Raw genomic sequence first — 72089 nt, 5'->3', positions numbered from 1 at the left:
ATTGCGGCAAAACGAACGTGCATAACTTATCGTCTGCTTCCTTTCTCCGCTGCTCTTCTGACGCTCTCTTTCATTTAGTTACACAATAGTTATTCAGGCGGGATTATATTTTATCGGAGAGTGACAGCAAAGCGTTCTTCAGTTCTGGACAATGGTAATAAATTTAATGGAGAAGGCAAAGCCAAGAGAGTTTCCTTCGGGTGAGTAAGGGTGTAAGTACGAGTTGACGTTAGAGAAGAGACACTGGAGAAGTGGTCATACGATGAAGAGATGAATCGGGCGGCTCGGTTAGAAGAAACACTGGAGAAGTGGTCATACGATGAAAGGATGAATCGGGCGGCTCGGTTAGAAGAGACACTGAAGAAGTGGTCATACGATGAAAAAATGAATCGGGCGGCTCGATTTTGTGTTGACTAGTTGGTGGTTGATTATGTAGTTTTGACAAGGGCTCGCAATCTCGGATGCATATTTTAATTTTGGTTTTGCTTAAGTTTCATTGGCGATCTTTCGGGTGGGAGGAGCGTCTCGCAGGTTACGTCTGATGAATCTGAAGGCCTCAGAAGACTCTGTAGAAATTGCTTCGATATCTGGTTTCCACGAGAGGTTAGGTGTTAGTCTAAGGCCAAGATATTCATAGGTTTATACTGATTAGATTACGTCTTTATCAAGAGTATATTGGAAGGGTAAGAAAGACATTTTACCGGATAAATAGATTAGTTTACACTTAGATTTTTCAAGTGACATCAGCCATTTTCCGCACCAGACATTAATTTTCATGAGATCACTTTCTAGCAAAGGATTCTCAGTGCCTGATGTGATGGTGTTATAAATAACGCAGTCATCACCGAAAATTCTATTTTGCAGCAGATGTCACACGGAAGGTCGTTAATGAAGATAAGAATAATCAGGGATCCATGGACGGAACCCTGCGGTATTTCGGAAGTGATGTTTCTTAGGTTGGATTCATGATCGTTAACGACTGTGTATTGCATACGGGACCCGAGAAAACTCTTAATACACGAATATGCGGGGGGATCTAAATGCAGGGATGATAGTTTGGAAAGTAGGCGTTGATAGGGAAGCTCGATGAAATGCTTTCGAGAGGTCAAGGAAAATGGCGTCAGTATGTACATGGTGCCCTAGTTTAGTCTGTAGTTCATGAACCAATTCCCATAGTTCGGTCTCGCAGAACACCCTACGAAAACCGTGCTGGTGCTTGAAGAATAAATTATTTGAGGGTAGGTTAGTTATGATGTTAGAATATAAGATGTGCTCGAGAAGCTTAGACGCAATGCAGGTTAGGGATGTGGGGCGATAGTTATAAGAGGCGGAAGACCGAGTTCCCTGTTTATGGACTGGGGCGACCCTTCCAACCTTCCAGTCGAGGGGTAGGCAACTGTCAGAACGAGGTTGGTTAAAGATGAGACTGAGAATTTGACTGGAAAATTTGGCTGTATATTTTAAGATATTTGCATTAATATTGTCTGGTTCAGCTGAGGAAGTGAGCGGTAGTTTTTCAATGTCTTTAATGATACCGGATGAGTGAACAGTAATGAACGACGTGGAGTCATAACACTCTTGTAGGACGGTAGGAATATTTTTGGGGGGATTCAATCGTAAATATGCAAGAAAAGTATTCATTACGCACTACTTAGCACTCGTACTCCTGCACAGGCTCACCGGCAATTTCATTCAGGTTGATATTTCCGTGACCACTTTTAACATACATAAGTTTCCAGAATTTCTTCTGGTTATTTCGCAGGGTTGTGGGCAAGTCCTGAGAAAAAAAAAATTAATTTTGGATAGTTTTATACTTTTGGTATAGCTCCTGTATGAGCGCACTATAGTAAGAGATCCGGGCGTTATATAAGTTAGTTCGTTTCGCCTTTGCAAACAGTCGTTTTTTCTTAATGTATAATGACCGGAGTGTTTTACTGTACCACGCATTTGATGAGTCAGTTTTGATATGTAAAGTAGGGACATTGTACAAGAAGCTTCCAGCTTTACGGACTTCAGTGCAAGATCCACTATACTTGGCGTCAACTATTTTGTGCTACCTTGTCCAGCAGTGCTTCAACGCTGCCAAAGCTACTTGAGTGGGTGCGTGCGAATGGGAGGCAAAAAGAAGCCAAGCGCTCTCACAGCAGTGCCGGGTAGCAGCCAGGGGGGGGGGGGGGGGGGGGGGAGGGGTGAACACAGCAGCCGAACGCAGCAAACCCTGAGCGCCGACATCGGTGCTCCAGAAAGAAGGAACACTCTAAGGAATGCCTGCGCGTCTAGTTACCTGCAAAACACTCAAACCCGGCCAACAGGAGGACACCTGCAACTGGCTGTGGCACCTACCGTAACCAGGAGTGGACGAGTGAGCCAGTGTGAGTATTGTTCTTCCGAAATGGGGGGGAGGTGTCGGGAGATCATCACCATCGCCACCGCCGCCGGGTGACCCTGGACTCCTCCCACCGCTTCCGCGCGCGACCCCTTCTCCACGAGATCGCGAACAGACACGGCACGACTGACACCCTTATTTCTATGCTCGAATAAACCTACGCAGTTCGATCTATTTTGCCTCGGCCACGACAGAAACCCAAAGCAGTACTTGCTCGCGTCGGGTTTTGAACGTGTTGTTCAGCCCAAACACATCACCCATGTCAGAAAACTGTATGAATACACGCGCGAGCCATTTTTAGCAAGGAATTCCGCAGTTTATCCGAAACCGGGTAGATTGAACTTGACCGTCAAAAATTAGCCTCTCGGGTATTGTCTCTGTGAAATCACAAAGTTTACGTATTGAATTCGCGCTACTCATGACTGGACGGTGATAAAGCGTTCCGAAAACTTCAGCCCAACATGCTGTTTACAAACACACGACGTCTGGGCAAACGTGAAGTTGCTGTACGAGGTGTGGGCACTGCGCGTGGGCAGAAACCAGATGCGCGGCGAATGCAGCCTTTGAGCATGCGCCCTGCCGATAGCAGCGCGACCGCAGCGGCGTGACGTCAGGGCCGCGTGTTGGTCTATAAGTCTTTTCTTTGCGTAAAGAAAAATCCAATACACCATGCAGACTCGGTGTTATGCGAAAAATCTACTTTATAGACAGTCTTGGCGAATGCGGTATCTCGGTGTATCGGCAGCAGCCACTTCCCTCGGCTCTGTGTGAATGCGCGACAGCGTGGGCGACGCGATGTGCATGCTTTCTTTCGGACGTAAGGTGCCCATACAGCTGGGGAAGTATATGGTGCTGTAGACAAGCGTAGTAGATTATATTCCCCCAGGTAAAGCATTGACTGGTATTGAGAGTGCCTTGAATCAACCGGCATTTAATGATCGAGCCATACCCAGTTCTTCAACGAGTCACTGGAGTGAAGTTGTCGCAGTGTCGTCTCAATAGCAAAGTGGCGGACGTAGATGACGACCGTCTCGCAATTCCCATCGTTCATGCAGGTACTATCACCAGTTTGTTTCGGTTTCCCAAATGGGATGGAAGCGAGAGCGCTGTGACCGAAGAGGACGGTTGAACCTTCTTTTTTTCAGAGCACAGGTCTTAGGCGCCCGTTTCCGTGTTTCGCGGAGTCGGCTTCGGCTTCGGCGCAATTGCGCTAAGTTTAGAGGGAAAATTGACGTCACGTGACCTCAACTTCAGTTCAACTCCCTGCTTAATTTAGCGGGGAGTTGACGTCGCATGACCTCGAGAGCAATTTTCCCGCTAAATTTAGCGGGAAATTTGGCCTCACGTGACCTTCACACCAATTGTTTTCCAATTGAATAGCTGTTGAGGTCACGTGGCGTAAATTTTTTGCTAAATCTAGCGGAAAAACTGAATTTGTTCATAATTGACGTGACGCAAATTTATGTGACGTCATTTTCCCCGCTAAATTTAGCTGGAAAATTGAATTGATGTTTTGAGGTCACGTGGCGTCAATTTTCCAGCTAAATTTAGCTGGAGTAGGAGGAGGAAGCGAACGTAGGAAGAGGAGGGGAGGAGGAGACGAGGAGGGAGGAGGAGAAAAGGAGGGGGAAGGAGGACGGGGGAGGAGAGGAGCAGGTGAGGAGGAGAGGGTATGGAGGAGGAGGAGGGGCATAGCCTCCCCTTCTCCCCCCAGGAGCTGCGCTCTAATTTCGCATTACAGAGCTTTGTAAACGTATTTTCATTTTTAGAGCGCAGCTCTTAGGCGCCCGTTTCCGGCTTGAGCGGCGTGTCCGTCGGCGTCGGCGTAACAGCGCGGTGCAATATACGAAACGTCCCATAATCCTCTGCCGAAACGTCGCGTGACGACGCTTGTTTCGCGCGTGAAAGATGAAGGACGGGAGGAGGAGATGATACGGGTGAGAAGGAGGGGCATATCCTCCCCTCAGTACCCTCCCTTCGTCATCCTCAAGAGCTGCGCTCTAAATCAGCGTTACAAGAAGTTGTGAACGTCTTTCATAGCTAAACAATTTTTTTTCAGTTTTAGTTTAAGAGTCAAAGCCGGAAATCAACCCGAATTAGGCGTTGGCTGGCTCCATCTTGGAACCTGCAAAACATGCAGATAAGGCCAAAAAAAAAAAACGAGTTCGGGAGGAGAGGGTTCTGTGGTTTGACACCGGTGCGATTTTGGCTGCCCGTGCTGGCGGTCATCGCTCCTCGGCGATTGGCTACTGGAATTCGGTGTTAGCCAGCCAAACTGAATATCGTTAAAAATAAATCAACATAACTAGAAGAGCCGGTAGCTGGTTTGAAAAGCAAAACTTGTTAAACGTACTTAAACAGCGTTTACACGATTTAGAAACGTAATTCTGAAGTTTCTGGCAACTATGAAGTGGCAGGGAAAACCGGGTCTTGTTTTCGGTATTAAAATGCACATTTCCCAACCCTCCAGTCGACAATATAGCGCCATTTCATTGGTTAAAATGTGGGACTCTCCGCCAACGATCGTTTGCTTGACTTCGGTCCTTGATGTCAAAGCGTGTAAAGAGGCTCACAAAGTTTCTTGCAGCTGGGTCAACAATGTTCTGCCCACGAAACTATGTACTATTTTACCAGACAATACAGCAATCGTCTTTAAATATATATGGCTTTCTCGCTTACAAGCCAGGCGAACTAAAACAGCTGGGAGGGATTCATTATATAGCAACGATAAAGACCATACTGTTGCAGTTTTTCTTTTCTATTTCAAGTTCCATCGCAATGCTTACCACGACAGCAACATTGACGAATTAGGGCTTCGTTTTGTTTTTGCTACCGAAGTACCACACTAAACCTCCTTTGTCTGTGTCTCCTCTTCTCCCACTTCGTCCAGAATTGAAAATTTGCTTATCGTCAATTTCTGGACCATACGCGATGCAACGAGAGTGCTTCAAAACCGTGCATGCAAGCCTCGTGATATAGCTGCAATTTTATGCGCGGAGGTTGTATTTTGAAATATAACATCCTGATGTGCATCACTCAAATAACAGAAAGTAACGGTTGCACAATGAACATCAGGTAAAGCTATTGTAATCAATCACAGATCGAAGCTTGTCTTACTGAAGTTGAGTGACACCATCGGCAGCTATCGCTTCACACCAGGGACTCTGTGAAACTCCATGCATGAGACTCTATGGAAGAAACGGGAAATACTGGAAATTTCTGCCTTGGATATTCTCAACAATGAAACGTGTATGATACTTTCAGGGAATGTTGCGACACACCCGAACGTACGCATGCATGCATCAAATCTTTTATAGCGTAGGATGACACTTTATGCATTAAAAACCTTATATTGTATCCTACCCGTGAGAAAGTTAGTTTTGTTTGTGAATACCGGCCTTGCTTCGAAATACCTAAACAAAAAGAAGATGACTTGCTTGCAACATTTTCTGAAGAGTTCGAACTACAACGCTTGCTGTTTAACAAGTGCGCGGTTATTACAAATCCAGTTCTAGTGAATACAAACAATATAAACCGTGAGGTAAGCGCTTATTATTTTCTATCCTGAGAATGCCTTTTAGTTGTACTCCAGAAAAGGTCTCATGGAAAGTTTTGTAAACTAGAATTTGCTTCAGCTTGCGTATTTCAAAACATTTGGAAAGTTGTTTTATTGTCTTGCAACGCATTTCGCACATATTCATAATTAGGGCTTCGTTTTGTGTTTGGTGCCGTGGTTGCATACTAAACGTACATGTTTTGGGGGTCTTCTCTTTCCAGGCTTCGTCCAGGGATGACAATTTGTTTAACGTTTATTTATAAACCCCACACTCTATATTCAAAATCTGTCGATTCTAAATCTATATTCAGAATCAATAGATTCGGCATATAGATTTCCATCGGAAACGTAATTAATACGTTTGCCTCCTAGACTGTATGTTTTTTTACTCAATGATGAAATTGAAAGACATTACATTCGATTCAAAGTTTTGACCTTCCTCTTCCCCAGAAGAATGAGCCTTTTCAATATGGTCCCTACAGGCAGCTATGTACTTACGCTGTTTGTGCGCTACTCTCCGTATGCCGTCGTAGATGACTGAGGGCGGTTGTTGACAAGACTAACGCCGTGCACTGGAGGAGCTGCAGTTCCAAGGTGTTTTGCCTCATTCACCTTACAGCCCGGACCTCGCGCCATCAGACTTTGGATGTTTTTTAAGGTAAATACACATCTCAAGAGTGCACGGTTCGCGTCCGAAGACGAGATTACCGATGCAGTGTAACGTTGGTGTCGTCAAAAGCCGCCATCAATATCGTCTACGACGGTATGCGGAGAGTAGTGCACAACCAGCGGAAGTACATAGCTGCCTGTAGGGACTATATTGAAAAGATTTATTCTTCTGGGGAAGAGGAAAGTCAAAACTGTTGATCAAATGTAGGGTCTTTCAATTCCATCACTCAATAAATAAACTTACAGCCCAGGAGGCAAAGCTTATTTATCACCCCTCGTACATATATATTTTCAACTTAAAGGTGTCATGGAAAGAAAATGTATCGATCTCGACTTAATTTCCTCATATTCATTAAAGCCCAAAGATGCTGTATCCTAAGTTTTGCGAGCAAATAGTGCGTCTGGATTTTAAACCGCGTTTCAAATTCCAATGTCTCGGAGATTCTGAAACGACCATGCGGCACTGTGTGGAAAAAAGCTAGGTTTGTGTTTCTGTTATGTAAAAATCTACATTCTAAATTAACGTTCGTGTTAAGCGTAAAGCCGGTCTGCCTTTGAGGTGCCGCGACACTGGTTTGCGATGCAGACGAGAAACAGCCAGTGCAGTACGACTGCTAGCCTGGGATTTTTAACTTGCATCAGGCAGCAGTTATACACGACTGAACGCCGGTATGATGCTCGTCCAGATCGAAGCGGTCAAAGGTGGGGATTTAACCCACGATCCCTGGGTTCTTCAGCGCGAGCTTTGGCCGCGCGTATTTGCGGACCGCAAATTAAGTTATCCGTAACCAATTACAAATACCCCTTTGTGTATATTACTATAGATCATAAATAGATTCTAATTCTTTCACTTCTTCCGGCCCAGGAGCGCAACCGAAATAAGGCTACAATGAAACAAGCGACTTCCATATTATTGCTTTGGGAGACGACCAAATCAACTCGGCAAAAATATACAATCGCTGGGATGACATTAGTCAGTGGTCCTCTAAACAAGTTTAATGATGAAAAAAAAAAAAAAACTCCTTGAGCAGTTATGTGTTCTCATTTACGTTTAGCCACCAAACTAGTCTTCACGCATCAATCCTGAATACCAACAGAAATGGGGACCTTTAATATATCTTGATCCTTTTATTTCTGTTAATGTTTTGCACCGCTTCGCCGTGGATAATTTATTAGTTTAATCTGTTCGTCTGGAAAGCGAAATTGTTTTCCAGGCGAATCGTTTTATGACACAATGAAAATGAACAATACACTGGGGAGATAGCACAGGCTTCAAACTACGTTAGAAATCGAATAAAAATGCTATACCACAAATTTAACGAACGCGTCTTCAGAATACATTTATCGGCTGGAAAACGCTGTGTTACTAAGTGTTGCTTTGTCGGATATTGGCTATATAATTTTAAACCAAAAGCAGCATTCGCCGTTAATGAAGCTCTTTACCTTCCTAATCTTTTCTTGGCATGGGCAGAAAAATTCCTGGACTGAAACCCATCTTACAGCATTGCAAAAGAAGTAGTTTATTCGGTATTAAACCCATGGTCAACTTTCTGGGACATTCCGAGCAATAATCATTTTTCAAGGAAATATCAAAATTCTAACTGATTTCCGTTCTATGATACCCAGGCAATTACAGTACTCGTGACATTACGATATGTGGCCAAGAAAAGCAGACATTGATAATTTTGTTAATCTGGCCATAGCCTCCTTTATACTGATAATGCCTGCCCAGTGGTTGGCTTCCCCATGCTTCGTCGTCGTTGCGCCTGCTTCACATATTTGCTACTAGAGGCGCCGAAACCCCATAAAAAAATGCAGACGACTCTTCTTCGCATCCCGCTGCCAGTCCACTGTGATGCCATTTGTGAATCGAATACATTCGTAACCCATGCTACATAGCAGGCGCAGGGCACCATCAGTATAAATTTCATATATAAAAGAAGTATTATACCTTTCTTTTAGCTTTCACGTCTTTGTTTTGTTTCTATGCTGAAATGTTACCAGACCTCTGGTGCTTGTCATATCGACAACAGAAATAGTCAATGCCAATTAAAAAGGAGACAGACAGGCTGGCGGACTTCTAAAACGTTGATACAGCGACCACTTAGCGTTTTTATTGCTACTGGAGCAGAGCCGCAAAACACACGGCTCGCGGACTACATGCGGCAGTCAAGTGGTTTTTCTCAGGACCGCGAACGCGTCCCCGCTGACCGAGAACCTGCGCACCCGTCGGCAGCACTCTGACCGGGGATCTTGATATACATTTTCAATTTGTTTTTTAAGCGCACAGCCCCTTGATGTTTTTGACCGGTCTCTTGTGGTCCGCACTGTTTTTCACGTATGCAGTTCTAGAGTTTAACGACTTCGTAGATAGTGGCTTGCTGGCGAAGATCTTCTTGGGGTCATGCTTGTCAGTCAGGGATGCCGAGTAGTTTGTAAAAATTGGCCTGAAATACCTAATACCTAGTTGCAGGAAATCGTTCTAATGGTTGACATCTTTCTCTACCTTTGCGTATTTTAGAGCGCCATGGTGTATAAGTGTATCCACCGCAGTATCACCAGCTGCATGCAACGGCTTTTTCAGCATATTTCGTTTTTTCTGTAAAATCTCTACGAAGTTCTTCCAGCTCACACAACACCCTCACTAGCTTCTCTGATGGATAGTATAGTCCTCCCCTGTCCTGGTGTCCAAGGAGGGAATTACAAGGAGCCATAAAAGCCTGCTTAATGACCAATAGGAAGTGCAACTCGCGAGTCCGAGTTGCACATTGGCACACAACAGTAAGGTATCATGCGAGTTAGAATGCAGCACAAGGTGTCAGGACTAAGTACAAGGTGCTGATGTGCCCACGGTCAATATATGAAATGAAATGACCGCGCGTGTACGTGTGGCGTCGCGGTGTGCGTGCCACGAGCCGCAGACAGCCTCGTGCTATTGAGCTATGCCGGCAATAGCTAAGCGCTCTATCTGCCGGCCGAACGACGACCGAAAGCAGTTACTCGTGTCACAAATAAAAAACTACGTGATCAAGTGACCTATTTGATCACGCAAGGTCACGTTACAGCGTAACTTAACATAGGAAACTTACATTATCACGTAGCTTAACGGATAGCGTAGCTTACGCTAGCTACAGTGAACTGTAGCCGCAGGCAGCGGACAAGCGTCGTCTGCATCTCTGTATGGGGTTTTGGCGCCCCTAGTAGCAAATCTGTGAAGTAAGCACGACGACGACAAAGAAACCATTGGGCAGGCATTTTCAGTATAAAGGAGGCTATGATCTGGCCCATCAAATTCATTGCAAAAAAAAAAAAAAAAAAGATTCTTGAGCTGTGGAACAAAAAGCATACGCACCCGAATGTTTTGTTAATGCTTATTGATATTTTATAACTGGCATCTTAAATATTCCCTGGGAACATTGCAATGCTTGTTGTTGTTAAGTTAAAATCCTCACTTTAGAGCATGCGCCGAGGCGTTGATGTCCAAGAAAGTTGGGGATGTGTTAATAGGAGTATAAAACAATTTAAAGACGAGCGTCAATTTATGGACTTGCCCATTACTGAACACCTCAGCTTCCGAACGAACATTTTAGGGAACCGGAAGTTCCGCTGGAAGTTTAATTTTAAACTGTTGATTTTACCACTATGAATAATTTTAATGAGGAGTTAAGTATAAGCACCATGTACAATTTTACGCTCAAAATAGACCTTGAACCAGAATACAAAAACCGCACATAAAGCAACACTTTCTGCTCTGTTCATCCTGCAATCCCTCAACAATTCTGCGGAATGACGCAGGACGGGAAGGACGTGTCCGCCTGCGCTCCGCAAAAAGACGTATGTGGCTCGTGCGAGGCTCGCTTCTACGCGAAGCAGCAGTTTCTTGTCTGCTCGGCAGGTTGCAATCGCCGTTTTCATTGTAAGTGCTTGAACGTCACCCATGAAGAGTACAATTTCTACATGAAGAGTGGCACGAGCGCTTTCAAGTGCTCGGGCTGCACCCGAAGGAGTAGTGCGTCACCGAGGAATGACGCCGCTGCTGGTATCGGAGGTGTGGTTCCCGCTCCTGTGGCGTTCGTCGAACCATCGAATGTGACGCTCGATGACGGCTCCGTTCCGCCCGCTCTGCTACGCCTCATCGAAAGCCTGTCAAGCAAATTGGACATCGCTACGGCAGAACTCAAGTGCCTTAGGGCGGACAACAACAGCCTTCGCTCCGAAGTGCTTCATCTCCGTAAAAGTGTCCATGAACGAATGCCTCTTCCGTCTTCTTCATCAACCATGTACGCGTCCGTCGCAGCGCTGCCGCCTGCTGCACCAACGTCAGTGTTGAGACCTCGAGCTGCAGAATCGCTCCTCAACACAGTTCCAGGGACGAATCTGGGTGGGGCTGGCTTGGAATCGAGTACCTCAAGCGGTGCGAGAGCTGCGGGTGAGAAGGACGCTGTGGACGACGGCTACACGACGGTGGGGCCCCGGCGGCGAACCAAGCCGTCAGCTGGAACGGCTAAACCAAGTAAGGTGACCGCTGTCCCTCGGAAGAATCGTCGTTTGGCACTTTTTGTATCTAGGCTAGATCCGGATACGAGCGTGGACGATGTTGTTGCACTTATCGAACCTCTTGTAGCGGGGAGGCAGGTCCTGTGTTCAAAAATGTTTACACGATTTGACACATACTCTTCGTTCCACATCTCGGGTGACGAGTCAGTTTTCGACGCAATTAACAAATCCGAGGTGTGGCCTGAAGGTAGCATTTTTCATCAGTTCTTTGGTCGACTGGACAAGTCTCGTGTTCATACTGATGACGGAGTAGAAAACGTTCATGACGCACAAACTTAGCGTGTTTTACCAGAATGTACGAGGCCTGAGGACTAAGGCCGACGAGTTTTTGTACAATTCAACTAATTCAAGTCATGATATTATATGTATTACTGAAACCTGGCTTTGTGATGGTATATCAGTCTCTAGTTACTTTAACCCCAGCTACACGGTCTATCGGAGGGATAGAGACTACTTGAGTACGGGGCAAACGATGGGAGGGGGCGTTTTAATTGCAACTAAAGTTTCCGTGGCATCGCATAGGCGGTTTGATCTTGAAACTTATTCAGAATGTGTTTGGATCGAGATTAAGGCAAGTGACGGATTTAATTACCTGATAGGAACGTACTATTTTCCCCCGTTATTTGATGAAACCACTTTTATTGAACATTTTGAATCTCTCGGAAAGCAGATCGATTTTGACAAGTTTCGTGTTCAGATACGGAGATTTTAATCTTCCGGGTGTAGAGTGGTCATTGCAAGCTTTAAACAATAATACGTTAACAGCTAGAAAGGCCTTTTCTTTGTTGTCTTTTATTAACTTGAGTGGTCTAGAACAATTAAATTCAATACCGAATTGCGCAGGTAATATCTTAGATCTCGTTCTTTCAAATGTCCACATTCTAAGCTTATGTCTGGCTTCCGATCCTTTGGTACAAGTTGATAAGTTTCATCCACCTTTAATAGTCCAGTTATCTCTTCCGTGGAAGTCGCGGATATCGTCAAAGCCATTAGCTTACAGTTTTTTAAAAGGAGATTACCTTGGCTTGTATAAATATATTGAAACTTTCGACTGGTCTAACGTTCTCGCCATGTCTGATGTCGATCGTGCTACCGAGACTCTAACGACAATTGTAAAAGATGCCATCGACACTTTTGTACCGAAGCGTTCAACAAGGCCATCCAAATATCCTGAATGGTTTTCCAGGGATTTAAAATGTTATTTGGTCAAGAAAGAACATTTCCACCGTCTTTATAAAAAATGCGGCTCTTCACTTATGTACACCAAATTCAGTTTATTTCGGGCCTTCGCAAAGAAACTGTTCAAGCGCGATAAACGCATGCATCTTGACAGCGTAGAAAATAGCTTGTTTCGCCGCCCGAAGACTTTCTGGAAGTTCACGAAGCAACATACACGTGACGTTAGTCCTATCATCTGCTTACGTGCCTGTTCAGATAACGCCCCGGGTTATGTTTCATCACCTCATGAAGTTGCAGATGTTTTCGCTGATTATTTTGCCAAATGTTTCTCTGACAATCAGCAATCCGTTCTACCGGAGGATAAGGAGCTGATTTGTCACGATTTTTTGAGTTCTATAAGAGTGGACTCTCTTGATATTGCCGAGGCGATAAGAAAGTTAAAACCGAAGTTTTCTTCTGGTGTAGATGGTGTACCAGGTTTTGTTATCAAAGGTTGCGGTCAGTTGTTCATTCCTATTTTGAAGCACATTTTTAATATGTCACTCAGTTCAGGCGTTTTCCCTTCGCTCTGGAAAAAAGCAGTTGTTGTTCCTATCTTAAAAGGCGGTGACGCATCTGTAGTTGCGAACTACCGTCCAGTTTCTCTGCTTTGTGCTTTTTCCAAGGTTTTTGAGATTGTTGTGCATAGCAGGATGACTTTTTATTTCCGTCAAAAAATAACGCCCTTGCAGCACGGTTTTTTAAAGGGTAGGTCTGTGGAAACAAATTTGTGTACCTTTTTAGATTACTGTGTGCCGTTTGTTTTAAACAGAGAACAAGTAGATGCAATATACTTTGATTTGTCAAAAGCCTTCGATAAAGTGAGTCACGTGTTGCTTTTGTCCAAGTTGCATCTGTATGGTGTCTGTACAGAATTGTGTAACTGGTTTAAGAGTTATTTGTCTTTTCGATCAAATAGTGTTCGGGTCGCTGACAGTTATTCCAAAGAGTTTTTTTCAATATCAGGCGTGCCCCAGGGTTCAATTTTGGGTCCTCTACTGTTTTCAATTTTTATAAATGATATAGCGTCATGTGTAAAGAACGTTGAACTGCTTTTGTTTGCTGACGATATCAAGTTGTTTAAGAGTGTTCACTGTCATTTAGATTGTGATCTGATACAACATGATGTGTCTAATATAGCACAGTGGTGTAAACAAAATCAGTTATTTCTTAATCCTTTAAAAACAAAAGTGATATCTTTGTGCAGACGCCGCGCGATCATAAATAACACTTATCATCTTGAGGGAAATCCGATTGAACGAGTGTCAATTGTAAGGGATCTTGGTGTGTTAATTGACTGCGGATTAACTTTTAAAAATCATGTCTCTTTTGTTGTCAGCTCTGCAATGAAAGTTCTAGGAGTTATATCGCGTTTGACCAAGCATTTTAGAAAGCCCCATTGTTCAATACATCTTTTTCAATCCTTAGTGGTTTCAAGGCTTGAGTTTGCTTCTGTGATTTGGAATTCAATTTCTGTAACACAGGCTTTGATCATAGAACGTGTGCAAAAAAGATTTGTTCGAATTGTTTATGATAGATGGATTGGACGACGCGTGTATTATGACTATGAATGCTTACTGAATAGATTTTCGCTGAAGCTTTTATCACACAGAAGAACAGTCCTTGACTTGGTATTCCTGCATAAGATCATTAATGGTGCCATTGATTCTTCATGGCTTATTAGTAAAATCCATTTCCATGTTCCTTTCCGTGCGACGAGACAGCTCACCTGTTTTGATATTTGCTCACCATGCCGTGTGTCACCTCTTTCTCGTTTACAGACATTGTATAACAGCATTGTGCCACCTCAAGTTGACATCACCACACCCCTGCCTACATTTCGCTGTCAGTTGGACGAACTTTTCGTCACTTCATAGCGCGTCAGTGTATATGCATATCTATTTCTTTTTAATGAGTAGGATTTTTGTTTAAGAGTTTTATTGTACGAGTTGGTGTACCTAAGAGAAGGCCGCTCGGCCGTTTTAGGGCGCCCGAAAAATAAAGATTATTATTATTATTATTATTATAATGAAACGATGTTTAATGTGGGAATTTTCTTTTCTGTGCTCAAGCTGCGTTTCTCGGCGGTCAGAGTGTAGCTCTATAACATCTTTACAATATTAAAGAATGTGCATTGGCAAGTCTTTTCCCGCAGATCACTTGGTTAAAAAAATAAAAAAATAAAACGTTTTAGAACGCTTAGGATCTTTTTATTTGTATTGGTATGACTTTTTAGAGCGCCGCTCTTAGGCGCCCGTTTCCGGCTTGAGCGGCGTCGGCGTCGCCGTCGCCGTCGGCGTAACCGCGTGGTGCATTATGGGTAAATTTTCCCGCTAAATCTAGCGGAAAAATTTCCTCGCTAAATCTAGCGGAAAAATTTCCTCGCTAAATCTAGCGGAAAAAGTTCCCCGCTAAATTTAGCAAAAACGTTTTCACGCTAGATTTAGCGGAAAAATGTCGCCGCTTAATCTAGGGGAAAATTTCCCCGCTAAATCTAGCGAAAAATTTCCCCGCTAAATCTGGCGGAAAGATTTCCCCGCGAAATCTAGCGGAAACATTTCTCTGGGGGGTCACGTGACCGGGAGTCACGTGACCCCCACGTGACCTCGGGGAGGGGATCACGTGACCTCGGAGGGGGGTCACGCAACCACCCAAGGTCACGTGACCCCTCCCCCTGGTCACGTGACCCCCCCCCCCCCGAAAACACGTGACCCTCAGTACCATTCCCTCCTCCCCTTCAAGAGCTGCGGTCTAATTCGGCATTACAGGGAGTAGTAAACGGCTTTCATTTTAGAGCGCAGCTCTTAGGGGCCCGTTTCCGGCTTGAGCGGCGTCGCCGTCGCCGTAGCCGTCGGCGTAACTGCGCGGTGCATTATGGAAAATGTGCCATAATGCACCGCGCCAGCCCCCCGGGGTCACCCCCCGCAAAGTCACGTGACCCCCCTTCCCCCGAGGTCACGTGTCCCCCGAGGTCACGTGACCCCCGATGACGTCATCAGTGACGTCACTGATGACGTCACCGGCATCCGCATCGTCATCGTCATCATCACTGATCACGTCATTAGTGACGTCACTGATGACGTCACCGGCATCCGCATCGTCATCATCACTGATGACGGCATCGGCATCGTCACGTGACCCGCAAGGTCACGTGATCCCCCCCCCCCCCGAGGCCCCTTGACCCCCCCCCCCCCCCCCCTACCATTCCTCCTTCTCCTCAAGAGCTGAGCTCTAATTCGGCGTTTCAGGGAGTTGTGAACGGCTTTCACTTCTTTCTTTATTAACATTCTTACCAGTTGCGGTTTTGGGGGACAGACTCGTGTAGAGGGAGTAGGAACGCGGGTCAAAAAAACCCGCGAAAAGTACGCATCGCACAGGAAAAGGGCTGGCGCCATATTGGTCTGTGTTAAGTCCTTTTTTGGAAAATGATTAACGTTTTGTATAATGGAGTCTTTGATTACTTTTGAGTAATTATCGTTTCACTTGGCAAGTTAATAAGTATTCTTCGAATCAGAAACTTTTGGGCCATTATAAAAAAAAAAGAAATAAATACGGGGCGTTAAATATTCATAAGTCACGCGTGGTATTTAACGGCCTTTGAGAAAGAAAAAAAACCTCAATTTTGACCTGCTTTTAGGTTTCGGTTTGAAATCGGAGGACATCTCCGCTAAAGTCGTCCTTCTTCACGTGGCCAATAAGCGCAACCACTGGGTCGCCTCCCGTAGGACAGGAGCCAATGGGTTCGAGCCGACGAAACAAAACGCTGTGCTGTTTGAATTACATTACGAGAATATGGTTTGATCCTACTATATTCGCAATGGGGGTATTTTGTTCGCGTTGACAACTTTAGAGATTTCGCTGAGCAAGATGCAAGCGGTGGCATCGAAATTGCCTAACTTGTTGTGGCTTGCGCTGTTGCGCATGTCGTCGGAGGCACCCGACGGAGTCTTCGATGTTCATCAATGCCGTCCTCAAGCCGCTCCTCATGCAACTGGTTTTTGATTCCACGCTCTTTGTGTTGCATCCATCCATTCAAGAAACATCTACTTTCTTTAGCAGGAAGCAGTTGGTCGTTTTCTGCATCTAAAATCACTGCTGCCATAATCGCTTTTTGTCGTTTTATGCACGCCTCCATTTATCTACTCTCGTTATCCAATCCCTGTTGTCGAGAGGGCGATCGCTAAAGGCGTCTGATAACACTGACGTCCCTCTCGGCTCGCCGCCGTTCCTGTGAACGCTGGTGCGGGGGAGGGGGTCCCGCTGGTTCCACCGATTACTGACGTCACGCACATCCCTCCCCGAAAGGCGTCCCCCCTGTAAATACCCCTTTAAAGACGCGTTCAGAACGCCTGTATTTTCGGAACGCTGCAAACTGCCCCTCGTGCCTTAGATCCTTGTAAAATGCGCATAGCTCAGTGACTTTCTATGATATCTAGAACATTTCTTAATAAAAACCTACATTTAAGTTTACTAATTAAAACATTAATTACTCAAAAGTAATTAAAAGCCTAATAATACAAAACATTATTAATTTAGCTGAACAGGCCCTTCTGGAGAGGCCAATATGGGATCAGTCTTTTTTTTGTGTGCGATGCGCGCTCTTCCCAGGAACGACTTGGCCCGTGTTTTGTGAAAAACACCGTATAATGCAAGTGAAAACATGGGTAGAACTAAACTGCCTGTGCAACGATAATTGCAATCAAACCTGTCCGTGTCTTTCACCAAAGTACATATAACCTAAATGTCTCTGTACGTCCGCATGTATAGGAAAATCAACGTTCCTAGTGCAAGATGAACTATCAATCGTCCGTTGTCTTTTAGAAACTATATTTTCAAGCTGAATTCTGATCTATCGCAATAGTAGGAGAGCACCATCTGTCGCACGGAAACGCAACAGGTGCCCCGACGCGCCATCTGGAAGGATATCGTGTCATGAATGCCAGTTTGCGTACGTTTGAATGTTGCAAAACTAATTGCAATACTTTAGCGTTTTGTTATGTAAAGTCGAAGGGAGAGGGATTTGGTTGCCGGAATTAGTGAAGACACTGTATTTGTCTCGGTCCGCCGTGATGTCCGGACCAAAAGTCAGCACCCATTGGAGTGGCGACTTCCCGTTGGAGTGGCGAGGACCGATGACGCAAATATTTGGCGATTACTTTACCGGCGCTCTTTCTCGTTTAGTTTCGGTTTGACGCCGTGTACCAAAGTGACATTTCTTGACCTCGTAACACTTGCTACAAATTTTTTAACCAAACTTTGATGGCAGGGCTAGATTATATTGATGTCGAGCTTCAATTCTCTATATACATTATGTGCCCTAAAGTAAAAAAATTAAGTTAGTTAAAAAATTTTAGTTAATTAGCTAACTAATTACCTAATTTCACCTTCTTTCAAGTGGCCGCCATAGCCATCAACATTTCCCCAGGGCTTAAATGACTCTATCTCACGTTCCCTTTTCTTGGAAATTTGGTGCAGCTAAAAAAAAAAAAACCTGTACTGTACACGCGAGCTGTAAAGGTCTAATTTGTGTCCTTTCTTTCTTTATTGGTTTCCATTTCATACAGAATGGAGGAGGCTGAGGAAAAAAGCTACAAACGCAGCTCGTGGGGCCCTCAGCCCCCTTTAAATGATGGCAGCATTGGACTCACAAAACACTCACACACAGTAACAAAACACTTCCTGGTCAATCAGATTCACTCATTCGATACAGCTCCACACATTATTATACAGTTGCGATTTAACATGATTAGGTCGGGTAAGGAACACAAAACAATTCTAGGAAATAGCTCGTTTTCATCTCAGGCAGTTCTAAGGGCACCGGTATCAGAAAATGAACATAAAAGATATCTCAGTTCAGAAGGGGTTATAAAGGATATATCGGTGCCAGCCTCCTCAAATGAATTTAGTAGTCTAGGCAAAGTATTCTTAAGCATTTGGTCACCATAATTTGTCCGAGAACGACGAACTATCCATGGTTCTGGAGTTCGTGTTTTATGCGAAGGTTGCCTTTTTTTTAAGTTTCCTATTTCTAAGAGTGTAGAGGTATTTTTCCTAATGCTATAATAAAAATCTCGCATAAGCCTCCTTCGGTATATGTCATGAACTTTTGGAATGTTATATATCTTGAAAAGGTAGTCAGTATGTTCGGTGTATGAGACATTGGCAATAACGCGTATCATTCTCTTTTGCATTAAGTGTAATTTATGGAGGTTAGATTCTGTTGTTGTGCCCCATACAAGATGGCAATAGTTAATATGAGATACAAATAGCGTATTGTAGATTAATAATTTAACTGATTCCGGAAGAATATACCTATTTCGATTCAGTATACCAGCTATTTGACTAAGTTTGAGTAGTACAAAGTTAACATGCTCGTCCCATTGCATGTTATTGGAGAAGTACGTGCCAAGCACTTTTATAGTGTCCAAAACTTCGATGTTTGTGTGATTAAACGCTATGTTATGATGCAATTGGATAGGCGTTCCTCTTGTATAGAAGAAAACGGCTTTAGTTTTATTAGAATTAACTTTTATACGGTTCTGTTTTGACCAAGAGCTTAATTTACGTGGAACATCATTTGCCATACTGGTTATCTCGGCGTAGGAGCTGGACGATAGAAATATGCTAGTATCGTCCGCATAGATTATAAACTTCGCCTGTTGACATATATGTACGATATCATCGACGTATAAGTTAAAAAGCAACGGGCCAAGAATGCTACCTTGAGGCACACCAGAGATTATTTCTTTGCCTTTAGATGTTAAGCCATTCAGAAAAACGAATTGTCGCCTTCTGCCGAGATAGGATTTATGAACTCAAGTGGCAGATCCCTTATGCCATACCGCTCAAGCTTTTTAACTAGAATATTGTGATCGATATGATCAAAGGCCTGGGTAAAATCAACAAAAATGCCCAAAGTCAGAAGCTTCTGCTCGAAGTTTTGTAAAATATATTCTTTTTGCTCAAGAAGAGCCAGCTCCACAGACTTATTTTTTTGGAATCCATACTGAGCTTTAGTTATTAGCTGATATTTTGCACAAAATGACGATATTTGATTTAAAATAACTTTTTCTAAGCATTTCGAGAAAATTGGAAGGATAGAAATTGGGCGATAGTTCTTTATGTCTAACCTATCACCTTTTTTATATAGTGCTGTAACTTTGGCAACTTTCATTTTGTCTGGAAAGGTTCCTGTGGAAATGCATAAGTTGTATATATAAACCAAGACATGGACGATTTCATTAATTACGTACTTGACAGGTCTTATTTGAATACCGTCAGCATCACGGCTGCAAGAGTTCTTGAGTCCAAGAAAGGTTGAACATACCTCTACACTGTCGGTTGCATGTAAAAAAATACTGCTTTCGTTTCCGGACAGGGAGTAACTACAAGACTCATTTGAACACAGTTCAGGTTCTCTTTGGACAAAATAGTGGTTAAACGCATTCACTAGTTCAACTCCTGTCAGTACGCGTCCATTGAGAGAAATTCTTTCTATTGTTTCAACATTCTGTTTTCGTTTCATGACTACACTTAGCTTGCTCCATAGCTTATCTGTGTCCCCTGCACAGCTAGAAAAGAGGTTCATGTAGTAAGCTTCCTTGGCATTCCTTAACTCTTTAGTTAGTTTATTACGATAGACCTTAAACGTTTCCAAGTCTGAAGGGATCCTTTGCTTAATAAATGTTAGATAAAGCCTCTCCCGCTTCTTAATTTTCCTTAAGAGCTCTTTTGTTAACCAAGGTTTCCGAAATTTCTTATTGAATTTGCGCTCCTTATTGATAAAGTGCTTCTTATATGCTGCAACAAATATGCTGAGGAAAATATTATAAGCTATATTGGCATCTCCTTGTTGAAAAACTTCGTCCCAGCACATATCCTTAAGCTCTTTCTGAAACTCGCTTAAGGTCTTTTCGTTAATAAGCTGGAATGTTACGTTAGTATTAGCTTTTTCCTTTTCAAGGGGGGTTGTTCGAACTGACAAACAAACAGGCATATGGTCACTAATTGGACAACTCAAAACTCCACTAATCATACAGGATGGATCATAGCTTGTTAAGAAAAGATCAAGAGTTGTTTGCGTCGTTTCAGTAATCCTTGTAAATGACTCAATAGCATTCGTACACCCATTCGAAAGGAACACTCTCTCAAAATTTTTTTTCCTCGCGCTATCAGAATTCATATCGATATTAAAATCACCACCTATTATGAAATTTTGTCTGCGGTAACTTGCACAGGTCAACATATTTTCTAGGAATATAAGAAAAACATTCGAAGCACCATCTGGTGGCCGATAGCACACCGCAAAAATTATATCCCTTGTCTCGGCACACAACACTTCATAATCGTCGGTTGAAGCAGAAAACTCTTTCAGCAATTCACATGACATTGAATCATTTATGAGCAGTGAAACCCCACCCCCCGTCGTGAAGTGGGGGTGGGGTTTCCTGAACGCGGTGTGCACGTGGTGCGAACGCGGAGTGTACGCAGCGCATGATCTTATTGTTTTCTCGTGCCGCTGTCAGAATTTCAATTTTTGTTTTAATATTTATTTTGGTCATGTGATTTTGCTACGTCCTTCTAGTGTCGATGTTTCTTTCTTTACTAGCATTTATCTCTTATGAAAGAGAAAGAAGAGCTTGTGGTGCGAACGCGGAGTGTACGCAGCGCATGATCTTGTTGTTTTCTCGTGCCGCTGTCAGAATTTCAATTTTTGTTTTAATATTTATTTTGGTCATGCGATTTTGCTACGTCCTTCTAGTGCCGATGTTTCTTTCTTTACTAGCATTTATCTCTTATGAAAGAGAAAGAAGAGCTTGTGCTTGCGCGGGCCACTGTGCGCGCGTGGAAGTTATAGTACCTTTGGTTGTTAGCGTATGTCCTGTGTCCTTTTTCTACTTTGTGTCCTGTCCCTTTTGCGCTGTTTCTCATTATGACGAAGGTAGAAAGCTCGCACTGGAGGCGGGACAACTGAAGGACCGTCCTGCCACTATCTACTTCACGCCTGACTACTTCAGAGCGATTTTCAATGTGGAAAACTACTCGCTTGTGCCGCTTCAACGCGAGCAGTGGGGCGGGATTATTTCCAAAGCGAGAATGTTAAGGTTTCTAGACTCAAACGGTCTTACCTTGTTTCCAGATACGTCTTTCAGTCATTTTTGCTTGCACAGTGGTACGTACCAATGGGCAGGCATCGCAAACGCAGCGTTGGATTAGCCGGGACGCTGCGACTGCAGCTATGCGACTACTCAACGGTACATGTTGATTCCGGCCAAGCTCGCGGCCACACTTGCCACGCCCCTTGCAAGAAGTTTTGAGATCAGGCCGGTCGATGGCGCGCAATTGCTCAAAGGGTTAGGGTGCCTACATGCCCGTCTGTCTCAGGGTGAAAACATCCATTGTTGCCCTGAATGTGCCAGCGCGTGACGCTCTCGCGCACTCGGTGCGTGACCTGGGCGGTAAAATGGCGTCTATGCATTAGCCGAAGCTACGCCCTCGAGCTGAGTGACACCGGATTGCGCGCACATCGAAATGCATAAACAAACAATCGGGCGAAAAAAATGGCTGACATGTCGCCACTCAATCAAAAGCGCGCGTGTGTATGAAGGCACTCTAGAGAGGGTCTTTCATTTTTTACGAACGACCCTTTTAGGGGGTGCTTAAACGACCTTTTGAAGGTGCAAAATATGGACGAGCCGAAGAACCCCAGAAACTTACTTGACGACCCAATTTCTTTTTTTGTTTTTAGTGTACAAGTTTGTAAACATCTCCGCTTATGAGCATTGTACGGTCATGCGAACGAGCCCTATTGTCCATCCTGTTATTCCTTCAAGCAGATGTCCATGGGCCCCAGCGTTTCACGACATCTAGTATTTTGGTTAATATGCGGACCAACACAAATTTCTAGCGAATTACATGATGCATTTGAGATTATAATAAAAGGAACAAACTCTGTAAGGGAAGGACCCGCAACCTCATCAAAATAAGTGTACCAACATATCAAACAGTTTATACAAAAATGACTAGGAACTTCTAAATAGCCCTGATCATACGTGTTGTTTCCATACACTTTACGTGCACGTCCGCCTTTTATTGTTCAGCTTGTCTCGTCCTTGTATTTCTCGAATCTTTATCCGAACACCAACTTTTTGCTCGCCTCCCCAAAGGTCATGTGACATAAAAATCACACATTATCGCCGGTAAAATTTACCGCATCGATTAGCAAACAAGCCCTAAGTGTGGTAATTACTCTAACACTAAGAATAAAGAATTTGTAGAGAAAGAGAGAGAATACAAACAAAAATTATGAAATATTCGTATTTTGATTTATGAAAGGATAGAGTGACGTTACAGATGCTACTAAAGTTTAAAACCATGTTATCGGGGTAATGACAAAACATATTTTCCGTCGCGAACAGGTGACGTGTTACTGAAATAAATATAAAAGGCAGAGGAAATTAAAGTCCGCAGAGCCTTTGGGTGTAGTATTCTAGAGATAGTGAACACTTAATAACGACTGCGTGTCGCCAGCTGGGATGGCATTTCTCTCCAAGACTGGCACTTCGTACGTCGAGTGATGCTAAAATTTGGTTGGTAATGAAACTATCTGGAGTGTTTAAAATATGCCGTTTTAAGTTCTAAGTGACATGCCAAAAGTTGAAAACGGGAGAGAGCTGTGATTTGAATGGAACGTCGAAAAAAGTCTCACGCTCAATAAATTCTGACACTGGGGCAGCTCGACGAGTAAGGCCAAAATAATTGTATTACACTCACTTCTACATATGCATTAAACTGACAAATGCGTATACATTTGGTTTACTTTTATCCTTGGATGATCCACGTAATACCCGTATGCTTAAAAAATAGTATTTTAATTACACCATGGGCCTTCAATTCGTAGTGTGAACGTTGATTGACGTTGGTGTAGTGCTTCGTTTTCTTATTCCAACGGAAAAAGGCGCGGAGTGGAGTAATCCGAAACCGTTGTAAAACTTGAGAGGCACCTGTGAAGTAACAAATGTCACTATCAAAACAAAACAAATATTGCATGTGTTCACGCATGCTCCGCGGTTAATGCCTAGAGAGAAGCAGTGACAAAATTTATGCCTGACTGGGCATGAACTCATAAAGTTTACAGCCAGCACACTGAGAGAGAGAGAGAGAGAAGGCTTGCGAAAGAGAAAAAACTAACGTGGGGGTTACAGCCAAAGGCCGAACGTACACCGTCAGATTGGGGGGGTGGGGAAAAAAGGTAACAGCTCATAGAAGAGAAAATTGTTCCATAAATGTACATATATGCATGAACGCACTTTAAACGTTTTGATTTCCGAGCATACCAAATATGCATGTTACCACGACCAGCATTCTTGACGCATAATTCACACACAAAGATACCAACAAGAAAGCATACATAGTAAGTTGTTTTCTTCTCTCGGCAACACAGCAAACAAAAAAAGAACAACTCGCGATTAGAAGGACAAAGATCGTACAGCAAGAATCAATATATAATGCACACGTACCGCGGAGATTTTCGAAGTAAAACAATTTCTGCACATGATGGGCACGCTAGTTATACCGTATTTACTCGAGTAATAGCCGCACTATTTATGAACAAGGCCCTTGCGTCTGCTTTCCCGCAAAGCATATATACAGCCAATCATCGTGTTCCGCATAAATAACATAGCGAATAAGTAGATCGAGAGCGTGAGTCTCCACCCAAATGCAATCTTCGCAGATGGTATCTTCGTGCGAAGACGTTATCTCTGTCCTGTAAACCGCTGGAATCATGCTGTCGATCGCGGCGATTGGCAATCCGCCTGTTCCACGGAAAAGCGAACCCTCAGATTTTCTTCTTAAACAGTGCGGCTATTACTCGAGTAAATACGGTAATACGGAGGCTTGTGACTTTGTTGTCTGCAGGGAGCATGAAAGGAGCCGTCATTAACAAAACGAAAATCTCAAAAAATTACACTATGGGTGCGCTCAGATTACGAGAGTCAGGGGGTTGTCATGCGGCACAAATCAAACACACTAAATTTTTGAAATTCTTCTAAATTAATTATAAACATTTCCTACACAAAAGCAAAAAAAAAAAAAAAAAAACACGAGAGGGCATCAAAATGTTTTTTTAATGCCAGCACTGAACAAAAACAAAGCGTATGCAGTACCTCTGTGCGAGGCTAAAAGGCCCTTACGAGACGTTTTGCCAATTAGCATGCCGAAAACTATCATGTTAAGTGACAAGGACTCCGAGATGCGCTTCTTTCTTTGGAAGACATTTCTTAACCTTCTCCTTGGTTAAAACAAATTAAATACTTGAATAGCGTGCGTACATCATAGTTTTTTTTATTATTATTATTGTGAAGAACATGTCGGGTTTAAAAATGTATTCTACTCGGAATGCTTTGTGTGCCCTTTTCGAAAAAAACATATTGATCTCACAAGAAATTGCAACAAGGCTGACCAACCTTTGTTTTCGATGTCCGGACAAACTCAATAGCTCGAAGAGAGTACATCAGGCAGAGCTTTACTGCCAGAAGCGCCAAGTTCATGCCTAGACATCCCTTGGGGCCAGCACCAAATGGTAAATAGGTGTACGGAAGAACGGACGCAGCGTTGTCTTCAGTGAACCTGTATCGTGACGCCAAACAACAAAATTACAATGATGTTGATCATCCCGGCAACAAGAATAATTGCAGGATCAGTTGACTGGTGGCTCTTAAAATTCTTATTGAAGAAATAATAATTATCCCGCTTCTGTATCGGGAATATTTAGCGTACCTTGGAGATTATGCTGAAGAGCATACCAGGCGTTAAGGCAGTTTTAAAGTGTTCCCGGGAAAACAGCGTCATGTTAAGGAAGGATAAATACACCTTCTCGGCGCCGGATGTCGGCTACCTGGGTCACAAAATCAGCCGCAACTCACTGCAGCCTCTTGAGAAGAACCTGTATGCAGTGATGAAAGCTCCAAGTCCCAAGAACATAAGCGAACTACGTTTGTGCATCGGTCTTATCACATAACAAGTTCCTTCGAAACATGGCTACTTTGCTCGCTCAACTCTACATTCCTCTATTCTTTGTTTCACCTTATGATGTACCGCAGGAAAAGCTACAAGCGCGAGCTCCTTGCTTTAGAACACATCTCGGCACCACAAGCTCTCGTGCGTTAAGAGTAGCTCCCAACGCTATGAGCTCGCGCTTCTAGCATTGTCTGCGGTACAACATAAGGTGAAACGGATTATAGTCAAATATCGTCGCTGTAACTGTGGTCCGGAGCAACAAGAGTAGCTCGAAAAGTCCAAGCAAGCCTACGACAAGTAAAGATGCTCGCGCAATTCGATCCCGCCAAGCACCTACGCCTGGAGTGCGACGCATCGCCGTACGGCTCCAATAAGCCCATTGCTCTCGCATCGAGTTGAAAGCCACGACAAGTCAAGTGGATTCCGATCCCGCAGACTGTCGAAGGCCGGGAAAACTCGAGCGTGAAGCATTAGCGTTGGACTTCGCAGTGTCGATTTTTTGCGACAATTTGCTTGGGTGATGGTTTATTTTGGTGACATATTAAAAGCTTCGGAAATTGGAAACAGCGCACAAAAAGACGAAGACGACGAGAGAAGAGCACAGGACAAGCGCAGACTATCAGCTGAAGTTTTATTAAAAACGGCTCAAAACAAGAAAACACCACACAGCCAACCAACGCCGAAACAACCAATGGCGTGTCGCTCACCAGTCATCTTTAAAATCTATCTTTTTTTTGTGAAGATAAACAGAAGGTTGGCTGACGCAGTGCCCCGCGCCAGCTTTTTCGATAGCATGCGCCTCCAGCCCCTCTCTTTGCACTTTTGTGCGACCCCTGCCAATGATTAAGGTATTTTGGAAGACGGGGTGACACTGGCAGTCTCTGCCATGTACGTACAAGTGACCTCCGGTCATTGACCGCAGGGAATTCGCATGCTCACGCATTCTCTCGTTGACGCAGCGTCCCGACTGTCCTATGTAAACCTGTCCGCATGACAAAGGAATTTTGTAGTGCAACCGGAGAGCACGACGCCGGAACCACCTGATCAAAAGGCTATTAGTGACCCGCCGGAGCAATCTTACGTAGCCGAATACAAGACGTCCATTACAGTTCGTCGGCGGTCGACCCGGCCCAAGAAACCAGTTCACCGCTATCCACCTTAAGGAGGGATAAATGTTGCATCTCAGATAGCAGTTGGCGCTCTCCCGTCTGTTTTCGCCATGAACACAGAACCTCGGGACTGACGCGCGAGTTAGTCGAACGCTGCGTCTGCCGAACACCGCTTGATCTTGATGCACAGCTCTCGAAGACAGAATTAAAGGATTCTAGAAGACTACGCACTTGAACTATTTTCTTCGAAAAAAGAAGCTACGAATACTTAATAAATAAGAAGGAGCGTGTTGGCGAATCGATACGTATACATGAAAGGATAAAACATCGAGGACGGGGGCAGAACTGCTTTCATTTAGCAACAACGTAGAATGACACAATATATAAAATTACCCTCAAAGGTTTCAACGTTCGCTAAGGGAGGAAGGAGAAGCTTGGTGAAGGCAATGTTAATTTACTATGAATGTAAACGTTTAAAAAAAAAATAGCGTCACGACAAGCTATCAGTAATCTAGTCCTCTTGCTAGGAATTCGACCTCTGCCTTTGTCAGTGATAATAAAGGTGCAGAAAATTGTTGACAGTTTCAATGCCAAATGAGTCAATGATTTCTCTCCCAAATCTGTTGTTGTTCCCACCCAGTATTTTAGTAACAGGTAAACATGGAGTACAGTCATCGCGCGTGCGGCTGTGAACGACGATTGGATTAAAAAAACTCATTTGTAGCCCTTGATGCTTCCAAGTTGTGTTCTCTGAGTCAATGGTTAACACATCTCGCAGTTTGTTCAATTTACTGACTGCCGCAGCTTAGTGGTTACATCGTCGTTCCTCAAGTCTTTGTTGGGCCTCCCAGCCAAGGTCGGGGAAACCAGTCCTCACTTTCACCAGTGCTCATTCAAAGTGAGTTAAGCATGGCACAGTGAGGGCGCTTTTCAAGTCCTCATTTTGCAAGGCGTGTACGCATTTCTCTGAAAGTAGCCTAAGTTGCAGCATCAGAGGTTGATAAAAGCAGGTTTTTCTGCGGGCCTACTTGGTTTCACCCTTGAGAGATTCATTCTCAGGCCGCACCTTCTGTAAGCTGTTGCCAAAAAAAAAGGTCGTTTCGCTGTGGTTTCCTACATGCACTATTCCGCGCACCGTTTACAATCTGTCGCTTCCAAGTTCGACACGAGTGTGGTTTTTTCCTGTCGTATGCGCCTCAATCAGATCTGTAAAAAAAGAGTAAGTGAGGGCGACAGTCCCAGAGTTTGCAATGTTAAACATGCCAAAAAGTTCGTGGAGTACGAAGAAAGAAAAGTTGATTCAATTCCACTAAGCTGCCGACGTCAGTACATTGGACAAACTTGGAGATGCGTTAACCATCGACTCAGAAAACGCAACTTGGAAGCATCAAAGGCTTCAAATGAGTCTTTTCACCCAATCGTCGTTCACCGCCGCACGTGCGATGACTGTACTTCTTATTTCTCTGACACTAAAATACTGGGCGGGCAAAACAACAGATATGAAAGGGAAATCATTGAATCGTTTGCCTGGGACTCTCAACAACAATATTTCTGCACGTTCATTATCATTGACAAATATAGGTGTCGAATGCTTGGCGCCAGAGATAACTAGATTACAGATACCTCATCGTGGCACTAGTGCTTTTTAAACTTTAAAATTTAAAGTAAATTTCCCTTTCCTTAATATTCATCAATTTTCTCCTTTAACCTTTTCAAAAATGTTAAAACCTTTTTTTTTTTAAGGGGGGGGGGGCGGTATTTTATTTTGTGTCATTCTATACTGTTGCTAAATGAAAAATATAGGTTTAAGTCCTCGTCTTCAATGCTTTATCCTATCATGTATTCGTACCAATACTTCGTTTATACACCCTTAAGCTGAGACCAGAACGCCTTCTGCGCAAGATCGCTGGCTTCTGCAGTGATTTGGTTGCGCGTGCCTGCACATTCGCATTTGTGTTATTAAGGGCAGAAAGTTCTCGCTGAAGGCGGAGCTTCTAGTATCACTATAGGGTGTTTTCACCAACGTTATTTCATCCACTATTTTGTTGTTATGAGCAATCTGGTACGTGCAGAGGCCGAGTATACTCGGAATATTCACATTACATTCACAAATTGGTTGGGCACAATAGCTTATAACTTCATAACGCTGACATATAACAACAAAATGGCAGATTCTCGTCAAGGGAAAACACCCTATAGGAACGTCCAACCAGCTCCAGATCCAAATTTTAACTGTTTTATTCACGAGAGCGCGGGGCTCATTATAGGAGGTATTCACTGGACTCCATATTTTAGGGCGATGTTTAGAGCGCATGCTCAGAACGAGCTCACGTTAATAGCCTGCTAAGACCGGCAGCCTTGATGGTGCTAAATGCACGCTCCAAAAGAACTGCGGAAGCTCGCCGTCAGCACGCGCTCAGTGGCAGCGCATACGGATATGGCCGCCAGTGAATACTCCCTATAGACGCTAGCAAGCAAGGCATGTGGCCGCCTCCGTCTCTGGTCGTCTGGTCGTGCTGGCAAGTGCATGCATTTACGAGCTTGCTAATGCTATGTTCACGCACGCGCTGCACATGCTTGCACGCATGGGGCACTAGTGAAGCGCCATGCTTGGTTGTCTATATGGCATATGAGCCTCCTCGTCTTTTATCATAAAAGCTTGGTCTGCTGGGCAAGGGGATAATCGACATTCATATTAAAAATAGCGCAAAAAGACGGGACAAAAAGAGGAAGAAGCACACGGGACAAGCGCTAACTGGGAACTAAAGTTAACCTATTGAACGCTTCTAACTTTTCTATCAACGTGCACGCGCGTAATCTCATCTCAACAGAAACCCGGTGTACCGCCAAATCAGTTGATTTAATCCGACAACCGCCTGTTCAAAAGTTAGCAAAACAGCTACATCACCCCGCCGCACAACCCGAACGAGGAAAGGAAAACGAGCCGTGTTAACTTTTACAACCTAGATAGTGTTAATGAAGGTGTACTCTTTAGACTGCATATACACCGATGCAAATGCTAACGCAAATGCCTTTGCCGCAAGCATGTATTTTTGCCGCCTCCAGCAACCCTCTTTCTAACCTTCCTTTGTTGCGTCCCTCCACCTGCACACCGTCCAGCATGGGGGAACGCCCACAAGTTTTACAATACCCAGGCAAGGGAGAATCGTAATTGTTGACAAGAGAAGCCGCATGTTCTCGAAGTCTATTATTGAAGCAACGTCCCGTCTGGCCTGTGTAAGCAAGAGCACAAGTTAAAGGAATCCCGTGAACCACCTCAGTGGCACAATGAACAAACTTTGTGGAGTGTTTCTTGCAGCAAGAAGGTTTCTTCACTTTCGGCCCGCTCACCATAGCGCACATTTTAGATCATTTGCACGGGGCAGTGAAAACAGCGTCAACGTCGAACTTGGATCCTATCCTTTTCAGATTGTGCGACACTTTGTAAATGTAGGGTAACACTACAAAATTCTTTGGTTTCCTCTTGGGTGCAATGGTTGAGATTTTCAGTTTTTTTTAAAAGTGATTTCGCAACTCCCTGTATTAGAACCGAAGGAAGACCGGAGTGTTCCAAGCGACGTGTCTGGAAGTCAAAACTATCTCTATTCACATGCGCAGAGGATTTCGGCAGTGCCGACCGAGGGCACAATGAGGCGATGCCCCTCTTTATCTATTTAGAGTGGGCTGAGTCAAAAGCCTTCTGGCTTTTGACTCAGCCAACTCTAAATTGATAAAGAGGGGCGTCCCTCGGTTCTAATACAAAACCCAGGCAATGTCCCTTCTAAACAAGTTGAAAAGCTCAACCATTGTACCCAAGAGGAAACCAAAGAATTTTGTAGTGTTACCCTACTTCATAAAGTGTTGCACAATAGAATGAACTTGGTGACATTATACTTAGTGGTGTTTCAGTGTACTATGTTCTTATCACTTTTACATTGAAAACAAACTGCTTATTTTAATGAAAGGTTATCAATCTCTGGCAATTTCCTTTTTAAGAACCTCACAGTATTGCTGTACTGAAATCACATATGATTTTCTTATGCGATGTGCCACATCCGTTTGTTTTTTAGGCAGAATTTGTCGGTGCTCACCTCCACTGGCAGATATATAAAAAAGTACAATTATCAAATAGATTCAAAGTTATGACAAATGTCCCCCTTGGCCTACTTAAATTTTATTCTTGAGTAATAGATATACCGATACGAAAGCTTCCTCGTAATACAAAACCAGTTAGGGAATTGCAATGCAACAATACTGGTCGATGAAACGAAATTAATATTCCTTTTTCCATCCCAGATTTAATCTTAATTACGAAAGGGGCATTATTTTCTCTAGTACCCGAGTGTGATACATTAGTTCCTTTCTTTGTTTTTCGTCTGTCAAATTTTTGGGGAGTTTTATTTTTTAGATGAAGTTTGTTGTTAACTTTGAGGCAACTGAAGGAGGGATCAGCAACCTCAAAAAACTCCACCTATATTTTTTTTTTTAACACGGGTGAACAAGTATCACGCAAGGGTAGAATTACAAAAAAAAAAAATTGAACGACCCGTAGGACTTTTATTTCTACCCTACATTAATATTTCTCGACGTAAATTAAATATATGTATAGATTTTAATATGCTTCACGGAAATATCAAGGCGCTTATGAGAGCTAGAACATTTATTTGTGTATTTATTTTTATGTTGAATTACTGCAGCTTCGCTGGGGCTATTGCAGGAGTTGGGGAAAGAGTTGTACAAAACACATAACAAAATTAAATATTACACACAAATAAATTATATACAAGGCAAAAATTCATACTTAAAACAAATATTTGCATGTTAAGTCAATGCATTCACGTTCCCTTTTTCTTCGGTCTTCGACCCCAATGGAAAACTCAGTTATTACTCTAAATAGAGCTCCATGTTCATTTATGACACAAGTGTCCAGCACCTATTTATCTTTTAAAGAGTAACACTGCGGAATAAACTCTTGCAATTGTTTGAAATATAACGCATTTCACTTTGACTCCTAATTTCGAAAGATTTGCCACTTTTTAGACACAAAGCAGTATCACCTCGTTTAATAAAAGAATATAGCTGTACCTCTCTGGAATGAAAGAGTCCGGGTCAATGAAATTCAAAGGATCCCGATGCATGGCATAAATGGGCACGGTGATTGTGCAGCCCTTGGGAAGAGTGATGCCTGTGTCACCGAGAGCGTAGTCTTCCGTTGTGGACCTGTCAATCCTGTTGCCAAGCACAATCAGTCAACCCGAAATCTCAAGTGTTATGTTAAGAGCATACAACTATTAAGGAGAGCTTCGGTTCGAAGTGAACTAAACATTCTGACGCCCACTTCGACTTCAGGCATTTCTGATACTCACGTGACCTGACGCCAATTGACTCCACGTGATCTCAAGAGACATGACAGCGTGATGTCTGGTCACGTTACAACTTCGAGTGACGTCACGTCACGTGACATCACCACGTGGTGTCAGTTCTTCCTAAAATTAAACGGGAAAATTTACGTCACGTGAGCTGACGCCGCGTGACATAAGACGGGACGATCACGTCACCTGACGTCAGACTACATGACGTCAATTCCCCGTTCAATTTAGAGTAAAAATTGCCGTCACGGAGTAAGTTTGTGATGTCACGCGCCTTCAATTTCCTCGCTAAGTTTGGCGGGAAATTTAATAAACCTGTTTGTCTTCATACCCCGAAATGACTGCATAATGTCCGCTAAACAAGCTTAAAAGATCTACACTTAAATATTGGATTCCATACATTATAGGCCAAGGTGGCTGGAAATATTTTTTACAGATTCTCAGCTACCAAACACACCTTTGATGCACAATATCATTATATGAAACTTCAGGTATACCCGTAGGAAAACTAACTTCTTAAAAGGTTAGTAAAACCTCTTCGGCGTGGTGTTTAAAGCAATTTTGTCCGTTTGTTTTATCATAATCAATTACCTGTTTTGTTGCACTACATTAACTAGAAAGCACCTCCGATGCAGTTGAAGTCAATAACGATGCCGATACGACTCGTGGTTTACGACAGAGTGTAGAAAGGTACAGTAAGCGGAAATATAAGCTGTCTCAGTTTAGTACTAGTCTAAAATAGTAAAATGACGCATGGGATGACTCCAGCCTGCTAGCTATGACACCGACTTAGTAGCTTCACGTACCCAGGGCTGCCCACGTGGCTTTTATATGCTGCCTCAGCCTGAATGCCGCTGGCACAGCGCATATTACCGCACCCTGTACGTAGTGTTCGGGAACAAATTATGAATCATATCAAAATACTTTATATAAATTGCTTATTTATCAATTTCGAGGAGAAACCTGCATACAGAATGCCGTTCTAAAGTATTCTATTTTGTTTGTGAGAAAACCTTAAATGCATCAGTAGCCCGGTGGTACATGAACATTTTAGCCTGGTTACTGGTAAAAAGACGCAGCATAAAAAACCATCAATAAGCGCTTTTATTGCATTAACCAGCGCTTCTCGGAGCTCGGCCGATTTATGGTACTTCTTGTTTAGTTTAGTTTTATATTTGAATCCTAGATTCGCAATATTACCAGCAACAGAACCTCCTTGTATTTTCCTTTACAAGTGTCCATTAAACATACAGCGTGCAGTTTCTAGGAACAAATGGCGTAAAACACATAGCATAATAAACTATCTTTGTTAGACATAGTTTCTAACATCCGAGTTTATTTGAGAAAATCTTTTAGAGATCGGCCTATGTTGCAAGCATACCTTGTTGCAGGAGGAAAGAGTCTCAAAGCCTCCGACACAACCGCGTGAAGGTAATTCAGCTTCAAGACAACTTCTGGAGGGATGTCCTCACCCTTTGAAGGAAAAAAAAAATCAAACATCAGCCTGGCACCTTTTTCCTTTCTTTTTTCTTCTTGATAGTAGATTCTTTTTTTTTTCACTTCAATTACGTTGTGAACAGCATCGTAATTATACATATTGTGAGCCCATATTTAGTCTGTATTTTAAGACGTTATATACTTCATGTTTTATTTTGTGTTTTTTTATAAACGCACTTCCGTTTCTCCCTAGGCCCGCCTCGGTAATAAAGCCTGTGTACGTTCTGGCAAACTAGATCCGTTTATACGCGACTCTCGCAGTGTCCCGTTCAAAACAAAAGATGATAATGTCAAAGTTGAAGACAGACGCCAAAAAAACAAGGGAAAGAAGATACATAAACGCTGGCGCACTCGCAACTAACATTTATTCCGAGTGCGCCAGTGTTTAGTCTCTTCTTGCCCTTGTTTTTTCGGCGCCGATCTTCGATCATGAACCAACTGGCCCAAATTGCCATCTTAATAATGTCAAAGGTTTGGACAACTGGAATGTGCAGGCACATGCCCATTATCTCTGTATTAAAAACCTGAAAATAAAAAGTTTTTTTTTAATACTTTTTTTTTTTCTTTTTTTTTTGTTATCGCTATTTTGACAGGCGCATTCCATTGATCGACCAAAATATGCTTGTAATTCGAAAATACTCTCATGAGCCCCTTGCGCATGCCAAAAATACAGAAATATTCGTACCAAATATGCGATGGCGGCCGTTTTCCTGGTGCTCAGATTAGTGGTTATGGTTTACAGCATGATAATTACGAAGACGACAATAGCGATTGTTACGAGAGCCATAAACAATACGTGGAACAAGGAAACACACTTTCGTTAATATGATTCGGAGGAGCTTTATACGCATATTATTTGGCACATCATGCAATTTCTTATATCGCGGTTTACGGCTTCTAGTCTGGCTCTTTAACGTCCTTTTAATTTAACCTACTTTTTATTTTTGCACAGGCCATTTGAATGTATATAGGATTTTAAAAAAGAGGATATATTAATTCCTAAATAATTGATTAATTCCATCAAATCGTTTCTTTTTTTTTTAATGTTGAAACAGACGTTAAATACGTTTACGTCCTCAACCTCTCATAGACTAGACCACAAGAAAGGTGTTTTCTCACTAAAAAAATGATAACCGCTTTTTGAACGCCGCAGGTAAGCGTAACGGCGAAGCCTTCACTACTGACCAACTCGCCCAAAAAGCTTTGTCTCGCCTTTCTCCGTAGTTTCCTTCCTTCTCGGTCTTTGGTCTTTCCGTTTCGTGGCCTTGCAAATATTTCAGGGCTCGTAAATAGGCGACGCTATGGTCGAATATTGGCGGTGCTTTCAGCGCTCCCTCAAGTGCTCTTTCCAGCGCGCTTGAGATCGGACGGTGGAAAGAGAGTGGGATGAAGAGACATACATTGTCGCCCGAACACACTCAAGAAACAGAGGTGCAAAAGGGTGTATCGTTGCACCCTTTGTCCCATATAATACACCCCAAAAATTCATTTCGACGTACAGAGTTCTATAGTCGAACAGACGGCCCCAAATTTTACGAGGGGCTTGATAACGGTGCGATATAACTTATGAAATAGCTAAAGTACGTATCAAAGACCACAGAAAGAAAACACCGAAGTTTTACAATAGGGCCAAGAAAACCCTCATTATTGTTTTTTTCTTTTTTTTTTTTTTTGTAGTCAGTAAAACGTACATTAGCTATTTTAATAGGTTGTACCACACGGCTATCAGGCCGCTCGTGAAAGTTGGGGCCGTCTGTTCGACTATAGGGTGCTGTACGTCGAATTAAAGTTTTGGGGTGTATTATATGGGACAAAGGGTGCAACAATACACCCTTTTATTCCCTTTTTTTCTTGAGAGTGATAGTCCCGTTTCTCATGACCAGGGTGCACGACCGCGATCGTAAGACGCGACCATGTAATGCTCGCATCGTGCATAAAGCGGCGCCTCAGCGTTCGATAATGCACGGGCTAAGTAGGGTCGTTCACAAGCGTGCGTCAGCATCTGTCTACGCGTGGTGACAGGGCGTCTGAAAGAACTAAAGAAAGTTTAAATAAACCAAATAGAAATGCGGCTCGAGCTTTCAGTGTCCTATCAGAATGATTAGAATGTCTTTTTTTTGCACCTCAATTGTTCTCTATATTTTCTTTCGAGAATGTATGCCCACTAATGAAATTCTGACAGCTTAGTTGCCCGTGAGCAACGTAAAAAAGCGTAATGACGCACAACCGAAACGGGACCGAGAAATGTTCGATTTGGCTCGCCAGACGCGCTGCCCAAACTTGAGAGCTAGAGTTCCTGTATAGACCTTTTTTGCTGACTTTCGTCCACAGCCACATTGAAAGCACGTCCGGTATGGGCGACGAAAACATAATAAAACATTTCAACCAACAAATTTAAAAAAAAAAAAAAATGGGGAAGTCAAAACGAGATCGGGCGACAGTTACGCATAAATCCTAAATGTATTCTATTGCCGTGGCGACGGCAAAACCATGTTTTCGCCCATACTGGAAGTGACGATATTTCAAGATGGCGGGGCTCCCAGAGTATACAGGAACTCTATTGAGAGCTCCGGACCTGTACTCTATCACGGGCTAACCCATTCGCGCTCAGTGAGTATGCCATGCTGCGGCGCGTTTCTTTTTCTTTTTTTTTTCTTTTTTTTTTCTGCGCGTCATATTAGTTTAAAGCGCCGTTCACACTCTTGCAACCGAGTACGACCGAGAGAGACCAGACCGGTTTTTAAAGGGGCAGTCAAGTGGTTTTTGAGTTCGTGTTTTGATAATGACAGCTGAATTTAGACGCCTTAAGTATCCCTAAAAACCAAAAAGTATAGTCATACGGTGATTATTTCTTTAATAAAAATGTAATTGAAGGCCGCCAAACCTCGGATCCATCCGAAAACGAAACCACTCTCATTGGTCGTCGCACGCTAATCAAAAGGATCTCGGGCCAATGGCGTTGGACGACGTTCCGTCGCGCAGTGATCCCGAGGTAGCCGCATCTGTGGCCGCATCGGCCGAACCTCTTTGTCATTCGAGCTTCGATCATGGCGGAGTTCTCTACGCTCGAGGACCTGACGCCGTTAGAGGTTGAAGTTCTTCGGCGGACAGCCGACCTGGGGATGATTTGCTATGACGCCACTCCGACGTGCGATGTGGACGATAGCAGCGCTTCGGAGTCATGTTCGGGTTCCGAGGACGACGAAACGCAGACCTTTTCGGGCGTTCTTCGATTTGCGGTTGGGGCAAGTCGTACCAAACCAACGTTTGACATCGCAGCGTTACCTTTGGTACGTGATGTCAAACGATGTCGCCACGTTGACTTTCGCCTCGGGAGAACGGGGGGAAGGCTGGTTCAGACATGTGCAACGAGCGCGTACCTACGACTGCGTCCGTTGCAACCGGAGCGACCGGAACGACCGCACTGCGCCGCGCGTACCAATACCACCTGTACACACACCTGTAACCACTACAACAAGCGCAGCGGGTCGTCAGCACGGCGACCGCTTCTGTACGCCGCCGTCAGCTGTGTCACCGGCCCCTCTAAAAAAGGGGGCGCACTGCTACTCAATGCCGTAACAGTATATAGACACAGTTTTCTAGTCTAAAGCTTTATTATTTTTTCTTGATAGGCTTGCAGGGTACAGCGAATGAAAAAATAAATAAAAAGATGTAGCGCCGTCTTGGACGATCACGACTCTAATACACGACATTGCAATAGTACAAATATCGCCACACGCCTTTTCTACGATTATAAAAGACAATGTAATCTTAGCAGCGATATAGCAACGTGATTTCGTGATCAGATAGACGTTGCGAGCGTTCAGGATTGCTAACCCTAATCACTTTTCTCCGGTGATGAAAACGCGTGAAAATTCGTATCCTTTATACGGTACGCGCCAGTAATACCTTGAACTTGAGCACACGCATGAAATGCGCCAAATCAGAAATCCGGGCGATGTTCGAGGACACAAATGCTTAGAAAGCACCACTGTAGTCGAAGTAAACGAACACGACGGCACGGGCGCTTCTGCCGTCTTGAGAGTGCCGCCACGACATCGCCGCACGAGTAGGTGGATGTTCCCTTCTAGTACGTGCTGGGTTATCATAGCGAAACACGACGAAAATTCACAGTCAAGGATAGCGCTTTTACGCGGAACGATGAGCTTTCACCAGGCCGTCCATGCCGACGATCACCACCGACGCCACGTTTGCGGTTAGAAGGAGCCGGCCTGCAACGCGCGGAGATACGTGCGCTTCCGCGCATCCCTGGGGAACGGGAAATTCACCCCCCGCGGAGGAAGGCTTTGAGAAAACGTAGTCCCTTGTTTGTGAAACGATAATTGCGCTATCGCGTATTCTAAACTAGAAATATTTTACGTCTTGTGAAATTATCATGCACAACATATTTAAATGAACTGAAAATTGTTTTTTTAGCGAAACTTTAAAAAGACCGCCAAAATTTTCAAACATACGATAATTTCATTGGTCCTCGCAAGTACAGAAAAGAGTCCGCACGTATTTTATTCCTGCGTGATTAATAGGCGTTTCTGCCTTCTAAAACTGAAGATACTCATTCGCTGACACTTCCTTAACACCATCGCACCAAAAAGTAGCTTCTCCAAAAACCGCTTGAGTGTCCCTTTAAGCCTCTTGTGACTTCTTAGGACCAGCTTCGCTGCAGCGGAGCTGGTCCTAAGAGATCGGAAAAGGCTTAAAAACCGGTCTCGTCTCTCTCAGTCGTACTCGGTTGCAAGAGTATGAACGGGCCTTAACCGGTGTTGGAAAACGCCCAAACACGACCGTGACGATTAACTTTTAGTGCTGTTTGAGTGGTTTCGTCTGATCGTAACGTTGGCATGCGGTCGGACTTGATGGGAAACGGAGTATGGTTCCTTTCGATGGCACTCCTTCCTCTCAGAGCGCTCTCTCTGTCTATCAGGTTGCGGAACAGCACCGCCGGCACGCGTGGTCGCCTTGTTTGGTAAGAAAGGTAACCGGGAGCACCGACGTCATCTATTTTCTTATGCTGTGGCGTGCCTCTGGAGGAGGGGAGAGCGCGTTCTATTCAATCAAGGTCTGCGGACCGAAGTAGCCTCCCGGGGTTGCCATTCGTGTTTATTCCTCCACGCCCTCGAATATCTAATTGCCAAGGGCAAGGGGGACACGGAAGCCGAAAGTGTTGACCTTGGCCCTATTGAGGCTCCCATTTCGAGCGCATGTGCTTTATTTAGAAGGCAGTAAACACGTTCTCTTCGCCCCTGAGTGAGCTCATAACTTGAGAGAAATGAAATAAACGAACGAGTAAATTGCATTTGCCATGCTCGTTTATGGAGCAAGCACGGTGGAAGCATAGACAGGTGTCTGATCGGCGGCGCCTCTGCACGTTGCAAGTATGTCGAACATTTGCTCCCATTTCTGACAAACGCCGTGAGATGGCGCAGCATGACAAGAGCTCGAGGCACCGTCTTCATTCGCCCACGCATTCTCAAGGCCGGGAGGCGCGCGATTCCGTCTGCGCGGCAATGTGGGATATAGAACCGTTGGGAGATTGCGCGAAGTCCTGTTGGAATTTCGACCCTCTTTCTGGCCTTGTTCCGACACCTCTCTTTTCCTCATCCATGGGAGCGACTACGTACCGCGAGAGAATGTAGAACGAAACCTGCCAGAGTTCGTGTACTTGAATCGTATCTCTCGGTAACCTCGGCGATCCCGGGTGCCGTTTAACATTGTAATCGCTGAAAGATAGAGGGCGGCGAGGAGGAGCTGCAGTCGTCCCGCCTGCAGCGAGAGCTCCCCTGCGTTCTGTAACGCTTCGGCGACTCGGGAGCCTCGAGCGTGCACCCGCATCCAGAGCACGGCGGAAGGCAAACGAGCGAGCTCTGGAAGCCGACCGTTCGAAAAAAACGTCCCGCCCTTCTCACCTCGTCAGTGAATATAAAAAGCACTTGGCAAGCCACCTCGCTGACGTTTCACTTTTGGTCAATATAGTCTCCGACACGATCAAAATGGCAGGGCGTGTCTTTCGAGTGCCCGGCCTCCGGCATACGTACTCGTGCCTTCCGCCGTGCTTTGACTGCGCGAGAACGCCCGCGCTGAGGGGCTCACCAGACACCGAAGTTTTATCGAAGGGGAAGCTCGCACTGAAGGATAGACAGCTGAAACCTCTCACTGCCATCGTCACCCTGTCAGCGACTATGGTTCAGAACAAACGCCTTACGCGTAACTGCTCATTTCCTAGTTTTCCTGTATAAGTTGCACATTTTCCTTTCGCTCTCCAGGCAGCCGCTTTCCCTGCGTTTACCGGTATGGTTCCACCCGTTAAATTTCACACGCCGCGTGTGCACAGGCCAAGGAATGTTACGTGAACGACACGACGTACGTGTGAGCTGAAGCATCGGTCCACTTCCTCTCGAAGTTTCATTTGCTTGTCAGGATGTAAGGCCAGCAGGTAGACAGTGTGTGCAATAACAGACGACGTGCTGTCCTGGCCGCTGAGAAACATGACGACGCACTGTGCCAGCACCTCGACTTCACTCAGTACTGAAAAGAAAGTTGCCATCGTCCTACGCTCTACGCACTGCAAATAACCAAAAGCTCCGGAACAGTCGCGAAAAACAAAATAAAAAAAGAAACTGTTACTCCATGAAGCACGTCACCTGAACGTTCTGGAGTCTCACGACGGTTTGGATATCCATTTGTGTCATGGCGTTCCTCACGTGCATCCATCAAAAGTTTGAGATAGTCTTTGGACTTCTGCGAAAGAAGACTTTATAACACCAAGTCCGACAACTGCTCATGCTCAAGGCAATTCGAGGTTCAGAAGAAAATATTTAAAAACTTGTTTGGATTATTCGGATAAACGCGGGGAGCCTAGAATGTATGGTACGTGCAATATAAGTATGATTTGTCATGCTTAATTACGGTGAGCTTTGGGTGGTTTCGAATGTGTTTGCACGCGATACAGTCATGTGCTTTCCAGGTTACTCTCAACAGGAGTGGTCCAGCGAATTAGGAGTTTAGAGCAATATTTAAAGCAGAAAAAAAAAAGAATCTCGTTTTGGATCATTTTTGTATTACAAGATTTTACACTTTGAAGTTGAAGAAGCTTGGGAGCAGCACATATATAAGTTTGGAGCAGCTCAGTGCAGTCCTCTATTAGTGATACCGGCATGCATTCATGTAATCAATGCTGCGTGATTCTCCTTAACAACCCAAAGTTAGCAGTTATACTGTAGTAGCCAAACTTCCCTTTGACGGCTGTGAAGCTACGCCATAAACTTAGTCAAATCTGTGTCATTTTTCTATTAGTGTTAGTGGAAAAATACTAGCAGGATAGCTGTAAGCGTGTTCACTATCACTATTGAGAAATAGATGTAGAAAACCGATAAAACGCTCCAGATCTTTGTAATGAGGATAGGCAAACTTGCACTATAGAAAGTTTTCTCACGTGACATGAAAATCAGTTTTTTTCTAGACCTCAGGACTCCTAAAAACAACATGCTTTCTGATAAAAATTTTATTTACGATTACACATTCTGATGACTTCACACCGCGTAAACATTCAACGTCGGCTTTACTTTGCTTTTCATCGGCCGTGATCGCCATCTAACTGCCCGAAAATCCGATTTAGTACACAAAAGCTTAATCAATGAACATTTTCTGGGTTCACTAATAAATATATATATCGTTGGTCCTGCAAAACAGCGTCATGCATGAAGAATGTCTCGCAGCCGAAAACCTGCATTGGAGTGTGATGGCCAAACCCCACTTGATTCCCGCAGTTGCCAGACGGAAACAAAATCTAACAACCTATTTGACCTATACTTACGATAGGCTACAGATCTGTCATTAAAGTGTCCCAGCTAACAAGTATAGTTAAAAAGTTAGTTAGCAAATCTTAGTTAATCCAGTCACTAAATGTTTCTGTGTAAGACTCCTGCTCTGACATCCGCTGCGGTCGATATCGTGATTCGGCAGAAATATCTTTTTTTTTTAATATTGCCAGTGTTTTTTTGTTTTGAATATTTTCCGCCTTATACAGAGCTGTCAGTGTTACTTACATGACCTCCCTTGCCTCGCTCGTGTATAGCGTTTCCAGCGAGGTCCTTAAAACAGCGAATTATGTCGAAGTTAAGGAGCTTAACGTTAAACCACTGTATCAAACCCGGGAAGAGGTCTGCAAACGCAAAACATCCCTATTATTCGGAGAAACTGTACCTTTCTAAATACTGGCGAAAAATTGTTTTACGTGGGAACTTACATATGGCAACCAGAGGAAGCGTCAAGTTTCGCGAAAATGCGCGCTTGGCTTCGATGACAAACTTATTGGTGACGTCCGAATGCGGCTTCAGTTTTATGCCAAATAAGCACCTTGCAATCACGTCCAGGCCAAAGTTTGCGTAAAACCTGCAACGTGAAAAAACAAAGCGAAATATACCGCGGGCAGCGACCTAGAAATAGACGATAGTGACTGTAGTATCGGCCAAAGGAAGGCGGCCGAGCAAGCGACCCGAGCCAGCCGGTAGCAAACACGCAGTAGTCGTATTCCGTGGTTTTCTGCCTGCTCGACTCAAGCAGCGCAATCTTTTATTGGCATCATGGTGTCAGCTTTTCAGCAACAAAACAAAACATACATGAGTTGGCAAGGTTGCCGACGCGATATAACATCTCTCCCCCCTTGCAAAAAGTTAACTTCAATGCAACATCTAACTTCTACGCAATTTTAACTTCAATCAAAAGAATGTCTATTTCTTGGCGTAGTCTTGAAGCCATGCTGGTTGTCGTCGCTCTCGAGTCGACTTTCTCGGTAGCGGCCGGCTTTGATCTTCCCCCAGCACTTGCTCCTCTACAGGCTCTCCTCCGCTATCCAGGGGTATCTCAAGGTGCTCCACGTCCTCGGCCTCATCTGAAACTTCGGAAGCACTAAAATCTCTCGATACGCTTGTTGAGGGAGATGACATGGGCTTGGCTGGACTCTGCGTATCACCTGCAGGCATCTGCGGTACGCTTGACAACTTTGAAGCGTTCCACGTGTGGTGATCTTCAAGAATAAAGGAACTTGGACCCTTCTGTCCCACAATCGTTTGTGGCTTACTGTAGGACAGGTCACCTTTTTTGGCGATAGTGGGTTTCTTCACCCTCACAGAGTCGCCTGGTTGAAACTTTGGAGTCTTCGCACCTCTCTTTCGGTCCGTATACTCCTTGCTGTATTTCTGCTTAGTCTTCACTCGCTCCCGTAGTTTGGCCATCTCTGAACTGGGGTCACCAAAGAATCTTGGACTAGGTCACCCAACGATGTCCAGCATGGTCCGTGGGGCACGACCGTGCAGCAGTACCGCCGGTGGCACACCTGTCGTTGCCTGGGGGGTACTCCGATAAACAGCAAGGTACTCCAGTACTGCCGTTTCTAGGGGACGTTGCTCCAATGATGCAAGCTGAACGAAGTCCTTCAGCACCCTATTGAAGCGCTCTATTTGCCCGTTACTCTGGGGGTAGTAAATGGAGGAACAGGAGTGCTTAATCCCTCGCTGTCGAAGAAAATCTTCGAACGTAGTAGACGTCAGTTGTGGTCCATGGTCGGTCACAAGTTCGTCGGGATATCCTTCACGGCTGAAGACCGATGTCAGGAAGTTCATCACCGTTTCCGATGTCACGGTCGAGACAAAACACACCTCTGGCCACTTTGAGTAAAAGTCTATTAATGTTATTGCAAACTTGCAACTCTCCCTGGCCCTTCCGAAGGGCCCGACGATATCCAACGCCAGCTTTTGCCAAGCACGTTCAGGCCATGGAATCGGCTGCAGGGGTGCCACTGCAGGTTTGGCGGATTTGTCGGCTGACTGGCAAATACTGCAACAGTTGATTGCTTGCTCCACTTGCTTATCAAGTCCCGGCCACCAATACTGGTTACAAAGTCTCTGTTTGGTACGAACAATGCCGGGATGGCCTTCATGCGCAGCGTCCAGTAGCGTGGAGGTCAGCGAGACCGGAATTACCAAGCGCTCGTCCCGCAGTAGGAGATCATCCATGACCGCGAGTTCCTCCCGGACATGGCAGAAGGGCAGAAGCTCAGAGCTGAGGTTGCGTTTCGAAGGCCACTGTGTTTTGACGAAGGACATTACCAGTTGAATCGCGGAGTCTGACTTGACCGCTTCCTGTAGTTGCTGCTTCGTCACGCAAGAGGATACCAGAGACACAATCTCTTCTTCCTGTTCTTGACATCCCGGTAAAGGTAGTCGCGAAAGTGCGTCCGCTACCTTGTTGTCACTCCCCCGATGGTACAGCACGTCGAAGTTGTAATGAAGCAGGCGAGCTGACCATCTTGCAATCCGTGTCGACCGGCGACCTGCTCCTCTTGACGACGGTAGGGTGACCAGGGCCTGGTGATCTGTACGAAGCTCAAATTTCCGTCCCCACAGGAAAACGTGCCAGTACTCGCATGCCCAGACGCACGCCAGCGCTTCCTTCTCCCCAACCGAATAATTACGTTCGGCTTGAGTTAGTGCTCGGGATGCGAAGGCAACGGTGCGGAGTTCGCCTTGAAATTTCTGTTGCAACACGGCTCCCAGTCCGTGCTCGGAGGCATCTGTGGTCACTACCACGGGAAGTGAGGAGTCGAACATATGTATGGCTCTGCAGGTAGAGAGAAGTAGCTTCACCTGACGAAAGCTCTGCGCCGCCTCTGCATCCCAAGAAAAACGGACACCCTGCCGCAGTACCTTGCGCAGAGGCTCCACAATGTCCGCATAGTGGGGCAGGAATTTGGCATAATAGCCAACGAGTCCGAGGAATGACCGTAACTCGGCGACATCGTTAGGCCGCGGTGCATTGACGATGGCGTTGACCTTCGACTGTAGAGGTGCCAGTCCCCTGTGACTGACGACATGTCCCAGCAACGTAAGCTCCAGGACATTGAAGACGCACTTGTTGTTAAGGCGTAGTCCTGCAGCAGCGATGCGGCTGAGGACCTCTCGAAGATTCGAGGTGTGCTCTGCCTCTGACTTCCCGTAGACGATGACATCATCGATGTAGCAAAGTACTCCCTTGCATCCCTTTAGTAGCGCTGTCATCATCTTCTGGAACGTAGCAGGAGCAGATGCGAGGCCAAAACACACCCGCCGAAAGCGAAAGAGACCCTCATGAGTAACAAAGGTCGTGAGGTCCCGGCTCTCCGGTGTCAACTCCAACTGGTGATAGGCCGACGCTAAGTCGATTTTTGAAAAGTGGGTTGCACCAGCCAGCTGGTGCAGGAGTTCCTCCATGTGAGGTAGAGGGAAGCCATCGACAATGATGGCTTTGTTGGCTTCACGTAAGTCCACACACAGGCGGATGCGGCCGTCTTGCTTGCGAACGACAACAATTGGTGAAATCCATTCGGAAGCGTCCACGCTTTCAATGATGCCGCATTGCTCGAGACGCCGTAGTTCTGCCTACACTTGCTCTCGAAGAGCTAACGGAAGTCGGCGCAATTTCCCTGCAACGGGAGGCACGCCAGGCTTGCGCTTGACATGGTGAGCAAAACCCTTTTATGAGTCCAACTTCATCCGCAAACAGATGACCGAATTCTGCACGGAATTCCATCGGCAGACGCGCGAAAGTGGTACTTGGATGTACAGACGTCTGCAGGCATTATAGGGTAGACCCGTGAATGCACAAGTCCAGGTTCCGAATTGTGTCCAGTCCGAGCACTGCGGTCCCTTGTCGAACAAAGTAGAAAAACACGCATGTGGACCTCTGCTGATACAGGACATTCGCGAGGAAACAACCCTTCACTGAAATCTCGCTGCTAGAGTAGTCGAGTAGGGTTACAGACGGCGCGGTCAACGGCATGGTCTTTTGGTAGTGCATCATGTAGATATCTTCCGTGATAATAGATACCGACGACCCTGTATCTACTAAAACTGAACTTCCACGCCTTCGACTTGAACTTTGACGTAAATGCCGCGGCGCGCGTCGCTCGTCGCTACGTGTAGGAGCGTCGTGCGCGCCTCTCCCTGATCTCGAACTTGCTTCACGCTCTGTTCGTCTTTCGTACTTCGGCACACCGCTTGGAAATGGCCTACTTTTTTTCACTTCGAGCAGCGTTTATCTCTGGCCTTGCAAATCGTAGAATTGGCCATATGCTGAGCAGACCCGCAGCGATAGCATCGGCGCTCCTTCGCGTCCCGCGCCGGGGCAGAGCGTGACGCAGCTGAGTCCCGTGTTCGCGCCGCGTTCATGCTCGATTTCCGTATCTGCTTCACTCCCTCCGAAGCTGAAAATTCTTGCAAACTTTTCAACGTTTCTTCGTAGTGACTCGCTATCGCAATTGCCCTTTCCAAGGTCAGTCCTGCGCCTTCGAACAACAACCATTCACGTAGCTTGTCTGACGCTGCTCCTGAAACGAGCTGGTCTCAAACCGCAACTTCAGGGGAACCATCCCACTCGCACGTTCTTGCAAGTTCTCGTAAGCAGGAAATGTAGGCTTCAGTAGACTCACCCGGGTTCTGCAGTCGTTTCTTGAACCGGTGACGCTCGACGAGGACGTTCGTCGCCGTTGAGAACAGGCGGTCACATGTAGCCAGCGCGACTTGAAACGCATCGTCCGCGGGCGGCAATTTCCCTCCGGTGGGCGTCTCCTTGCTGCTGTCTCCAGAAGCGGCGACCGCAGTCTGTTGTACAGGCAGTCCAGGCGTAGTTGAAAGAGCAGGGGCGTTGCTGAACTGGCGTTGCCCTTCCACGCCGAGCGAATGCAGCAGAATGGCTTTACGTCTCTGCGGAGCGAGGTCACTTGCACCCGCGGCCTCCAAGTAGGTGAAAAAGAGGCTCTTCCACTGATTCCATGGAATAGGTGGCTGCCCGGGCGTTTGTAGGAACGTCGGAGGCGGCGCAAGTCCCGCGAAACTCATTGCTTTTCCTCGTCGCCACTCTGTAGTATCGGCCAAAGGAAGGTGGCCGAGCAAGCGACCCGAGCCAGCCGGTAGCAAACACGCAGTAGTCGTATTCCGTGATTTTCTGCCTGCTCGACTCAAGCAGCGCAATTTTTTATTGGCATCATGACGTCAGCGTTTCAGCAACAAAACAAAACATACATGAATTGGCAAGGTTGCCGACGCGATACAACAGTAACAACAAAAGATGAGCATAAAGGCATTCCCTGAATTAAACAAAAGATATCTTAAAAGACTTCGACGAGCGTGTTGGGACAGATGCAACAGTAAGAAAACACAAAACAAACAGAGGGACAAAAAGAGGGACAAAAAGAGACATGTACAAAAACAGACTTGTACATGTCTGTTTTTGTCCCTTTGTTTGTTTTGTGCTTTCTTACTGTTACATATCTTAAAACTATGACAGATAGAAACATGAAAGCTGAAGCATCGTGTAAACCGAACGATCAAGTTTTTAATAGTATTTCTTGTTTTAACATGCTCCCTCGAAGCTGAAAGGGCAGTGTACTGTAGTATCACGAAAGTAAATCGTCGGTGTAAGTCTAATGACCATTCAAAATTGAGTATGGACGATGCCAATACCTATCTCACGCGCCATACGACGAGTTGCCTTCTGAGGAATGCGTTTAAACGCTGTTAGTCCGGCGTAGAGCAGCCACCTCAGTCACTCTAGGTAATACCAGCTCTATGCGTATTACCAACTAAACTATGTAGCATCTTTAGACATTGCATATGCTTTTAACATCTGGCAGGACTCGTCCATGCTCGTTTCTGGACTGTTGTTTAATTGTCGTCTAATCCTGCGACTTACTTACGTGAAGCACGAATGCACATTCTCCGTCAGTGACGCCACGTTATAATATGCGATCACAGCGGCACCCGTAATAAAACAAAAACAAAAATATATCTACAAGTTCGTCAACGTAACGACTTCCGTGTTTATATATTTCAGTGCTGTTAAGCAACGATTTCTTTTATTCGGGGAAACACTATGTATACCCTGCACGGTTTCACACAGGGCACAGTCAAAAACCAGAAGGCATAGACCTACAGAACAAATATATCAATGTCATGACACGTACAATGCGCTGGATTCGCTTAGCTGACAATAACATGCGCCCGATATTTTCCGTGCAAATAAAAACAAAATACAAACTTCATGATGCTGCGCTTTTGAAGCGAATTGATTGGCCCCGTCGACTTGTGTACCCTACCAAAAAAAAAACAGTATAAATTTTTGCTACCTGGAATATGGAACATGAATTCTTTCTGGATTCTATCTGGATTTCAGGTTTTCGGAAATTATTCCTTTGTCTGCAATCTGGCTTTCAAGTTTCCAGAAACAATTCCGTTAGATTTCCAGTTGCATAATTATGATATTGAAACGTTATGCTGGGTTTTTCGGTAGGGTAGAATGCACTGCTTTCGATGTAAAGCTTAAACGTACACCTCGCACAATTCGCGAATAAATTTGTTTTTAAATTTGCGAAATAAAATTGTTTGCAGTACTCAAGACTCAACCGTGTACATTTTATCCCCATTCCTCTCCCCGTTCCTCTGTTTCATATTTTCACCGCCAGGCTGCGAAAGTTTTTGCTGCACAATAGGCCTTATGCGAAATTGCTTTGTCGTCTGACCACACCGAGAGCGTCGCCATTTTAATGTTGGCCAGCGTTGTCGATACCGAACACTGATCTCTATGTCTATTTGCTGGATCGCGTTTGACCAGCTCCGCCTATGGACGGGAATGCGACGACGGTCGGCCATCTTTTTGGTAGAGTTATATTATCTCTAGCTATCATAGTAATATGGCGGACAGCGCAATGGCGGCAGGCTGCTATAAAATAGCCGTGGATCTAGTACACTCTACCGTGGGTGATATTTCGTGCTTGATTGAAGTTATTCGACGAAGCAAATTCTTGAAACCCGGCGTGAACGGTAGCCTCATCTTTGAGGACCCGGCAAAAGTTCTGCGAAAGCGCAGCACCGGGGGAAAGCAGCGCAGCTCGCATCGAGAGCAGACTCCGTACCGGCGTCTGCTTTCGATGCTTCTTTCGATGCGACTTTCGATGCGTGCTGTGCTGCTTTTCCCCGGTGCTGCGACTTCGTGAAACTTTCACCGGGTCCTCAAAGATCGGGCTACCGTTCACACCGGGTTTCAAAAATATGTTTCGTCAAACAATTTCAATCAAGCACGAAATATCACCCACGCTATTTTGATGGCAGCCTGCCACCACAACTGCCACAACGCTGTCTGCCATGTATGGATGATAGTGGCTGCAGCAGCTGTACCTTGGCTAGAGGTAATATAACTCCACCAAAAAGATGGCCGTCAGTGGCCGCATTCGCGGTGCGGGCAAACGCGATCCAGCAATTGTCATAGAGATCAGTAGTACCGAAGCACGGTGGAGGCATTAGAGCAGTGTTGCCAGACGGATAAAAAAGATTTAGCAGATTGGTCCCCAAAAAGTCAGTAGATTTGCACAAAAACCAGTAGATTCTAAGAAATCTGTGTTTTTCCATGCTTTGCTATTTTCATTAAACCACACTCTGAAGAAATAGTATAGAGCAGGGGCGGCCAAGCTGCGGCTCGCGAGCCGCATGCGGCTCCTCGCTTGTTAAAGTGAGGCTCGTGGTTTCGTCCCCACCTCCCCTCCCCCGCCTCCCTCCCGGTCACATGAACACTTTAGCAAAAAGCAAAAATGGAACGCGTTTTGAATCGAAAGACAGGTTGCGGTTTGGTAGTCTTGTGATACAGCTACCTTACACAGAGTTGAACTGCTTTCGACTCGGATAAATTGAAAGTAGTTCGAGTTTCGTTTATTGCTCGTGACAAAAGTTTTGCCTTGCCCCCCCCCCCCCCCCCCCCCCCCCTGGCGGCCCTTGGAAGTTTCGTGGTTTTGTTTGCGGCTCATAGGACAGGTCAGCCTGGCCACCCCTGGTATAGAGTAACAAATACCATGGTAATATACAGAAATAAAAATGAAAAAAAAACATGCCCAGTTCTCGAGTAATTCACGTAAGCCCAACTAAAGTTTGCCTGTTTTATAAAAAACAAAGTTAGATGACACCGTAAATGTTTTTTGTTTTTTTTAATTTTTTATTTTTATTTTATAAGCATTTATTGTGTTGCGATTTCAAGGATTTTTTTGAAATCGAGACTGAGCCACTTTTGGGGTCAACAGATGAGTGCGACATCCACCTGTCGCTATAATTGAAACGAAGCCGAAACAAGACGTTCCGGCAAGTGCGCGCGTACATGTCCAATGAAAGTCCTCTGCAAGCTCACATCTTTCCTTACTGGGCTGTGGAAGGTTTTTGACGCAACGCTGTCGGCGCGTTAGCTTTCTAAGCCACTGAGGAATAACATTATATCATTTTCTTGCCAGAGCCTGTCAAATAAAAGTAAAGAACTGAAATTTGGATGTCGATCCCACGCATTCCGCCGGGTGAATGAATGAAAATGTCGGCCCCCTCCGCTCATCTCGAAGCAGCCGAGGGTTCAGGCGCATGCGCTCACGCCTCTCGCTCTGCGCCACGGGCTGATTGGCTCACTCGGGAGAGGGACGTTACGGCGGCGAGATCATAGACTGGCCAAACTCTACCCATATATGGCTCTGGCCCAGATGTCACCGTCGACGGGCTTCTGGGTTATCTAGCCCGTGCTTCGATTTTTTGATTCTGGGAGAATATGAGTTTGCTTTGATGGGCGACCCTGGGAACTGAAGGAGCTAAATAATAAATTTTAATATGTTTGCTTTAAAAAAAAAGTCAGTAGATTTTTTTTTTTTTTGATTAGTGAATCAGTAGACCCGGAACAAGATCAGTAGATCTACTGATAAATCAGTAGACCCAGCAACAGTGCATCGGAGGCCGCCGTACGGGCAATGTGCGATGGCGCAGCAACTGTTTTCCACCTTCTGGCCATATTATGTAGACGAACAGTTTAAACAGCCTAGCGCATTCTTTTTTGACAAAACTCTCGGAGGCCTGTGCACGCTGGCAACAACCTCGTCGAAGCAGCGGGCCAAGTCCTACGCCTTCGCTGTGGAAGCTTGTTGTCACCAGCGTATGCACAGGCCTCCGAAAGGACTAGACCGTCATGCTTTTCTTCTTTGAGAACACTTTTAATTCTTTATTCGATGCGAATACGCTGGAAGTTGTACTGTTTAGCGGTATACTGCTCCACGCGAACACATAACTCAAAATTAGTTCTTTTTTTTTTCTTTTTACTGGCGGGAGGTTTTTTGGTGCATCGCTTTGTGTTCTTCTAAAGTATACTGTGTCCTGGACAATATTTTTTTCAAGCGTTGCAAAGGACTAAAATTGGTTTCAGATAGCATTGACACAGTTGACACAGTTGACGGATGTTGCGCTATTAATGAAGATTTGTTTAACCCTGACACAATAACTGCAATAACTTTCTCGAAACTACTCCCGAGCTTCTTTTCACAAAACAAAATTTCTACCTCGGCTGCGACAAAAAGAAAAAAAAAAGAAAGAAAGAAAAGGAGGTTGTAAAATTAAGTTGGCACCGCCCATGTTGCTTCATTCGACGTCCGCAACGTAAGTTTTTGCCGCCGCTGACATCGAAGTTTTAGCCACTGCGATGAACCTTACCATACCACTGTTTACCATACGCATCTTCACTAATGGATGGTGGCATAGATTATTAAAACGGCCATCGCTTTTGCCTCGCTTAACAGCCTTAGTCTCACCCGCATGCATTGAGCTGCTTGCGCATCAAGAAAAAGGCCCAGGTCGACACTACAACGCACATAAAAGAAAAAAGATTGTCATAAACAAATTTGGTACAACCCCGTGAAAAGATTAAGGCCCAGTTCAATAGTTGTAAATGGCTTCACGCCGCGCGATAACGTCCGCATATTTCTTCGCGTTGTCCCCTATTGTTTTTATCAGAAGCTGCGTGTCAAGTCACAAATAAAAATAGGGGAAAAAAGGTTAACCCTGTTTAGGTTTGCGTTCACGTCACGCACGAATCAAAGGTTTATCGCTGCATCCGGAGCGGAACGCAGCAATCGTTGGCATCGCATCTCTCTCAGGAAGCGCGGTCGCTTGTTTACATGAAGTCTTTACCGGCAGGGTTGCCACTGGGTTTGGAGTCAATGTAGCCAAATCACGAGCAGAAAGTAGCCAAAAGTGGCCATTTTACTCGGTATTTCGCTAAAAAGTTGCCACACCAAATATATACAGTATAGAGGTATTACAAACAAAAAAGAAATAACGAACCCAATATTAAAGCTTAATAACTAGCAATCTTGAGTTTACTGCACACACATGCCGGCCGTACTCGGACGTAAATTGCATAAATGTTCAAAAGTTCACAAGCGTGAGGGTGAAGCGCTTTAAACGCTTCAAACTAATATCAAACACAGCAGCAAAGTTCTAGTAGATGCTGCGGGCCCCAGAAGATAGTTTGCAGTCATTTTCTGGAGCACTTCATCTGGAACCATGTATGTAGATGATGTTTTCTGCTGCGCTCGGATGCCAAACTTCATTCTTCAATCTATCAATCAATCAATCATTTTATTTTTTTCAAGTCAAATACAAATTCGACTTGAACGGTCCGCTGGCACAAAAGGCAAACAGGTTGCCTGACGAGGTGCCAGCGGCCGGTAAGGACGGCAAAATCCAGCGGCAAATACAAAAAGTAAAAAAAAAAAAAGGAATCCGCGCATGCAGAAACTTACAGCAACACAATATCGTGATAACACTCGGACATCATTGAAAGTGGTACTTTCCCAAGTCCGTTAAAAACTGTGATCGGTACTGTAATACATAAACGTGGCGACAAAGATAACATCAGTAACTATCGTCCCATTTCTATACTCCCAATTCTATCCAAGGTTTTGAAAATCTGATAAATAACAGAATAAGAAATTTTCTAACATCTTTTTCGGCACTCTCGCCAGCACAGTACGGGTTTCAAAAAGGCAAATCAACTGACCATGCACTATTGCACATCAAAGATAAGATTCTAAATAATTTTGAAAACAAGTTGCCTACACTTGGAGTATACTTGGATTTCCGAAAATCGTTCGATAGCATCAATCACGACATCTTATTGCACAAATTGCCTTACTATGGCATTAGGGGAAAGGCCCTAGATTCAATAAGTAGCTTTCTGCAAAATCGCGAACAATATATTTCAAATCAATGGTATTTGTTCCGACCACATGACACTTAAGTATGGGATTCCGCAGGGTTACATTTTAGGACCGTTACTTTTTATTATCTACCTTAACGACATAGTCAACATCGCGAACTCTCCAAGTTTAATTATGTACGCCGATGACACCAGTCTCTTTTTTTCTGGCACTACTATTGACGTCAGGTAGGATGGACTGCAGAAGGTCAAGCTTCATCTTATTGCGAAGGTCCGTTTTGGTCATCGCTACGTGTGAGAATACTCTGCTTCGGCATTTGAGACTGGAAGCGTCAGAATCTCAACGGCGCCTGCGGTTTCTCCTGGGAAAGGGCATATAGCGGCAGCATCCCTGAAAACCAGTGCCTGGTACCAAAAGCTTAACGCAGAGCTCGCTTGGTTCGTGGCAAAAGCAGACTACAGTAGTCGGATATCCGCTTCCAGCTCATTCCTAAAGGTACTGAAAAGGTGTGAATTAAGCCAAACTGAAATGTTTTCGGCAAGCAATTGGGCCACATTACAGCGTCCAGGCTGATTGCTTGAAGCCAGCAGAGTGCAGACGGTTGCGTTAGGAATGCGCGTTTGCAGTTGACTCGCCAGTTTCTTCAAAAAGTGAAAGCATCGTTCTCGAATGAAGAGTTAATCCTGGGCAAACAGTCCGCTCGTAGCAAGCCGTTCTGAAAATGCTGCCCCGAGGTCAGCTTGTGCCGAGTCCAAATAAATGCTCTCCATGTTTCTTTTTACTTTTCAGTCAATTTGTCTGTTTCCAGTATTTAAAGATACATGAACCTAGCTTGCAAAACGAGCACGCTTTGGTCCAGAAACGCGTCTGTGCAATACTGCTGAAAGCCTTAACGGGCAGCCGAAAGTAGCCCAAAATTCGCCAAATCGCCAAGCATAATTTTCGGTAGCCAAGCGCCCATAAAGTAGCCAATTTGGCGAAAAGTAGCCACCAGTGGCATGCCCTGCCGGTCGGGTCTCTGGTTTCGTTTTCTCGCCACTAACAAGATGGCGGACGTTTGTTCTCGGCGCGCTACTAGATGGCGTTCTACATTTCGCATATGGCTTAATCCAACACCTCCTAGAAGAGTAGGCCGTCGCGCTCTTCTCGTGACGTCGCGAAGGAAGGCCATCGGTGTCGCGCGTCGAAGCGAAGGCAACGCACGTAAATCGACCCTTGTAACGCACGTGTATTATTAGCTAAAGTGAAAGCTGCACATAGCAAAGTCTCTCGAAAATATTTTATTACACGGGCAGAATATTACACCGCTAAATAATCGGTATGAAATGGTACGAGGTAGGCGTATAAGAGAAAACATTGAGTCACGCAATTATTGCTGTAGGAATGCATATTTTACACGGAAATACTTCGACGAAATGGCGAGACACGCAGTGATTGGACACAGCAAAACAGATCACAGTTAAAGATCAGGTAGACGTAGTCGACGCGGACACGGCTAGACAAGTGTCACTTACGATCACGTAAGCGATGTTATCCCGTGCAGTCACTGAATTCTTGCATCATAATCCGGCCACATGGCAAAAGTAATGTAATTTCGATCGAATGACATTATGGGGTCGACAAATCAGCTTGTGACGCTCGTATATTCACTCAAGACTCCCGTATCATTCCCGTATCATTTAATGAAAATAAATTACCTTTTCCGTGTGGCAGGGGTACTAAACTTACTATTTACAGTCAACTAATTTACTTCTCCCTCTGGGCTCGAGCTGCCTTAGAACAAAATATCCTATTTTGTAAACAATAATACTATTACCTTAATAAAGTTAAAATTCTAGCGTAAAAGCGGTAAAGGCAATTAAATAACATTAGTATAAATAAACACATAAGCGTAAACAACGCACTTTGTGCAATCACACAAACTTGTTATTCACCTTCCAGTGAAAAGCAGAATATTACCACGCATATTTACAAATGTTGACGCAACCGCTCACGAATAGCGACGAACAAGATGACATTCTATCGCGAAAAAAAGGGACCGACTGCAGCACTTTACTCGCGTCCCACATGACCAAGAAAGCCCGTAAATAAGTTGATCTCACCTGTCGATTGTATCCATACGTCCCACAATATCCGTGACGAAAATATTTGAACACTAACTTTAGGTCTCCCACTGTCGAAAGAGAGGTCTATCGATAATCGACCAGTGTCATCCTTGGCTAGTTGCCACACATGTCACTCAAACCGTAGCAGGACTTATTCCGCGAATTCACGTAAATGCCGTAGTAACAACCGAACACAAAAAAACAACCCGAGACTGCGGCGACGACCAAGAAACGACGGGAAGGATCAAAAGAACCACACAAACACACACACACACACACACACACACACACACACACACACACACACACACACACACACACACACACACGCACGCACACACGCACGCACACACACGCACATACACGCACGCACGCACGCACGCACGCACGCACACACACGCACGCACACACGCACGCACGCACACACACACACACACACACACACACACACACACACACGCACGCACACACGCACGCACGCACGCACGCACACACACACACACACACACGCACGCACACACACACACACACACGCACGCACGCACACGCACGCACGCACGCACGCACACACACACACACACACACGCACGCACGCACGCACGCACACACACACACACACGCACGCACACACACACACGCACGCACGCACGCACGCACGCACGCACGCACACACACACACACACACGAGACCAGCGGCAGCAGTGTGGGAGGCTTAAAGGGATACTGAATCGAAACTTAAAATATACAGGAAACACCTAGAGATAAGTTAAATGGAATCAGATAAACCTGTAATTGATAATCGCACAGTCATATCTCAAGCGGATGGCTGTATTTTTCGTTCTAAATGTCTGGATTTCGGCGAGCGCTTCAAAATCAACCGTCGAAGAGCGCAATGCATCTCGGGAGATCCGGCGCGGTCTTGACGTTGTTGACGTCATCATGCCTCGGAAGACCAAGCGTACCGTAGTTATGAGTCTTGCCACTTGGTGGCGTCAGCGTGTTACAATCTCGCATAGTCGAAGTACCCGAGGGCTGTAGTAGCATATTGCGGCGCCGGCGGAGCGGCTTCAAGTGAATGGTCGCCGACCAACGCGACGAGAGCGGTGGGTAGATGACATTAATAAGGACGAAGATGCCGCCACGCCGCTGCATCACCAGGCCATGATGGCCGAGAAGCGATTCTGCCTAGAGTCGTATTTGTACGACCCGTCTGTCTCGTCTTCGCCGTCCGCAACAGGTAACAGAGCTTATTCACAAAACGATCTTTCAGCAAAAGCTAAGAAAAGTTCCGTATTCACGAAGCGAAATTATCGCAAGTTTTTCGCACGCTACGATGAGATCCTACGACCACGCCTACGACAGCTACAAAGCTTTACGCACTTTTATGATCAAGTTGACGTCGCCGGCAACATCGCTCGCTTACTTGGTCGCGACGACCAACCCGCATTTCTATGTGCTCTCTGTGCGCGTCCCAACGAGAGAAAAGAAAAAAAAAAGTAATTGAAACTGAACGCCGCGGCGGAGACAAACGCTAGAACCACGGATACCTGAAAAGGCTACAGCGACAAGGACCCACCGACCAAGTGACCACCACAGACGCTAGGCTTAGCAAAACACTTCGACGATCCGGGGCAAGACCATCTGCACACGATCGGCTGGCTTGATGAATGGAATACGAACCCACGACCTCTGTGGACCCTCCTCGAATGAATAGTTTGAACCCTGACCTCTAATTTGGGGTAAGAAGGCCAGTCTTTCCCCTCGTCGTACCTAGCTTGTTTTCAGATGCAGCGGTGACGAACGATCTCGTCGAGAAGGGACACTCTCCTCGATTCAATCTCCTTTTTTTTTGTGTGTGTGTTATAGAGCTCAAATAAACGCCATATGAATTGCCTTCACAACTTGGGTACGTACACTTTTCTTAGATGTCCATTTTATTTCGACATGATACGCCAACGGAGCGACTCAATGCCGGTCCAATCATCCTCTGCCGAGCGTCTCGTCAGCACAGTGGCGGATCCAAGGGGGGGGCGGTGGGGGCGATCGCCCCCCCCCCCCCAAACGCCTCGCCATGCACCCCCCCCCCCCCCCGGGGTTCTTCGTCAGCTCGACGAAAAAACGTAAGCAACCGACGCGAGGGACAAAGGATTAAAACAGCGGTGGGTGGACGCGCCTGATGGACGCTTCCAAAGTGGGGTTTATCTCCGTCAAGGTCACGGTACGTCTTCCCGACAGGGACGGCGCCAGGAGTTTCGAAGTTGAGAGACAGTGGGGAGGCGCACCAAATATCAGGGTCCTCGACTGCAGGCACACTTCCAAACAAGGCCACCACGTCGGGCACGGGGGGAAAATACCTTCAACATATCTAGTCCCCTTTCTCTCTCTCTCTCTCTGTTACCCTCTCTCTCTCTGGAGGTTGTCTGCGAAAAATTTGCGCCCTGAAAGCTCCCAAACGCAGACGCCAAGCAGCCTTCCTCAACGGTACGATCCTATACACAGCGGATTATTCTTCCTCTCTAGCGGCCGCCTTTTCATCACTTTTCGTTTGATGGTTTCTTCGTGGTTCTGGGCTTGCCTTTTGGCATGTGTTTTTTGGTTTGCTTTGAGATGCTGTCGACCACGGGCTCACTAAAGGTGTATTATTGGCACGGTGTGCTCATTGCCAAGGGAAGCGCGGAGGGGACGTACCAGGAGGAGACGTTCCAGGGGGGGGGGGGGGGATGCAGCTTGTACTACCAGGTGACCAATTGCTTTTCTTCTCAACTGGGAGAGGAAGCAAATGCTCTGGGTACAGTGTAGTCTGGGTCTGAGCTTCTCCTGAAGACGCTCCGAACTTCCCCACGACCTTGGCTTAAACATAAGCCCGCTTTCGTCCTCGCCTCCATCCCTCACTGAGGATCAGCGCCGCAGCGCGGAATACAGAAAGAAGCCGACGAGCGCCAGAAGGGGGAGGTGTTTCCTCTAATGGGCTTCATACTGCCTGCGGTACGACTTCTCGTGGCGGGAAGCTAATAAAAGAAAGATAAACGGTACGAGCACCGTAAAGGCTGCAGGCTGCTTACACGGGGTCCTCAAGCCAACGCCGTAGACATTTATTTGTATACAATGCGGTTTCAACTTAGGGTGGCGGGACATATTTTAGGAAAGGCGCCCGCTACCCCTTGTCTCTCTTTGGCGCCGCCTTTAAATTTCGGGTTAAACGCGACTTCTGTGGATTGACGGCAGAGCTTTCGCGCGGCTTTGCAGGAGCGAATATGTGTGTGTCGAACGGAACAGAGGCGGGGCTTGCTGGTTTGCAACTGCGGCTTCGAATTCCCTAATTAGGGACTTGGGGAAAACGAGCCCTTCCAAATCAGAGGTTCAGTGCAGTGCCTCTGCCCGTTCGAGTGAACACCGGCTCCCAAACATTCTTGCTGCAGTCGTGATCGGCCTTTAGCCCAATTGAGATTCGCCGACCGGACAACCGCTCTGCCCCATCATATCTCTGCACCTGTCCTCTCGACCCTGACGAATGAGCTAACTACCCAGAAACAAGTAAGTGTTCCTTTCACACATAAAATATCCAGACGAAGTGCAACTGAATATAATTTGGAAGAATCCATTGCTGGTTTAAGGTCTTGTCTAAGTTCAAAAGTTATAGTTGCCGAACTGCAACATGCTTTCAAACATATTCAACAATAATTCGCTTTCGTTCTCTCGAGTTGCATCCAGAACACGTGAAAACACGAGTTTGAGTTGGCAATGCCGCATGTGCTGCGCTCTGGACATTCCAAATATACGGCGAAGAACCGACGAACTTGCCTGGCAGCGTTCGTTTCGCTCGCTGCGTCAACAGTGTTTTGACGCCGCAAGCAGCGTCGAAGCCGCCGGGCCATTTTTGTCGCTTGTTTGCAATGTACTCGCTCCATTGAAGCAACCGGCGACCATGAAAAGTATGTTTTAAAACCACGTTCTGCATTTTGGCGCTGAATATAAAGCTCTAACTACTATGCCAAGCTTAATCTCAAGGAACAGCCGAGTTTTAGATTAAAACGTTTTTCGGAATGTCATTAGGTGCATGAGCTTCTTCCGTATAGTTGGCAAAGGTTGGCTCTCCGTACATGCTCTGTGGGTGTAACGAGAATATATAAATATTCAAGCAAAAGAAGCCCGAAAGTTGTAGCCCCGCCGGGGATATCTGAGCCATCAAGTTACACTGTCTGCAATTGTCACAGCCGCTATAGCACCAAACATTCATCCCCAGTAGTTAAACTTCTTGTTCCATTTCTAGCGCGCTGCCACGCGAATGGAGTAATTCCGTTTTCTATGAACTACAAAATTCCTTGCGTTATGGTGTTCAGAAAGGATAGTGCCACCACAATTTTCTAGATACTTACCTCTAGTGTGGTAACGGTTGATAGTGGAGCTTGTTGGTACATACTTGTATATATATTTGACAGCTTGAACCAGGGGAAGATATAGAGAAATTGAGACAGGAGAGAATAGACAGCTGACTACCAACAATTATTTAGTAGGAACTTCTTTTTCCTTGCGTGTTTTCAGACACCAACAAAAATTATTACATATTAAAACCTATTATACTAATATAATAATGCATGTGTATGTTTACAAAATTTTCACATTACCTAAACCTAAACTAATATTTTAAATTCACCCGCCACAAGCTCATACTGCCATTTTCTGGACCGTGACGCACCGTAGATATTGTCTCTCCTTTTTGTGAATAGTGATGGACGGGGTGCTGACGCACCCACTCGCTTGTTCTTCGATAGCAAGCGCCTCGAGCATCTCGCGCGCATGAGTATTGTTATTACTGGCTAGGATGGTTATGTCCTTGAACGCTTGCACTGCAGTGGCAAGTCCTGCAATGAGCTGCAAGATGCCCTGCCGACGTTCCTTTAAGGGATGCTGCGTGCTCGCGGGCTCTGTCGTTAATGCATCGGCCCGTCTGGCCGATGTAGCACTTCCCGCATGAAAGGGGAATGTTGTAAACCACTCCTGTCATGCATGGTACATATTGTGTTCTGTGGGCAATGTCGCACGTTTTTTCTTTGCCTGTTCTGTTGTTAACTCGTCTGCACATGGAGTACGCTTTGTTAGGCGCGGAGCATACTACTTGGATCTCATTCCTCGCGGCGATCTTTTTCAATTTGTGCGTAATCCCGTGAACGTATGGTAGCACAGCGATCTTCCTTCGGGTTTCCTCGTTTACTTTTTTGCCCGACTTTGCACTCTTCAAGTTTCTGCAGATGGTCTCACAAACGGGTACCAAGATACTTGTTGGGTATCCCGAATTCCGTAATCGTGACATCTGTTTTTCAAAGCTCTGCCCTATCTGGTGTTTACATGATTTGTTTAAGGCAGAAACTAACGCCGTGCTGGCGATACCTCTCTTAATAGTTCTTGAGTGGCCAGAGGTATACGGCAGAAACCCTTTTGCTGACCGGGGTTCGTACCTCCAGCAAACGTGCCCTTGTTGGAAAATTAGCGCGAGGTCTAGGAATTTGATATTTTTGTCCACAGGTGATTCATGTGTGAACACCAATTCGGGGCAACTTTCTTGAAACACTTGCAGAATAGTATCCTTGCATTCTTCACTCTGGTCGTAACCTTCTGTAGCACAAAGTACTAAAAAATCGTCCACATATCGGAAGATGGCTGTGACCCTTGTATCTAACAGATTACTTGCGATGATCTTTCCGCATGCCCCCAGGAATAAGTCACACAATTGCGGCGCTACCCGAGACCGAATACACACTCCACTCTTTTGCACATATTGTTGATCGTGAAAGTCTACTACAGTGGAAGTCAAATATACACCTAATAGTTCCAAGAAGGTGCTCACACTTAGTCCAGCAGTATTCTGAAACGCTGTAGAGCCCTGCTCCTCGATGGTGGATCGGAGAATTGCCATGAGTCTTCTGTGTGGGATTGAGTAATACATATCTTGGATATCGATGGAAAATCCAGATGTGACGCTTCCTCCATTCTTCTTAAGATATTCAATTAAATGTTCCGAATTCTTAATTCTGTACGGATCGTCGGATTCTATCAAGGACAACTGTTTCGCCAGGAACGTCGACAAATGGACTTGCCAGGTTCCTCTTTCCGACACAATGGCCCGAAACGGTATGCCTTCCTTATGTGTTTTTGCTGAGAAAAAAAAACTTGCAGGTGTCCCTTCTTCGTTTTCTTTATTTTTGTGCTGAGGCTGTTAAGCTCGTTGTTATCAAGTAGCTTCAGGGCTGCTGGTTTAGACTTCTTGCTTCTTTTTTCTTCCACATGAATGAAGTTCTTAGCCATTGCAGCAGAAGCTTTTTCTTCGTATGCGTCTGAATCTACGACCACAAATCCGCCTTCCTTATAAGAAACACAGAGCTTAAGATCTTTGCTGATTAGCTCATGTACTGTGGTACCAAAGCTCCTATTTGTTTTTGCTGAGCTTCTTTGGCTTGCGATGCAGTCAATCCCTTCACTGATTATGCTTGAAGCGCTCTCATCTTGAGCCTTGGATGCGATGTTTCTGACCAAGGCAACCTTGTCAATGGGCTGTAGCCGTGGTGGTAGAGCAAACTTCGGCCCTTGTTCTAGTATGTTTCTCGCCTTATTTGAGATACTGATATCTCCGATGACTTGAAGGGCCTGTCTTTTTGGTCACCCGAAAGGTTTTAATTCAAAAAGTTCATCCCGACAGGTAAACCAATACAAAAGCTCTCAAGATCTATATTATGTTATCAGAGTTTAGTAAAAACGATAACTCCACAAAAAATATAAACACTCCCCCCTCCCCCCCCCCCCCCCCCGTTTTACACCGAGGAACCGCCCCCCCTAAAATGGAGGTCTGGATCCGCCCCTGCGTCAGCATCGAGTTGCGATTGTCGAGAGGCCCAGCGGTTCATAAAATCGGTTGTAAAAGACCGTTCCCGAAGCGGTTACCAAGAACGCAGTGCCAGTGCGGTTCTGCTCCCAGGGCGAACAGGTATTTACGTGGATCTTGTTAACACTCTTTTACTTCAAACGTATCTTCCTGGGCGTTGGCTCTTTTCCGCATCCCCGAAAAGCGCCGCAGGGATTTGTTTACATGCGCGCCGCTTTGCAGAGCCGTACGGGCCGTCCCCTTTTAGCAACGATGGTAGTTGTGTTGACTTCTTAGCGATCGAGTTCGTTATCAGTTGCGGTCGACGAAGGCGGCTATCTTGTGATCAGAAAAGGTGGGCATGCAGGCCCGTTTAAACAGACATTTCGTAGCGTGATTACATTGCACGAATACAATCTCCAAACCACCCCAAAGAAGCGTTGCCGGAAAGACCACCCGATACTAAAACGAACGGTGGCCAACTCTGCTGTTGCTTTCTTCACCAAAGCGCCTCGGTACTGCGTTCAGGCCTAAGTAATGCCTTTGAGTGACCGTACTTCCCGTTGTGGCGCTGGTCTTATGCCCGTGTCCCACTAGAGCGACAGACAGAGACAAAAGACAGCGACAAGCCTCAAACCCATGCAGCATGCTCGCAATGGTACCTTTGGCAGGCGTTTAGTCGTTCAGTGCTCGTGAAGTAAGCACGAGCGATTGCAAGCCTGCCAAAGCCACCCTCGCGTGCATGATGCTCGTGTTTGAGCATAGCCTCCTTTATTCTACAAAGCCTCTCAAATTGCGAAAGACTCTGGTTTGAGGCTTGTCGTTGTCTTTTGTTTCTGTGTGTCGCTCTAGTGGGACACGGGCCTTACAGGCATGTTGTCGTCACGACATTCCATCGAAGCTTCACAGACATCCACGAGGTGGTTTTTGGTTATCGTTTTATTCAGTTTAAAATTCGTTTTCTCGCGTTATCCTACGGAATATTGGTATTGGTGAAGTACTATTTTAGCCCTCTTTATGTTCAAGCAAAGAGATGGGCTCTAGAATTTGGTTTCCGTGCCCCTTTAACATCGTCGACCCATCTCTTGCTCGCGTGCGCTCCCTGCGGCGATGACTGCATTTTTTTTTTTTTTTTTCAGTTCACTTCTTTTCTGAAAGTCTCAGCGTTCCTTTTTAGACAGTCAGCAGCTCACACACAACGTAAATTTACCAGATTCGAAGTCCGTGCGAGGGAAGAAAACGTCGCAGCGGACCGGTTCATTCAAAAAGTGTGGGGATTTACGGGGATAATCATAAATATAAAATTGATACTTTCAACCTTGGTAGCGCGTTGTATATTATGTTTATATTATGTATATAATAAATTGTAGAATACTGCGCTTTAAAAACATATATTAACGTCCGATAAACGCTCACGCACACAACGCGCCACTCGACAGGAAACATTTTTTTCACGTCGATGGCAGAATTTTTTCTCACGTAGTTGCGCTATGGACTTCCTTCTCCGACATTGTGACGTAACCACTCGAAGCGCTACGGCCTTCTCTTCTAGGAGGTTTTGCCCTAATCCCTCCTTCCCGTTTTCTCCGCGGGTGACGCCGCCTTCACTGTAATTGCGAATAGCCTACTACAATATAGACCAGGGGTGGCCAAGCTGTGGCTCGAGTGTGAGCCGCATGCGGCTCTTTGAGTGTTAAAGTGTGGCTCGCGGCTTCCTCCTCTTCCCCCCTCTCCCGTCCCCCCTTCCCCCCCCCCCCCACACACACACGCACTTCTCCACCTCCCTCCCGGTCACACGAGCACTCCCCCAAAAAGAGAAATGAAACGCGTCTTAAATCCAAAGACAGGTTGCGGTTTGGTAGTCTTGTGCTACTGCTACCTTGCATACACTTGAAGTGCTTTTGACTCTGATAAATTGAAAGTAGTTCGAGTTTCGTTCATTGCTCCGGACAAAAGTTTGCCCCCCCCCCCCCCCCCCCCCAACCAGCGGCTCTTGGAAGTATCGTGGTTTTGTTTGCGGCTCTTAGGCCGGGTCAGCCTGGCCACCCCTCATATAGACGGTGGGTGCTTTGGTTGCAATGAGATAACGCTGAAAAGAATCAACACAAGGACGGACAAAGCGACACGTTGTTTTGTTCGTCCCTGTTTTTATTTCGTCAGTAGCGTCTGTGCTATTGTCGCTTTGTTACGTTCTCTTATTTTCAATACCGAGTTTTGTCATGTTATCTAAAATATTTCACATTGACCGATTCCAAATATCTGAAAACATACGTAGTTTTCTTGTGAGTTTAAAGAACGTCGTTCTCTCAGGTAATAAAGTACTACCGTTTTTTAGTCGTCTGTTTCATGCGTATATGATGATTCCTATTCCTGCCATGAAACGTTTGGTAAACACTAAGCCAGCCGTAATGGATGGCAGTGCTATGATCGACTTCTTGGAATTGATAGCAAAACGTTTACACACACCAAGAAAAATAACAGCAACAGATATATTTTCTACTTACGGCTTCACTTCTAAATCGCCCTCACAGGTCCGGAGATGTTCAGCGGTAATTCGTGCGCAGTCTGCAATAATTCTGCTCATCTGAAAAAAAAAAAAAGGGACTTAGAATCAGTAATGCTCATCAAGCAGATCCACAAATAAAATCGCCTAATTGTGCGTGAGACGTGCCTTTTTTATTTTGCTCACGGAAAACGCGGGGCTTGCAACGGCGCGCATGACCCTCCATCGATCCAGACTTGTCGACGTCATCATGCCATCCATAACTGGATCGCCAAACTTTATTGGCTGAAAAAAAAAGACAAAAAAAAAAAAGACATCATGTTGGGTCGCTTGGCGGCGGATGCCTGATGTTGGTGCGCTGTTCAAGTCGGAGGTCAGTCTGTCTGGCCGAGTTGCGTCGAAACTTTGCGGCGGCAAGTCTTTTTCCTTTCCTATTTCCTATCCGTGTGGACGGCTATACGTATTTTGTAGTTTTCTCGCGAATAAACCCAGCTGTGTTTGAAAATTTGTGTCGTCTCTTCCGTTATCTTATATCTCCGTGTCTCCAGGCTTAGATTATGTTTCCTTACCCACAAGGGGAACTTTTGCATCTTGCAATAATTTTCTCGCCCAGGCGTAATTGATACGCGTGGACGTATAAATTAGCTGTCGGGTGTAATTTATTTGATGAAGTGCAGCGAAAAATAAACAATGGCGATATAGTCCGTTTTATCTCAAGCCTTCAGGCGCTACCAACGCTACGAGCCAACGTGGGGCCAATCAAACTTTTCGGGAAAAACTAGATTACGCCATTTTTTTGTGTGTCTAAGCGTGCAGGTTTCCGTCAACTTATTCAATATTAAAGGGCGAGAAATGTGTCTTGACATCGCACACTTTGAGTCTGTGCGTTCCTGTTTGCGTTGCAATTATACTTTTTGCCCCACTCGGACTTGAGACAAGCGGATCGTGTATCTACTCATCGACAACTTAAGAAACCGGGGTCTTGGCGAGTTTAGTGCATGCATCTCATTATCGGACCACGACCAATGAGAGGGCGGCATTAGCTGACAAAACTGCCGAAGAACCAATCGATCAACAACAACCGCGAACATAACTAACATAAACGTTAAAGGTGCACGCTGTGTTCGCGATATATTGGGCGTCCGCGAGAAAACCAAACCTGGTTTTTCGTGCCGCATAAATAAACTACACTTCGTTTCAGCTGAAGTCCAGACGCAGCCAATGCCACAAGCGCGAGCATGTGGCCCTGAACAGTGCTTTCGCTGCACGAGCGCGCGTGCATGGCCGGCGCCATCTAGATAAGCAGAAGGCTTCCGCACCTTCGTCGTGACGGTCAGATCGATCGAGGGCTGTGGTTGGGCACGAGTGCTGCGTCAGTGTTCGGGTGGGGCTCGTGTTCAGTCAGCGCGTCGAAGGTCGGACTCGGGCCCAACAGCCGACTTAGCGCGATCCGACTGTTATGACGCCTCATGAAGGGAGAGTAGACGATGCGGAGGCTTGGATTATTCTAGGTGGTGCCTGGCTTGGCCGGGACACCGGAAACTCGGAGTCCGCGCTTCTATATGGACCTCCTTTTTCCCAAGGGCGCCGCCATCTTGAAATATCGTCATTCCAGTATGAGCGAAAAGATTGTTTTGCCGTCGCCACACGAATAGAATGTATTTAGAAGATAAACGTAACCGTCACACATTCTCGTTTTTCCTCTTCTCTATTTTTTTACTATCTGCAGGTTGAAAAGTTTTAATATTTTTTCGTCGCCCATACTTGGCGGTCGGGGCGAGAGTAAGCGGAAAAGGTCTATAGCATCGGCTGCGTCTGGATTTAACCTTACCCATATAAATTCAATTTTGACCTTTTATTGAAAACGTCTTGACTTCTTGTTGACTCTGATTACTTTCTTCTGACTTTGACTTTCTGTTGACATGGTCAACTAAAAGTTTGTAGACTTTGTGTTGAAACTTTATTGATGAATTTCTACAGCCCGAGTGAAAAGAAAAGCTGTTGACTTCCTATTAACTTTTTGTTGATTTTTTTTTCTGTAAACTTTCTGTTGACAGTGTCATCAAAATAACTGCAGACCTTCTGTTTACTTCGCGTTGAAAATTTTCAGTTGACTCTGTAGCCAGTGTCAATAGAAATGTTACAGACTTTTTGTTGACTGTTTATTGAACATTGTACACCTCGACTAGATGTCAAAAGTCGCAAAGTTTTTCAATAGTCTCTGACTAGGTGGGAACGGGAAGCAGCTTCACTTGTCCCGCCTCCAGCGCGAGCCTACTACCCTCGCAAGCGCTTCGGCGTTCGTACACGTCCAGCGCGCGTGCAGTCAAAGCACGACGGAAGGCATGGGGCGCGTGCTGGAGTCCAGGCGTTCGAAAGGCATCCCCTATCATTCTGATTTTGTAAATGTCTATAGTGACTTTAATCACCATATTAAATAGTCAGCTAGTAAAGAAAAGCAAAATAACTATTTGAAAGTTGAGAAACTGCCTTGACTCGCTTCGTCCTGAGTGGTGCCATGCAGAGAAACGATATTTTTTTCTCGGAGCCGTTCTTGTGGATGTTGTGTTAGCGACTGCGTCGAATATATTACTAGCTGTACCAATGCTTTTTAGTGAGAGATACCGTCCACGAAATTCAAAACAATGTTTTCCTTTTTACAGACTCCCGAGGAGGAGATCAAATACTTGGAACCTTAATAAGTGTTGAGGTGGTCACCGGCCAAAGGAATTCCCTCAATATGTAGGCTATATAAGGCTCTGGAGCAGCCAATGGGACTGTGATTCGGGTGTTCATTGCTTCATGGTGTTTGTATTCGTATCTAATGTTTAGTTCTGGGATGTATGTAGTAGTGCATTCGAATGCGACAAGGACGCCATTTACCAAAACAAAATAAAAAATAGCGTTAATTTTTTTACGTTATTTTGCTGCAGCCAATTTGGAGAAGAGTGGAGAGCCATAGTAAGCTTCCAAAACTTTGTTGAAATAATAGCTAAGCTGTAAGGAATGTTTTTCTTTTTAATATTATGTAGCTTTTCACTTGAAAAGCTCCAGCAGTTCAATTTAAAAAAGCACCTTAGAGGCTAGAGGAAGTTTGTGGACTTTCTTATTACAAAGTGGGGCAATATTCAAAAGAAATTCAACAGAAAAGCTAGAGAAAGTCAGATAAAACACTGTTGACATTTTATATGCTCTGATGAATTTTTTCAACAGCCTTTTAACAGAAAAGCGTCACAGTTTTTTGCAAGGCGAAAGCAAGTGTAGACATCGTGGAGAGCTTAAACTCCGTCAGTACGTAGGCCCAGCCGTTCGAGCAAGATGGCACAAAGTTTCAGCACCAACCGTTACCTTATTCAATAGTTATATGATTTTCTAAAATTTTCAATGGAAATATGGGGCCCATTTTTGCCCGTTTTCGATTTGTGGCGCCATAGAGCTCCATGTATTCGAGAGCTCCGCCGGCCGCCATTTTAGAGCGCAGCTCTTGGGCGTCCGTTTCCGGTTTGAGCGGAGTCGCCGTCACCGTCGCCGTCGCCGTCGCCGTCGACGTAACCGCGCGTTGCATTATGGGACATTTCCTTTAAAAACTTCACACGTGCGCCTATATTTGGCGGCGCCATGTGACATCACACGTGCGCCTATATTTGGCGGAAAACTTTCCCGCGAAATTTAGCAGAAACTTTTCTTGTTAAATGTGGCCTTAAAATTTCCCGCTAAATTTAGCTGGGAACTTTTTCTGCAATATTTCGCGCGCCAATTGTTCCGCTATATTTAGCGGGGAAATTACTCCGCCAATTTTTCCGCTAAATTTAACGGGGAAATTTTTCAGCCACATTTAGTGGGGAAATTTTCCCGACGAATTTAGCCGGGAGTTTTTTCCGCTAAATTTAGCGATTAAACTACGCCGCTAATTTTTCCGGTAAATTTAGCGGGGAATTTTTCTCGCCAAATTTAGCGGGAACATTTTCCCACCAAATCTTGCGGCGATATTTTTCGGCCAAATTTAGCGTGCGATTTTTTTCGCTATATTTGGCGCAAACATTTTCTTGACAAATTTAGCGGGAAAATTTTTCCGCTAAACTTAGCGGTGAAACTTCCCCATTAAATTCATTGGGGGAATTTGCCTGGAAATCGTCCCACAATTTCACGGTAAATTCCCCTCCGTACCGTTCCCTCCCCTCCGTACCATTCCCTCCTCCTTAAGAGCTGCGCTCTGATTCGGCATTACAGAGAATTGTAAATGTCTTTCTTTTTCCACATTTAAATTTGGAGAAAATTGCTTATAACTTTTGAAAAAGATAACGGTTGGTGCTGAAACTTAGGCATATTGCTCAAACCGCTGGGGCTGCGTTCTGACGGAGTTTGAGCTCTCTACAATGTCTACTTTATGTTTGCGGGGTGAAAAGCGAGGTTTGCTTCTCTCGCGGACGCCCGGTACTTTCCGACTCAATGCGATAACCAATTGTATGCCTGTTAAGCGCCACGTGCCTCGTTTCGTTTGAAGAAGGAGCGTCGTCCAAGTCACGTGACCCGTTACGCCCCGCGTCCCGCTACAGCGACAAACAGAAACAACCGACACCGACAACCTTGAAGCACGTGCAGAGTGCACGCGAACGTATCTCGGCAGGCTTGCAATCACTCGATCGTATTTACATTGCGAGCACCCAGAGACTGCAAGCCTGCCAAAAGTACCCTCGCATGCATGCTGCACGTGCTTGAGGCTTGTTGGTTGTTTCTGTTTGGCGCTCTAGTGGGACTCGGGATTTAGAGACATTGAGTAGGCTATACCAACGTTGGGCTAAACGGCGCACGTAGTTTCTGGCATTTTTTTCGCGCCACAAAGTAGACTGAATTGTGTGTGGGGTCACTGCGTATGTCAACAAGTAAAACATTCGATTTCATTTGATGTTTTCCCGAAGACTGGACGACACCACAGTGCCTCGCTTATCTTATTGGTATTGATTCAACGACTGACAGTATCCCTCGCGGCTACATGCAGGATTTAAAAACAGCGTATTCTAGCCTCGCAAGCAAGATCTGCTCTTTGTGCAAACACGTCGAACTGTAATCTCGCCAAAGTTGTGTTCATGTACGTGCTGCACGTGCTTGCTCACACAAAGTCCAAACCAGGCCGTCATGCTCGATGATGTGCGTAAATATAAAATGTTCTAGCGTTTTAATTGTTTTTATTTGAATGCTGCCGTTTACTGCCTCTATTGCAACAAGGTAGAGGGGCTTCGAGTGACTACTCGTCACGTGACCTCACAAGAGCCGTGAGGTCACCGGTAAGATGGCAGCGCCCAGAGCTGGCGGATGCGAGTTTGTTCGGTGCGCGGTACCCGTGACGATCGTGATGTGCCGCTGCTTTCCGACGATTTCGAGCACTTCGTGATCTGTAACGCAGCTATAATGTGAAGATATAAAGGAATGACACTTTATACCCTTTTTGCGCAAGATCGCTCTGGATCATCTGGATATTAACACCTGCGAGACAGCATTAGACGCACCGGCGTAGCGGTCCTCAGATTCCCGGATATGTTCGAGGATCGATGGAACTTTTAGTGCTTTTAGCATGAAAATTTCGCATTTTCTTCGCTCTGTTTGAACGTTGGAATGTCTGAGAATTGATGCGAAATGTATGCGTCGTACGTAGGGCCCAGGGGAAGTCGTTTAAGCCCTAGGTAACCTGATAATCACAGCAACTTTTAGCGAGGAAGCTCCCCCGATATTTAACCTTTTTTGCTAATCGACTATTCTACAAATAGGCAGTTCTCAAGATTTTGATACACGGGCTTCCATTTCACCAGCTTGCATTCAATTGCACTACTCTTTTTTTTAAGTGAAAAGCTGCCGTTTGTTTAAGTGACGTGCACGCGAACTATTACAAAGCATTCGAACTTGTCATTTGGAAAAAAGGTCATTACTAACATTCATTAAACAGTTCATTAAACAGTTAGCAAGCCTTCACGTGTTTGATTGATCAATGTACAAAATGTTCCGTCCGATGTCCCTTAGAAATTAGTCTTAGTAGGCTCTTTACCTTGCCGGCCCGTATCAATAGTCCACAGTAACCTCTATGTGTATAATCAGACTCTTCTCAGATGGTTGTCTAATTCATCACTCTAACATCTAGAATCATAAAAAAATGCAGCCCCATATTTTAGATGTCCAGAGATAGCACCACACATATCATCAATTTGCTAAATGAAATGACACTCGGAAATAGAAGATTAACTGCACATTTTTATCTTTCATAGAATTTATTGCGGCAATATTTTTTTTATCAAGAGTGTAGTGTATTATTTGTTCAATTATTTAATTCTTCTAATTACCTGGACAAGGCGACTCGTACTTGTTTTCATTCCTTGCCCGAAAAGCAGTTTTTGTTGCGAAATGTTGACTGCCATTCCTTTCAGTTTCTTCAATAGACTTTTTTTTTCAAAAGTGCGGGCCGCCTATATTTCGTTTCACCGTAACTTGGTAAAGGGCAACCGCCACAGACCTATCGAGCCATTCAGAGAGACGGAGTGAAGATACGTTACGAATCTCTGCAGAAGGAGAGCACTCCGATGATGTGTTGTCACATGCCTCTCTCCAACGTGCATATCGGGTCACTTGGACTGTAGCCTTCGCCGTTTGGCAATGTGATGAAATGAATTACAGTAGCTACTACGCTAATTACCCAAGACTTTCGTACTTTGGGCATTTGTTTGACAATGACGTTACGTCAGCAATCACTGTGAACTCGGCTCAGCGCCTATTGAACTCGAATGCTGCATTAGCGTTCGACGTGAACTGGGGCCCATTCACGTGCTTTACGCCGATAAAAAAATGGTGACAGTCAATGGCGCTTGATAGGGTTTTGCAAACGGTCTAGTGTGTTATACGTGTATGAAATGTCCTGCTATATGACAATGCATCAACACATGCCATTAAGCCATACACTCAGAGGTGTGTTCATCTTTATAATTAACAAGTAACAGCAATAATTATTTCTTACAGGTTTAATATTTATTTTCGGCAGCTGGGCCCGTTTTGTGCTCACTAATGTCAGTGTGCTATGATGGTATTATAATGTGTGTATAGGCTTAAATATCCTCTCTGCAATGCCTCCAGGGGTCCTTGAAGGGAATAAATGACTAAATAACATTTTCACATCACTGGAGCTTGTTTTTGGATTCCCGACATATTCAGGTGAGGTGAAAAAAGTGCAGCCCCATGCAACAAGTCTGCCAGTCTGGTTTGTCCCACTTATTAATATTATGGGTCAGAAATGTAAGTGTCCTCGAAAGCTTCACCGCATGCAGTGAACACAATGCTTGGTGTGTAGACTTCGAAGGCGTAAAGGCTGGAGTGTGAAAATTATGCATACTTGGTTAGTATATCAAATATGTTTATTTCCACTTGATTACATAATTATTGATTCTTATCAAACGGTTCCTGAACGAGTTCTTTCTGCGACAGTCTCTTGTCAGCCGTTCAGCCGTAGTACCTGTGCTCTTTGTTGTCGGGTGACGCTCCTGGCACGTCGGTGTTCAGTTTGGTCGTGTGGCGACTTTGACTGAGTGATACCATCTTGTAATCATACGTCATGTGCCGCCACTGACATCTGATGCACTGAATTTGCAGGGCTGGCTTCTAATCTAAATTTTCCTAGCCGTTTTCAACGTTAATGTAGCAAGTTCGGGCATGTATTGTAGAAGCTTGTGCCATGCATCTGTCGGGCATATATAGAAGCATGTGTCATGTTAACCTCCCGTCGAGGTGATAGGAATCGGGAGCTTCGGGGTAGTGTCGGCATCAGGGACAGAGGATGCCAAAGATACTCCTCAATGTCCCATGGTCGCTCCTCGGTACGTGGTCAAAGGTCGTTCGGCACGAACCCTCGCAGGCCCATTCATTGGTACGGGCACCCACGGTACACATGGTCGGCCTCACGTAAGGGTAGCAGAGTGCTCGTCAATCGGCCGTTCGCAACACCTCCGTCTTCCTCGGTGTACTTTGCTCAGTGCGGACCTACACTGGTTCTTCCCGTCGTCGGGAATACTGCGGCTTTGGGGTGTCCCGTTGAATTGGCCTACTAATGGGGAGCCGGTGGCGGTCGTTTTGCCATTGCGGCGTGACTTTCGGTTCGTCTGATGCCGCTTCGCTCGCAGAAGTCTCCGGTTGAAATGCCTGTTGAAC

At 45.2% G+C, this 72089-nt stretch overlaps 1 protein-coding gene across 1 annotated transcript; it reads right to left on the bottom strand.

Moving 5' to 3' along the window:
* Positions 1–23220: 23220 nt before the first annotated feature.
* LOC121836539 (cytochrome P450 3A19-like) lies at positions 23221–47567 on the bottom strand. The gene is made up of 9 exons (XM_042291456.1): positions 47470–47567; positions 41645–41790; positions 41445–41560; positions 40041–40137; positions 39764–39924; positions 33266–33357; positions 31601–31744; positions 24854–25016; positions 23221–23389 (listed from the first exon to the last, which is right to left on the bottom strand). Exons 1-9 carry the CDS (start codon positions 47472–47474, stop codon positions 23276–23278), a joined length of 1038 nt encoding a protein of 345 aa, XP_042147390.1. The 5' UTR covers positions 47475–47567; the 3' UTR covers positions 23221–23275.
* Between the last annotated feature and the right edge of the window lie 24522 nt (positions 47568–72089).

Source organism: Ixodes scapularis, unplaced genomic scaffold, assembly GCF_016920785.2.
Source record: "Ixodes scapularis isolate PalLabHiFi unplaced genomic scaffold, ASM1692078v2 PGA_scaffold2__306_contigs__length_199485367, whole genome shotgun sequence".
Classification (NCBI taxonomy): domain Eukaryota; kingdom Metazoa; phylum Arthropoda; class Arachnida; order Ixodida; family Ixodidae; genus Ixodes; species Ixodes scapularis.
This window is presented reverse-complemented; position numbering and strand designations above follow the sequence as displayed.

Excerpts from the sequence above, each read along its gene's own strand:
- LOC121836539 (XM_042291456.1), bottom strand. Across the intron at positions 39,925-40,040 it reads TGAGACTCCAGAACGTTCAG|TACTGAGTGAAGTCGAGGTG; the intron begins GTGACGTGCTTC and ends CTTTCTTTTCAG. Across the intron at positions 23,390-24,853 it reads TCCGGACATCGAAAACAAAG|GTGCCTCTCAAGTTTTACAA; the intron begins GTTGGTCAGCCT and ends GTTACTTCACAG.